Genomic DNA, 72,089 nt, shown 5'->3' with positions numbered 1-72,089 from the left:
GTTTTGGTATAGTCGAGCTATTTAATGCATATTGGGTCATTAAATGCTCAAGTGTAAGTATTGTGGTTAATTCCACTAGTTGCGTAATTGAATGTGTACTTATGTATTAGGTACGATTGCTTTGAAGATCGGAAGTGCATAATCATCATCTTGGCGCTAAGGTGAGTGGAATAATTATGCGTGTACGTATATAATGTATTTATTTGTGTGTACGAATGTGGAATTGTCGCGGTGTTTAAGACACCACATTCTAGGTAACGAGTAGTATTGTCGCGGTGTTTAAGACACTACTCATAGTATGTTTGACGAGTGGTATTGTCGCGGTGTTTAAGACACTACTCATTGTTTAATTGACATGTGGTATTGTCGCGGTGTTTAAGACACCACATTGTCATGGGAGTGGAATTGTCGCGGTGTTTAAGACACCACTCATTGTATTGAATGAAGTGTGGATTCGTCGCGGTGTTTAAGACGCCACATTGTCGTAAGGGTGAGTTAGTCGCGGTGTTCAAGACATCACCCGGGGGATTAGTGATTACGCGGTGTGTAAGTAACACTAGTGGATGTTATGAACTCCAACGGTCTTGTAAGTACCGTTTCCCTTGTTCGAATTGGTTAACCAAGGTTGCGTGAATTATGTATTGAATGTATTTAATTATGAATCGTATGCTATTGTATTATTAGCTACTCGTGGATTTGCGGTTTATGGTATATGCATAATATTGTTGTATGATTGTCGAAATGTTAAACCGAGTATGATGTTGTGTAAGTGATGCAAGTAGGTAGATTATATATGTATCTGTATAATTATTTTGCTCACTAAGCTTTGCTTACCCTCTCGTTGTTTACCTTTTTATAGGTTCGTGTGTGGATAAGGGTAAGGGCATTACCTTGGATTAAGTTTCCCGCTTTGATGATTAGGAAGCGCTTTTGGCTTTGGCTTGGAGTTTGACCGAGACTTGGGTAGTTTAACCCCAAACACCATGCTCGTTGTGTCGTTTGGCAATTAAACTTTTTGTGGTCGAAACTCTAATTTGTATTAAACATTGTATTTTAAACTTAGTGGCGTTTTGGGCACGTGTGGGCCCCACCTTGTAAAACTTGTTCATACCTTAGTTATGTGCTAGTTTTACATATATGAATGTATGGTTAAAAGCGTTTTGGTTAAATATGCCGGGAACACGTTCATCTTTTTCGCATTTAAACTTTCCGGTAACAGCAGGGGTTTGGCGCGGCGCGCGGCCCTTTTGGCGCGGCGCGCCGATGGCCTGGAACAACAATTTTTTTTTTGTTTGAAATTTCGTCGTGTTTGGTCGGTTACGGTTTGGGTTGTTACAAGTGGTATCAGAGCATGGTCTAAGGGATTTAGGTGACTTGAGATAGGCGCCTAGACTTAGACTTTTGTGTGAGCATTGTGCGGGACTTGTAGGACTTTGGGTCGGACCGGGACTTGGTTAGCACATAGATTTATATGAACTAATCATGCGTTATTTGTTTGTGTTGTGTAGCGATCATCAAGCGAAATGGACGTTGTACTAGCGAGTTAACGCGACGTGCTCGCGTAGTAATGATTAGCTACCCTTACTACGGGTGCAAATCGTGTCAAACAAGCGATGTACGACGATTGTTAAGCAAGATGGGGAAGTGTGGCATATGTATATATATATGTATATATATACATACGTGTTATATCTTTTCGTTTCATTGGTTAATCTATTTTGTTTCTTAAGAATGAAGATGGAAGATGAATACGGAACGGAAGGGTCTACTAATGAAAAGAAGAACGAATTAGCGGTAATGGTTGAAGCCGCGATTGAACAATGTGTCTCGGGTGTCGCCAACGGAGTTGGCCAAGTAGTCAAAGAGTCAATCGAAGGACGGGTAACCGAAATGGTCCGAGACCAAGTGACGAAGGTCGTAAGGGAAGAGTTTGAGAAGAGGTTTCCTAAACCTCGAGGTAGGGGTGACGAAGAAGTACATGCAAGGCTAGAGCCGCATGGTACTTCGGGTAAAAGGAAAAGAGGTACGCCTGAAGGCGTAGAGCATGTGAAAAAGAAGAACAAGGGAAGTTACACATCTAGATGTTTCAATTGTGGTGTTAGGGGCCACAAGATATGGGAGTGCACGTTGCCGAGAAACGAAAACAGAATGTGCTACCATTGCCATAAAGAGGGACACCGAAGGTCGGAGTGTCCCGAGTTGCTCAATGATCAAGGTAGAAGTGTAAATGAGGCGTCTAGTAGCATGAGGAAGGTAATAACGGGCTCCGGTGGGTCTAAGTGTTACAATTGTGGGCAACGGGGACATAAGTCTCGCGATTGTCCGTCGGGCAAAACTGTATGTTTTTATTGTTGGAAGGAAGGGCACCAAAGGTCTGAGTGTCCCGATTTAGCTAGTAATCAGACTAGGAGGTTTGGAGGTTGGGTGCTTGCGTGTTTTAAGTGTGGAGGACGAGGCCATTTGGCACGGGATTGTACGGGTACACCTTTGAGCACGATCAAGTGCTTTGCTTGCCAGAAGGAGGGACATCGAAAGTCAGAGTGTTCGGAAGCGTTTGCCGATCGGGTTAAGAGGTTAGAGCGCGAGTATTCGATGGGTGGTGAAGCACCGAGCGATGTTGTTTCAGGTACCTTCACTTCTCGATGCAAATATGCCTTACTATTATTGATGTTGTGTGCCAATGTATTCGGTTATGAAATTGAGACCTAAATCTCATTACCAAACCTAATAAGTTTTAAGCGAACGTATATTTTAACCGTACCCTTACGGGCGCGGGGCTAGTGATAAGATGACAGCGCACTAGGGTAGCGTTTGAGTCATTGACTCATGTGAATGCGACTTGAGGGGCGAATGCATTAGTGTAAATACGTGGTATTGTTACGGGTAGCATTCCTGACGGAATTACCCTACGTTGGAGTTGGGATCGTCGACCGCAGGGCGTAAGACTTGGTGCAACCAAGCATTCCTTAATGTTTGGGAAATGTTTTCTACTAAGCCATGGAGACGGGCTTTGGTTTTGGATGTTAGGGCGTGTTCGTCTTCGTGTGGAAAATTGATGAGCTATAGCAATGGGATTATTGCAAGTGCAAGGTTGTGTATATCGTGGTAAACTCTACGTTTAAAGAGTTTAAGGTTAGGTTAAATTCCTTCGTATGCTCGGGGTTGGAGCAAGGTTTTGGTGACGTGCGTATTAAGAGATGCAAGACGGGAGAACCTCGTCTCTCTTATAGGAATTACGATAATGCGATTTGGCGAATTAGTTGTTAGGTTAGTGGTCACTCTTTCTGCGAACGCGAATATGTGTTTATCGTCGGGATTTATTGTTAAGGATGAATTCGCGAGAATTCGAGAACTATGACCAATGAGGACATCGATGGTGTATGTGGATAAGTGGACCTCCCACGGGATGCTATTATTCCACGATGTGGTTACGGAACAGAGTCCTAAGTGGGGGAGTTATACTCTCGCACGAAGGTGCTCTATTGTAATGTTATTTTGGATGACGTTCGTATGGATACGAAGCTAGTGTTGAGACCTACATTGGTCGACGGTGGCAAAAGTACAATTTGGAATAAATTGTGCTTATGGTTTTGGGTTCAAATTACCACCAAGGTGGTAATGTGGAAAATCTCCTTGGGAGATAATTGATGTATTCGACGAGTAAGGTAAGGTCCCTCGGTTAAGGGATGTGCGTACCGGATTCTCTTCTAGGGGATTATTGTTGCGCCTATGCGCAATATGGGTTGTTTTTGGCTCGATTGTGTTAGCCGTTTGGTTACCTTGGAAATGGCATAATGGGACTTTGAGAAAGGGCACGATGCCTCATTATCGTATACTTTGAGTGATAGTTACACAATAGCCATTATTGTGTATTACGAGATGGTTACATGTAAGTATTTATTTGGGGTTATCTCTAGGTTGACCGCGTTTGACTAGTAATAGGTGATGAGTGATATCCGGGAGGATTAGCTCTTCGTTAACCACTCTTGGTTGTGGTTGGTGGTGAGCGGTTTTCGGAAAGAACCGTTACTCGTAGGTTTATGATGTTAATTGCCCGTGTAAATTGTGCACTTAGCCGTTTTGTGCACATGGTGGTGAGTAATAGTCGTTTTCGACATCAGCGGTTTTTGGTCGCTTGCTTACGATTTTACGATAGTTGTGAACTAGTCGTGGTTGCGCGCTACTAAGAATGTTAAGTAATAGGTGTTATCCGTAAGGATTCTCTTTTGCCCGGTCTTCATCGTTTGGGTTGTTGACCTTGGGTTGAAATTTTGGTTGTTTTAGCATTGTACCAGGTAAGGGTACGCTAAGGGTACGTGGCATTCTCGCGTATTCTGAGTTATCGTTATAGACTTCGGATATTGTGTGTATTGCACGTTTTGGGATGCGTGCAAATGTGTATTTACTTTTGGGTCAACCGGTGGGTTAATACATTTTGTGATGGAAATCGGATCGTAACGTTTGTTAAGTACCATAGAGCGTGGTTCCGGGTGGTTAAGTGACATGGATCACGAGGACGTGATCGATTCTAAGTGGGGGAGAGTTGTAAGACCCGTGTAATTATATTATATATAATGCTTAAATAGTAAACCGGGTTGTGGAGTTTTGTTATGTAGTTTAAAATGGAAAAGTAGCTGGAAACAGGGGGTTGCGCGCCGCGCAAAGGGAGGGCGCGCCGCGCAAAACGCTGGTGACAGCTCTCCTTGTTTTATTTAATTTAAACGATGGGCATTTCGGTAAATTCACTTCAAGGCCGGATTTAATGCTTGGATCAGTAGTTTGGGAGTTCAATTACTCCCTTGTTCACCAACCTTATCCTCCCAATTCATTTTAGTGAGAGAGAGTGGGATATTAGAGAGAGAGAGATCCCATTTTGAAGAAGAAGAAGGAGGTTTCTTGCTAAAGTTCAAGTTCTAAAGTTGTTCATCTACTTCCTAGCTACATTTTGATTGTGGTGGTAAGCTCTAATCTTGATTTCCTAGTATAATGTTGTGAAAGGGTTAGAGTTAGGGTTTATGGTGAACATCAAACCCATTTATTAGTGATTTTTGGGTGTTCTTGGGTAATTTGAGTCATGAAGACTAAATGGTAACTAACCTAGGGTTTCAAAGTATTAATTGATGTTTATGAACCCTAATTAGCTAGTAAATTGCTAGAACACTCTAATGATGTGTAAAGGGGTGTTATTTGGGTGTGGATGACCCAAAAGGGGTGTATTGACTTTTAATTGGGTCAAAATGGACCAAGGTTGGTTAATGTTAGTGTTTTGTGTTGGAACCTAGTGATTAAATGTGTATGAAGACCTTAAATGTTAAGAGTTAGGGTTTTTGGAGAAGTTGACCCAATTTTAGGGTTAAGTATTAAAATGGGTCAAGATGGGTAATGTTGACCTAGTTTGGGTTAAATTGGTAAAAGATGACCCAAAGGGTGTTAACCTAGGGTTTATTCATGTGTTTGAGGTTTTGTAAGTGTTGAATCGAGTTGCTAGTCATTAGCACTCTTATAAATGATGAAAAACTTGAAAATGGGTCAAATGAGTCAAGGTTGACCTAATGGGGTGAAATGGGCATGAAATACCCTAAGTTTATGCTAGTTGAAGTTAATAGACTTTAATTCACTAGCTTTATTGATGTTAGTTGAGTCTTGGCCATTTATGGGCGGTTTTGGTATAGTCGAGCTATTTAATGCATATTGGGTCATTAAATGCTCAAGTGTAAGTATTGTGGTTAATTCCACTAGTTGCGTAATTGAATGTGTACTTATGTATTAGGTACGATTGCTTTGAAGATCGGAAGTGCATAATCATCATCTTGGCGCTAAGGTGAGTGGAATAATTATGCGTGTACGTATATAATGTATTTATTTGTGTGTACGAATGTGGAATTGTCGCGGTGTTTAAGACACCACATTCTAGGTAACGAGTAGTATTGTCGCGGTGTTTAAGACACTACTCATAGTATGTTTGACGAGTGGTATTGTCGCGGTGTTTAAGACACTACTCATTGTTTAATTGACATGTGGTATTGTCGAGGTGTTTAAGACACCACATTGTCATGGGAGTGGAATTGCCGCGGTGTTTAAGACACCACTCATTGTATTGAATGAAGTGTGGATTCGTCGCGGTGTTTAAGACGCCACATTGTCGTAAGGGTGAGTTAGTCGCGGTGTTCAAGACATCACCCGGGAGATTAGTGATTACGCGGTGTGTAAGTAACACTAGTGGATGTTATGAACTCCAACGGTCTTGTAAGTACCGTTTCCCTTGTTCGAATTGGTTAACCAAGGTTGCGTGAATTATGTATTGAATGTATTTAATTATGAATCGTATGCTATTGTATTATTAGCTACTCGTGGATTTGCGGTTTATGGTATATGCATAATATTGTTGTATGATTGTCGAAATGTTAAACCGAGTATGATGTTGTGTAAGTGATGCAAGTAGGTAGATTATATATGTATCTGTATAATTATTTTGCTCACTAAGCTTTGCTTACCCTCTCGTTGTTTACCTTTTTATAGGTTCGTGTGTGGATAAGGGTAAGGGCATTACCTTGGATTAAGTTTCCCGCTTTGATGATTAGGAAGCGCTTTTGGCTTTGGCTTGGAGTTTGACCGAGACTTGGGTAGTTTAACCCCAAACACCATGCTCGTTGTGTCGTTTGGCAATTAAACTTTTTGTGGTCGAAACTCTAATTTGTATTAAACATTGTATTTTAAACTTAGTGGCGTTTTGGGCACGTGTGGGCCCCACCTTGTAAAACTTGTTCATACCTTAGTTATGTGCTAGTTTTACATATATGAATGTATGGTTAAAAGCGTTTTGGTTAAATATGCCGGGAACACGTTCATCTTTTTCGCATTTAAACTTTCCGGTAACAGCAGGGGTTTGGCGCGGCGCGCGGCCCTTTTGGCGCGGCGCGCCGATGGCCTGGAACAACAAATTTTTTTTTTTTGTTTGAAATTTCGTCGTGTTTGGTCGGTTACGGTTTGGGTTGTTACAAGTATAATGTATTTCACAAAGTAAACGTGTGCATGATAGTTGCTTAGCCTTGACCTAATCGAGTAAGTTGTATCAATTAACCGGTTACGACACAAGGTTGGGCGAAATGTGTTCAATTAGTCCTATGGCTCGTTACGACTCGAATAGTATATCATGTGAATCACGTTGTCAAGTTTCATGCAAGAATCAAGTATAAAAGAGGATTAGAACGATTGCATAAGTTTTTGGTTAAGTTTGACTTTTTGGTTAAGTTTGACTAAAAGTACTTCCGTAAATAAGATAGATGGTGATGATTTCTACATATAGACAATCACCGTAAATAATAGTTTACAATAGTACTTCCGTTGACAATGCAGTCAAAATAAGATAGATGGTGATGATATGTGAATGCAACGTTTTCTCGAATAAAGCATGTATGACTCCATGCACATATCTTGTATAACATATAAGCAAACAGCGGAAGACTTCTAGGGAACCTGAGAATAAACATGCTAACAAGTGTCAACACAAAGGTTGGTGAGTTCATAGTTTTAATGTTGCGCATAATCTGTATATAAAGGTGTATCACAAGTTTTCAGTTGTTTCATCCAGAAACGTTTATCAAAATATTCTACGAAATTGAGCACCTTGGTAACTAAACTTAACGTATATATAATTTGTACCCTTTGTATAATCATCTTAATAATACACGTAAACCAACGTGTACGCTTCTCAAATAGCATACGTCTGTTAAAAGGTTAGCGCTCTAGCTCGGACGGGGATATCAGGCTCTATGGATCCATATACTACTACTCGCGCCCACCAGTTCTTATAACCGGCAGTTACTAGTTACCAAAGCTAAGGGATTTTCGGTTCAAACTCAGTATAGAATTTAGTATGTACTTGTGTCCATTGTGTTTAAAATAAAGTGCATGTATTCTCAGCCCAAAATATAGATTGCAAAAGCAATTAAAAAGGGAGCAAATGAAACTCACCTTAGCAGCATATAAAGTCATTCATCGAAATGTGACCGAAACTCGAAATGTAAAATAATCGTTGATCTCAACCTAGAGAACATATGTTGGTCAATAAATGTTTAACAAGCTAGGTCTGGTCATAGTGTATCACAATCCTAATGCTCAAGATCGACATACAAAAGTTATCCAAAGTCGTTTCAAAAGGTCAATTTTGACAATAGTTCAACAAAACGAGACGTACCTTATATAAGGATTCATTTACTCGGTTGGTAATATTCAAAAATCCAATTTATCAATCTTACAAACAAGTTGTTTAAATATTAATTGCAGATTCAAAAGCAATTCCAATTAACGTCAATCATAATTCAGTTGACCATATCTTTTGATTCGTTCATCGAATTACGCAATTTCTAAATGAAAAGTTATTGATTTTTCGCCAGCTTTCCAAAAACATGCATATCATATACCTTTTATCAGTAATATATGTATTTAATTCGTGATTCATCATAAACTGTTTAACGACGAAATTTAGCATACAGGCATGCATAAATATATATACTCGAGCACTAAACATAGATACACAAATAATATATAAAAGATAAGATATGAATGCTCACGTATCAATATTGTGATTCAATATTGCAGGAAAGTACGTAGACGCAACAGAGATGAGAAACACTAGGTTTGACTTGCGAACAGTACCCATGAATATTACCCATAACCTCCATAGCTATAACCCATAGTTTCCTTAGCTCTATCCCGCTTGAAAACCCATTTTGAAATCATTTGAACATCACTCCGTCATAATATTTTATGTATATTATTATTTTTGTATCGTAAAAATAATAATACTAATACTATTAATAATAAGATTAATAATAATAATCTTAATAATAATAATAATAATAATAATAATAATAATAATTAATAATAATAATAATAATTAATAAAATAAATACGGAGTAAAATGAATTGAATCAGAAGTAGAAATGGTCGAGCTTTTATAGTGTTGGCCTGAAATTGCCTGCCATGCGATCGCATGGTTTACTAGGCTTCTGGCCATGCGATCGCATGGCCACCTGTCTCCAGCTCACATCTTTTTGTTTCTTTGTTCGTCGACATAATTTTATAATATATATAATATAAATAATTTAAATTAATTAATTATATATTGATGTGCGCAGAGGTGTATACGAAATAGCTTTATTTTTATAACTAAATACTATTAAATATGCTACAATTTTACACAAGTTATTTATTTATTTATCGAGTGGATATACTTAAACCTTGCTACAACACTTATAGGCAGTGTACCTAATCGTACAGTAGTGTAGTTTTTAGTAAGTCCGGTTCGTCCACAGGGAATCTTTTAAACAAAGCTTAACGCTATATTAGTTTTAATTTATAAAAATACAAATATATAAATAAGTAATATTATTATTATAAAGGGGGGTTTTTACCGTTTAATGACCGGTTTGTCGATTTTAAAACTTTAGTCGTAGTTAAAACCTAATGTAAAATAATAAATAAATATAAGACTTAATTTAAAGCGTAAAGTAAATAATGATAATGAAATTGCGATAAATAAAAGTGCGATGAAATAAAATACAATAATTAAAAAGTGCGTTAATTAAAAGTGCAATTAAATACAATGACAATAAATAAAAGTGCGATAATTAAAAGTGCAATTAAATATGAAAATAAAGGAATTATGCTTATTTAAACTTCCGTAATCATGATGTTTGACGTGTTGATTTTTAGTTTATTCCCATGGGTTAATTGTTCTTTGTCCTGGATTATTTAATATGTCCGTCTGGTTTTTGTCCATAACAGTCCATCAGTCATAAATATAAAGTGCGAGTATCCTCGTCAAATTATCCTTATACCCGAAGTCAAATATTTCAACTAATTGAGGACTTAAACTGTAACAAGGTTTTAATACTTTGTTTAATAATTACAACAGGTTATCGACTGCGTGTAACCCAAGGTTTTAATACTTTGTTATCAATTATGCCAAGTGTCCTTGTACATAATTTCACCCCTGTTTTAATAATTTCATAGATTATTAATCCATTCCCGTGTCCGGTTAAATGAACTATTATTCGTACATATAAATATCCCGCCCATCGTGTCCGATCGAGTGTATATGGTTATTTATAGGGACGTCCAATTGTAAATCTTTATATTAAAATTAACAAACTATCATTTAGTTAAACAAATATAAAGCCCATTAATAGCCCATAGTCTAATTTCTACAAGTGTCGTTCTTTTGTCCAAACTCCAATTATGGTACAAAGCCCAATTACCCAATTTTAGTAATTAGCCCAACATCATGATTACTTTGGTATTAAATAAGCATAATAATAGCTTAGCTACGAGACATTAAATTAAAAAGGTTGAACATAACTTACAATGATTAAAAATAGCGTAGCGTTACACGGACAGAATTTCGACTTACACCCTTACAATATTCGCTAACATACCCTTATTATTGGAAATTAAAATTAAAATTAAAATATAAATTACATATATATATATATATATATATATATATATATATATATATATATATATATATATATATACGTATATAGAGAGATAGATAGAATTAGGATATATAAAACGTTCAGAATGCGTTGCCTTTTATAGGCATTTTCGAATTTGGCTGCTCCGCGAGTCGCGGCACTCTTGCTCTTCAAACTCCGCAAGTCGCGGAGTTCGTAAATCCAGCTCACACAAGTTTGGATCCTAGTCTGTAGACGGATTTTAATAATATAAATATAATATAAATATATAATTTATATAATTAATTATATATTATATTATATTTATATACATAATTAATTTGTAACTTTCGGTCCGTTGCGTCGAGCGTTGAGAGTTGACTCATGTCCCGGTTCCGGATTTTCGAACGTCCTTGCGTACAATTTAATATCTTGTACTTTGCGTTTTGAATCTTGTACTCTTGTAATTTCGAGACGTTTCTTATCAATAATTGGAACCTCTTTGATTGTATTTTGTACTTTTGAGCTTTTTGGTCGTTTGCGTCTTCAATTCGTCGAATCTGTCTTTTGTCTTCACCTTTTATTATTTAAACGAATATCACTTGTAAATAGAACAATTGCAACTAAAAGCTTGTCTTTCTTGAGGGATAATGCTATGAAATATATGTTCGTTTTTAGCATTTTCAAATATTACCACACTTGAGCGTTGCTTGTCCTCAAGCAATATAGTCTTAAAATACTAGAATCACTTCTTTATTCTTCACACTTTGTACATCATTGATTTCTTTACGGCGGAATAAACAATTGTAGTAACGTTATGGTTTACAGTCCCACATGACTATAAAAATTTAGATCCATTAAGGAAATTGGATCTTTATGAAAACATTTGATCTTTTGAAAATTAAATCTAGCTTTTACCCTAGATAAGTTTTCCGGAATAACCCTTCACCGGTGTTTGCAAATTCTTTTTGTGGGTTCGGTGGGTTTCAGATTTGAAAATTTTAGCTCAAAACTTACGGTTTTGTGTCACCCACTTGCTAACCTTGTATTGGGAAAGCAACACGTCCAGTATACTTGCTCTGTATATTACCTTTCGGTAAACTACCGTCCGGTTGTAAAGGAAAGCGTTGAACAAGCAACTGTTAAGGCAATATCCCCTGACATGCTTTTAATTATGGTCTATAACGTGTCGGACGCAATTACTATCCTTTGTAGGAGCAATAGTAAAGCTCACCCTTATAATTTTCCGGTCTGGCACAAGGTCCTGTCTTTGACCATGCTATGCAACCACCGTTCTTACGGTTGACACCTGATTTGGTTCAGGTGACCTAATGAATTCCAGGTGAATTCATAGGATTTTACGTTCAATGGTAATGAACGCATTGAAAATAGGTTTTCAGAAAACAAATCGATTTTAATTTTTGATCAAAATATTTTCTCGTTCAAGCTCGAGTTTAGATATCATTGAATTCCATGAGTTTGAATTCTCAATCTTTAAGGTCAATCTCAAGGATTGAGTAATATCAGTCTTAAAAGCTGATTTTTGATCTTTTAAGGAGATTATCCTTTCTGGGGATCTGATTCATTAGTCTTATCAAGCTAATTTGCACGGCGTCCTCCCCATTTTACAAGACAGATCCTCTCATGGTTAGGATAAGTCGGACCACTTGGCGACCCTGTTTTATGCTGAGGTCCGTGGATTTCCTGCTGATTTTAGAGATGACTTTTCTAGGTTTTTCGTCAACCTACAGCTGGTCTGGACGACAATTTCATGACCTAAATCAAGAAGCGCGTTTTTTTTCCGGAAGATTTTACTTCCTTTTAATGATGGAATTGATTCATCGTGTAGATCCATCTCTTCTTTTCTTTCATCGGGTAAAACAGTTAATTATCGTCCAAAACAAAAGTATTTTCAATTTTTTTGTACAAAAATATGTGATATATATTTTGAATAACTTGGTAAAAATTTCCCACACTTGGCTTTTATTTTCCTTTCTTTGCCTTTTTATTTTCCTCTATTCCATTTTAAATGAATTTTAACATTTTGGTTTGTTTCTCAATTTATGTCCTTTCCAAGGTAACAATAATTTCGGTGTTAACACCTAGTTTTATCGTTTATAAATATGTATAAACATGATTTTAAATTCATTTAGTTAAAAATTTTGAAAAATTTTACTAGAATTGGGTAGTCAGTATATAAGACTAAGGTTGTTCTTTGTTATCAGAGAGCACTAGATTCTAATACAACTACTGCGTTACTAGTATTTGTAATGGTAACCAAGTGTTTAAATAAAAATTTTTAAAAACCCGAAAGAATTTAACCCCTTCCCACACTTAAGATCTTGCAATGCCCTCATTTGCAAAAAATCAGTAACAATTTAAATCATTGAGAGTGATTAGCGTAGAAAAATGATTAAATTTTACCAAAGTTTCCAAACATATTGTTGTTTGTGTTGAATGATAAATGGTGCACATCATTTGTTCATTCCGTCTTGTTGTTATTTCACATATATTTTGCATCTTGTCGTCAAAATTAGTTGCTTTTGCTGAACTTAATGTCAGTCTTTGAAAATGCGTTGTTTTACCCTGTTGTGAAATGTCCCGTTCTTATTGATTAAAAACGTTCCATATTAATTGATTTCGTTGCGAGGTTTTGACCTCTATATGAGACGTTTTTTAAAGACTGCATTCATTTTAAAACAAACCATAACCTTTATTTCATCAATAAAGGTTTAAAAAGCTTTACGTAGATTATCAAATAATGATAATCTAAAATATCCTGTTTACACACGACCATTACATAATGGTTTACAATACAAATATGTTACAACAAAATAAGTTTCTTGAATGCAGTTTTTACACAATATCATACAAGCATGGACTCCAAATCTCGTCCTTATTTAAGTATGCGACAGCGGAAGATCTTAATAATCACCTGAGAATAAACATGCTTAAAACGTCAACAAAAATGTTGGTGAGTTATAGGTTTAACCTATATATATCAAATCGTAACAATAGACCACAAGATTTCATATTTCAATACACATCCCATACATAGAGATAAAAATCATTCATATGGTGAACACCCGGTAACCGACATTAACAAGATGCATATATAAGAATATCCCCATCATTCCGGGACACCCTTCGGATATGATATAAATTTCGAAGTACTAAAGCATCCGGTACTTTGGATGGGGCTTGTTGGGCCCGATAGATCTATCTTTAGGATTCGCGTCAATTAGGGTGTCTGTTCCCTAATTCTTAGATTACCAGACTTAATAAAAAGGGGCATATTCGATTTCGATAATTCAACCATAGAATGTAGTTTCACGTACTTGTGTCTATTTTGTAAATCATTTATAAAACCTTCATGTATTCTCATCCCAAAAATATTAGATTTTAAAAGTGGGACTATAAGTCACTTTCACAGATTTTTACTTCGTCGGGAAGTAAGACTTGGCCACTGGTTGATTCACGAACCTATAACAATATATACATATATATCAAAGTATGTTCAAAATATATTCACAACACTTTTAATATATTTTGATGTTTTAAGTTTATTAAGTCAGCTGTCCTCGTTAGTAACCTACAACTAGTTGTCCACAATTAGATGTACAGAAATAAATCAATAAATATTATCTTGAATCAATCCACGACCCAGTGTATACGTATCTCAGTATTGATCACAACTCAAACTATATATATTTTGGAATCAACCTCAACCCTGTATAGCTAACTCCAACATTCACATATAGAGTGTCTATGGTTGTTCCGAAATATATATAGATGTGTCGACATGATAGGTCGAAACATTGTATACGTGTCTATGGTATCTTAAGATTACATAATATACAATACAAGTTGATTAAGTTATGGTTGGAATAGATTTGTTACCAATTTTCACGTAGCTAAAATGAGAAAAATTATCCAATCTTGTTTTACCCATAACTTCTTCATTTTAAATCCGTTTTGAGTGAATCAAATTGCTATGGTTTCATATTGAACTCTATTTTATGAATCTAAATAGAAAAAGTATAGGTTTATAGTCGTAAAAATAAATTACAAGTCGTTTTTGTAAAGGTAGTCATTTCAGTCGAAAGAACGACGTCTAGATGACCATTTTAGAAAACATACTTCCATTTTGAGTTTAACCATATATTTTGGATATAGTTTCATGTTCATAATAAAAATTATTTTCTCAGAATAACAACTTTTAAATCAAAGTTTATCATAGTTTTTAATTAACTAACCCAAAACAGCCCGCGGTGTTACTACGACGGCGTAAATCCGGTTTTACGGTGTTTTTCGTGTTTCCAGGTTTTAAATCATTAAGTTAGCATATCATATAGATATAGAACATGTGTTTAGTTGATTTTAAAAGTCAAGTTAGAAGGATTAACTTTTGTTTGCGAACAAGTTTAGAATTAACTAAACTATGTTCTAGTGATTACAAGTTTAAACCTTCGAATAAGATAGCTTTATATGTATGAATCGAATGATGTTATGAACATCATTACTACCTTAAGTTTCTTGGATAAACCTACTGGAAAAGAGAAAAATGGATCTAGCTTCAACGGATCCTTGGATGGCTCGAAGTTCTTGAAGCAGAATCATGACACGAAAACAAGTTCAAGTAAGATCATCACTTGAAATAAGATTGTTATATTTATAGAAATTGAACCAAAGTTTGAATATGATTATTACCTTGTATTAGAATGATAACCTACTGTAAGAAACAAAGATTTATTGAGGTTGGATGATCACCTTACAAGATTGGAAGTGAGCTAGCAAACTTGAAAGTATTCTTGATTTTATGTAACTAGAACTTGTAAAATATATGAAGAACACTTAGAACTTGAAGATAGAACTTGAGAGAGATCAATTAGATGAAGAAAATTGAAGAATGAAAGTGTTTGTAGGTGTTTTTGGTCGTTGGTGTATGGATTAGATATAAAGGATATGTAATTTTGTTTTCATGAAAATAAGTCATGAATGATTACTCATATTTTTGTAATTTTATGAGATATTTCATGCTAGTTGCCAAATTATAGTTCCCACATGTGTTAGGTGACTCACATGGGCTGCTAAGAGCTGATCATTGGAGTGTATATACCAATAGTACATACATCTAAAAGCTGTGTATTGTACGAGTACGAATACGGGTGCATACGAGTAGAATTGTTGATGAAACTGAACGAGGATGTAATTGTAAGCATTTTTGTTAAGTAGAAGTATTTTGATAAGTGTCTTGAAGTCTTTCAAAAGTGTATGAATACATATTAAAACACTACATGTATATACATTTTAACTGAGTCGTTAAGTCATCGTTAGTCGTTACATGTAAATGTTGTTTTGAAACCTTTAGGTTAACGATCTTGTTGAATGTTGTTAACCCATTGTTTATTATAACAAATGAGATGTTAAATTATTATATTATCATGATATTATGATATATAATATATCTTAGTATGATGTATATACAGTTAAATGTCGTTACAACGATAATCGTTACATATATGTCTCGTTTCGAAATCATTAAGTTAGTAGTCTTATTTTTACATATGTATTTCATTGTTAATACACTTAATAATATATTTACTTATCATTTAACATAATTAACCAAGTGTATCAATATCTTAATATGATTCATATGTACCTAGTAAGACGTTGTTATAACGATAAATGTTATATATATCGTTTTCGAGTTTCTTAAATTAATAGTCTCATTTTTATGTATATAACTCATTGTTAAAATACCTAATGAGATACATACTTATAATAAAAACATGTTAACTATATATATAACCATATATATTTCATTGTATAGTTTTTACAAGTTTTAACGTTCGTGAATCACCGGTCAACTTGGGTGGTCAATTGTCTATATGAAACATATTTCAATTAATCAAGTCTTAACAAGTTTGATTGCTTAACATGTTGGAAACATTTAATCATGTAAATATCAATCTCAATTAATATATATAAACATGGAAAAGTTCGGGTCACTACAGTACCTACCCGTTAAATAAATTTCGTCCTGAAATTTTAAGCTGTTGAAGGTGTTGACGAATCTTCTGGAAATAGATGCGGGTATTTCTTCTTCATCTGATCTTCACGCTCTCAGGTGAACTCGGGTCCTCTACGAGCATTCCATCGAACCTTAACAATTGGTATCTTGTTTTGCTTAAGTCTTTTAACCTCACGATCCATTATTTCGACGGGTTCTTCGATGAATTGAAGTTTTTCGTTGATTTGGATTTCATCTAACGGAATAGTGAGATCTTCTTTAGCAAAACATTTCTTCAAATTCGAGACGTGGAAAGTGTTGTGTACAGCCGCGAGTTATTGAGGTAACTCAAGTCGGTAAGCTACTGGTCCGACACGATCAATAATCTTGAATGGTCCAATATACCTTGGATTTAATTTCCCTCGTTTACCAAATCGAACAACGCCTTTCCAAGGTGCAACTTTAAGCATGACCATCTCTCCAATTTCAAATTCTATATCTTTTCTTTTAATGTCAGCGTAGCTCTTTTGTCGACTTTGGGCGGTTTTCAACCGTTGTTGAATTTGGATGATCTTCTCGGTAGTTTCTTGTATAATCTCCGGACCCGTAATCTGTCTATCCCCCACTTCACTCCAACAAATCGGAGACCTGCACTTTCTACCATAAAGTGCTTCAAACGGCGTCATCTCAATGCTTGAATGGTAGCTGTTGTTGTAGGAAAATTCTGCTAACGGTAGATGTCGATCCCAACTGTTTCCGAAATCAATAACACATGCTCGTAGCATGTCTTCAAGCGTTTGTATCGTCCTTTCGCTCTACCCATCAGTTTGTGGATGATAGGCAGTACTCATGTCTAGACGAGTTCCTAATGCTTGCTGTAATGTCTGCCAGAATCTTGAAATAAATCTGCCATCCCTATCAGAGATAATAGAGATTGGTATTCCATGTCTGGAGACGACTTCCTTCAAATACAGTCGTGCTAACTTCTCCATCTTGTCATCTTCTCTTTTTGGTAGGAAGTGTGCTGATTTGGTGAGCCGATCAACTATTACCCAAATAGTATCAAAACCACTTGCAGTCCTTGGCAATTTAGTGATGAAATCCATGGTAATGTTTTCCCATTTCCATTCCGGGATTTCGGGTTGTTGAAGTAGACCTGATGGTTTCTGATGCTCAGCTTTGACCTTAGAACACGTCAAACATTCTCCTACGTATTTAGCAACATCGGCTTTCATACCCGGCCACCAAAAATGTTTCTTGAGATCCTTGTACATCTTCCCCGTTCCAGGATGTATTGAGTATCTGGTTTTATGAGCTTCTCTAAGTACCATTTCTCTCATATCTCCAAATTTTGGTACCCAAATCCTTTCAGCCCTATACCGGGTTCCGTCTTCCTGAATATTAAGATGCTTCTCCAATCCTTTGGGTATTTCATCCTTTAAATTTCCCTCTTTTAAAACTCCTTGTTGCGCCTCCTTTATTTGAGTAGTAAGGTTATTATGAATCATTATATTCATAGATTTTACTCGAATGGGTTCTCTGTCCTTCCTGCTCAAGGCATCGGCTACCACATTTGCCTTCCCTGGGTGGTAATGAATCTCAAAGTCGTAATCATTCAACAATTCAATCCACCTACGCTGCCTCATATCCTGTTGTTTCTGATTAAATATGTGTTGAAGACTTTTGTGGTCGGTATATATAATACTTTTGACCCCATATAAGTAGTGCCTCCAAGTCTTTAATGCAAAAACAACCGCTCCTAATTCCAAATCACGCGTCGTATAATTTTGTTCGTGAATCTTCAATTGTCTAGACGCATAAGCAATCACCTTCGTTCGTTGCATTAATACACAACCGAGACCTTGCTTTGATGCGTCACAATAAATCACAAAATCATCATTCCCTTCAGGCAATGACAATATAGGTGCCGTAGTTAGCTTTTTCTTCAATAACTGAAACGCTTTCTCTTGTTCATCATTCCATTCAAATTTATTCCCTTTATGCGTTAATGCAGTCAAGGGTTTTGCTATTCTGGAAAAATCTTGGATGAACCTTCTGTAGTAACCAGCTAGTCCTAAAAACTAGCATATGTGTTTCGGAGTTTTCGGGGTTTCCCACTTTTCAACAGTTTCTATCTTTGCCGGATCCACCTTAATACCTTCTTTGTTCACTATGTGACCGAGGAATTGAACTTCTTCCAACCAAAATGCACACTTTGAAAACTTAGCGTACAATTCTTCCTTCCTCAATACTTCTAACACCTTTCTCAAATGTTCACCGTGTTCTTGGTCATTCTATGAGTAAATAAGTATGTCATCAATGAAAACAATGACAAACTTGTCAAGGTATGGTCCACACACTCGGTTCATAAGGTCCATGAACACAGCTGGTGCATTAGTTAAACCAAACGGCATGACCATAAACTCGTAATGACCGTAACGTGTTCTGAAAGCAGTCTTTGGAATATCATCTTCTTTCACCCGCATTTGATGATACTCGGAACGTAAGTCAATCTTTGAATAAACAGACGAGCCTTGTAGTTGATCAAATAAGTCGTCAATTCTCGGTAGTGGGTAGCGGTTCTTGATGGTAAGTTTGTTCAACTCTCGGTAGTCGATACACAACCTGAATGTACCATCTTTCTTCTTGACAAACAAAACAGGAGCTCCCCACGGTGATGTGCTTGGTCGAATGAAACCACGCTCTAAAAGTTCTTGTAATTGGCTTTGTAGTTCTTTCATCTCGCTGGCTGCGAGTCTGTAAGGAGCACGAGCTATTGGTGCAGCTCCTGGTACAAGATCTATTTGAAATTCAACGGATCGATGTGGGGGTAATCCCGGTAATTCTTTCGGAAATACATCGGGAAATTCTTTTGCGACGGGAACATCATTGATGCTCTTTTCTTCAGTTTGTACTTACTCGACGTGTGCTAGAACAGCATAGCAACCTTTTCTTATTAGTTTTTGTGCCTTCAAATTACTAATAAGATGTAGCTTCCTGTTGCCCTTTTCTCCGTACACCATTAAGGGTTTTCCTTTTTCTCGTATAATGCGAATTGCATTTTTGTAACAGACGATCTCTGCTTTCACTTCTTTCAACCAGTCCATACCGATTATCACATCAAAACTCCCTAACTCTACTTGTATCAAATCAATCTTAAATGTTTCGCTAACCAGTTTAATTTCTCGATTCCGACATATATTATCTGCTGAAATTAATTTACCATTTGCTAATTCGAGTAAAAATTTACTATCCAAAGGCGTCAATGGACAACTTAATTTAGCACAAAAATCTCTACTCATATAGCTTTTATCCGCACCCGAATCAAATAAAACGTAAGCAGATTTATTGTCAATAAGAAACGTACCCGTAACAAGCTCTGGGTCTTCCTGTGCCTCTGCTGCATTAATATTGAAAACTCTTTCGCGGCCTTGTCCATTCGTGTTCTCCTGGTTCGGGCAATTTCTAATAATGTGGCCCTGTTTTCCACATTTATAACAAACTACATTGGCATAACTTGCTCCGACACTACTTGCTCCGTCATTACTCGTTCCGACACCATTTGTTCCTTTCGTTCTATTAACCCCTGGTCCGTAGACCTCACACTTCGCCGCGCTATGACCATTTCTTTTACACTTGTTGCAAAATTTGGTGCAGAACCCCGAGTGATACTTTTCACACCTTTGGCATAGCTGCTTCTGATTGTTGTTGTTGTTGCGGTTATTATTGTTGTTGGGATGATTGTTGTAGTTGCTGTTGTTGTTGTTGTTGTTGTTGTTGTTGGGCCGTTTGTTGTAGTTGCGATTGATGTTGCGATTGTTGGGATAATTGTTGCGATTATTGTTGTAATTGCTGTTGTTGTTGTATTGGTGATTCTTATCACCGTTTTCCTCCCACTTTCTTTTGACTTGCTTCACATTGGCCTCTTCAGCAGTCTGTTCTTTAATTCTTTCTTCAATCTGGTTCACTAGTTTGTGAGCCATTCTACATGCCTGTTGTATGGAGGCGGGCTCGTGTGAACTTATATCTTCTTGGATTCTTTCCGGTAATCCTTTCACAAACGCGTCGATCTTCTCTTCCTCATCTTCGAATGCTCCCGGACACAATAGGCACAATTCTGTGAATCGTCTTTCGTACGTGGTAATATCAAATCCTTGGGTTCGTAACCCTCTAAATTTTGTCTTGAGATTATTGACCTCGGTTCTGGGACGGTACTTCTCGTTCATCAAGTGCTTGAATGCTGACCATGGTAGTGCGTACGCATCGTCTTGTCCCACTTGCTCTAGATAGGTATTCCACCATGTTAACGCAGAACCTGTGAAGGTATGCGTAGCGTACTTCACTTTGTCCTCTTCAGTACACTTACTTATGGCAAACACCGATTCGACCTTCTCGGTCCACCGTTTCAATCCGATCGGTCCTTCGGTTCCATCAAATTCCAAAGGTTTGCAGGCAGTGAATTCTTTGTAGGTGCATCCTACACGATTTCCTGTACTGCTAGATCCAAGGTTATTGTTGGTATGTAGCGCAGCCTGTACTGCGGCTATGTTTGAAGCTAGAAAAGTACGGAATTCCTCTTCATTCATATTCACGGTGTGTCGAGTAGTCGGTGCCATTTCCTTCAAAATAGTCAAATGGAACAAGTTAATCATACAGAATATTAAGAGTAGTTAATAGTATTTCGTAGCATAATATGAACTCATTTATAAAAGCTTTTTCTTCATATTAGCGTTTTATAAGTTTAAATTCGGGTAGTACCTACCCGTTAAGTTCATACTTAGTAGCTAATATACAATTCAACTACTACAATTCTATATGAAAAACTGATTATAATAATATTTCGCGTTCAAACTTTTATACAATATTTTACAAACTTACAATACCGCTTATTTTACATAAAGCATGAAATATAGCACACAATAACTTTGATACAAGATAGTTGTGAAGATAATTCTAGCTAGTACATAAGTCGTTCAGCAAAGGCAATAAAGACACGTAATTCATACGTCCAGAAACAAGTCATGCATTCTGGTTTTACTAGGATTACTTCCCATCCTTGGTCTTGTGGAACATAACCATTATGGCCGTTGATAAGACAGCGTGTTGTAACGTCGTCAAAAGGACGAGGGTTACGTAATGTCCAACAGTCCCGTAACAATCTAAAAACCTCATTTCTTACCCCAATTACCGACTCCGTCACTTGTGGAAACGTTTTGTTTAATAGTTGTAGCCCGATGTTCTTGTTCTCACTTTGATGAGAAGCGAACATTACTAATCCGTAAGCATAACATGCTTCTTTATGTTGCATGTTAGCCGCTTTTTCTAAATCACGAAGTCCAATATTCGGATATATTGAGTCAAAATAATTTCTTAACCCGTTGCGTAAAATAGCATTTGGGTTCCCCGCAATATATGCGTCAAAGTAAACACATCGTAACTTATGGGTTTCCCAATGTGATATCCCCCATCTTTCAAACGAAAGTCTCTTATAAACCAAGACATTCTTGGAACGTTCTTCGAATGTCTTACAAACTGATCTCGCCTTAAATAGTTGTGCCGAGGAATTCTGACCAACTCTAGACAAGATTTCATCAATCATGTCTCCGGGTAGGTCTCTTAAAATATTGGGTTGTCTATCCATTTTGTGTTTTTAAACTGTAAAATAGACAAGAGTTAGATTCATAAAAAATACTTATTAATACAAGCAATTTTTACATATATCATAAAGCATAAGCACACTATATTACATATATTACACCACACGAATACAACTATCTTATTCCGACTCGCTCGTTTCTTCTTCTTCGGTTTTGGTTCGTTTTGTCAAGTTTCTAGGGATATATGATGTTCCCCTAATACTAACTGTCGTTTTCCACAACGGTTTAGAAAAACCTGGTGGTTTAGAGGTTCCCGGGTCATTGTTACAACTTAAGGACTTCGAGGGTTGACGATACATATAAAGTTCATCGGGGTTGGAATTAGATTTCTCTATTTTTATGCCCTTTCCCTTATTATTTTCTTTTGCCTTTTTAAATTCAGTTGGGGTAATTTCTATAACATCATCGGAATTCTCGTCGGAATCCGATTCATCGGAGAATTTGTAATCCTCCCAATATTTTGCTTCCTTGGCGGAAACACCATTGACCATAATTAACCTTGGTCGGTTGGTTGAGGATTTTCTTTTACTTAACCGTTTTATTATTTCCCCCACCGGTTCTACTTCTTCATCCGGTTCCGATTCTTCTTCCGGTTCCGATTCTTCTTCCGGTTCCGACTCTTCTTCCGGTTCCTCTTCGGGAACTTATGAATCAGTCCACGAATCATTCCAATTTACATTTGACTCTTCATTATTATTAGGTGAGTCAATGGGACTTGTTCTAGAGGTAGACATCTATCACATAATATCAAACGCGTTAAGAGATTAATATATCACATAATATTCACATGTTAAAAATATATAGTTTCCAACAAAATTTGTTAAGCAATCATTTTTCAAGTAAACACGGTCGAAGTCCAGACTCACTAATGCATCCTAACAAACTCGATAAGACACACTAATGCAAAATTCTGGTTCTCTAAGACCAACGCTCGGATACCAACTGAAATGTCCCGTTCTTATTGATTAAAAACGTTCCATATTAATTGATTTCGTTGCGAGGTTTTGACCTCTATATGAGACGTTTTTTAAAGACTGCATTCATTTTAAAACAAACCATAACCTTTATTTCATCAATAAAGGTTTAAAAAGCTTTACGTAGATTATCAAATAATGATAATCTAAAATATCCTGTTTACACACGACCATTACATAATGGTTTACAATACAAATATGTTACAACAAAATAAGTTTCTTGAATGCAGTTTTTACACAATATCATACAAGCATGGACTCCAAATCTCGTCCTTATTTAAGTATGTGACAGCGGAAGCTCTTAATAATCACCTGAGAATAAACATGCTTAAAACTTCAACAAAAATGTTGGTGAGTTATGTAGTGACCCGAACTTTTCCATGTTTATATATATTAATTGAGATTGATATTTACATGATTAAATGTTTCCAACATGTTAAGCAATCAAACTTGTTAAGACTTGATTAATTGAAATATGTTTCATATAGACAATTGACCACCCAAGTTGACCGGTGATTCACGAACGTTAAAACTTGTAAACACTATATGATGACATATATATGGATATATATATAGTTAACATGATACTATGATAAGTAAACATATCATTAAGTATATTAACAATGAACTACATATGTAAAAACAAGACTACTAACTTAATGATTTTTAAACGAGACATATATGTAACGATTATCGTTGTAAAGACATTTAATGTATATATATCATATTAAGAGATATTCATACATGATAATATCATGATAATATAATAATTTAAAATCTCATTTGATATTATAAACATTGGGTTAACAACATTTAACAAGATCGTTAACCTAAAGGTTTCAAAACAACACTTACATGTAACGACTAACGATGACTTAACGACTCAGTTAAAATGTATATACATGTAGTGTTTTAATATGTATTTATACACTTTTGAAAGACTTCAATACACTTATCAAAATACTTCTACTTAACAAAAATGCTTACAATTACATCCTCGTTCAGTTTCATCAACAATTCTACTCGTATGCACCCGTATTCGTACTCGTACAATACACAGCTTTTAGATGTATGTACTATTGGTATATACACTCCAATGATCAGCTCTTAGCAGCCCATGTGAGTCACCTAACACATGTGGGAACCATCATTTGGCAACTAGCATGAAATATCTCATAAGATTACAAAAATATGAGTAATCATTCATGACTTATTTACATGAAAACAAAATTACATATCCTTTATATCTAATCCATACACCAACGACCAAAAACACCTACAAACACTTTCATTCTTCAATTTTCTTCATCTAATTGAACTCTCTCAAGTTCTATCTTCAAGTTCTAAGTGTTCTTCATAAATTCCAAAAGTTCTAGTTTCATAAAATCAAGAATACTTTCAAGTTTGCTAGCTCACTTCCAATCTTGTAAGGTGATCATCCAACCTCAAGAAATCTTTGTTTCTTACAGTAGGTTATCATTCTAATACAAGGTAATAATCATATTCAAACTTTGGTTCAATTTCTATAACTATAACAATCTTATTTCAAGTGATGATCTTACTTGAACTTGTTTTCGTGTCATGATTTTGCTTCAAGAACTTTGAGCCATCCAAGGATCCATTGAAGCTAGATCCATTTTTCTCTTTTCCAGTAGGTTCATCCAAGGAACTTAAGGTAGTAATGATGTTCATAACATCATTCGATTCATACATATAAAGCTATCTTATTCGAAGGTTTAAACTTGTAATCACTAGAACATAGTTTAGTTAATTCTAAACTTGTTCGCAAACAAAAGTTAATCCTTCTAACTTGACTTTTTAAAATCAACTAAACACATGTTCTATATCTATATGATATGCTAACTTAATGATTTAAAACCTGGAAACACGAAAAACACCGTAAAACCGGATTTACGCCGTCGTAGTAACACCGCGGGCTGTTTTGGGTTAGTTAATTAAAAACTATGATAAACTTTGATTTAAAAGTTGTTATTCTGAGAAAATGATTTTTATTATGAACATGAAACTATATCCAAAAATTATGGTTAAACTCAAAGTGGAAGTATGTTTTCTAAAATGGTCATCTAGACGTCGTTCTTTCGACTGAAATGACTACCTTTACAAAAACGACTTGTAACTTATTTTTCCGACTATAAACCTATACTTTTTCTGTTTAGATTCATAAAATAGAGTTCAATATGAAACCATAGCAATTTGATTCACTCAAAACGGATTTAAAATGAAGAAGTTATGGGTAAAACAAGATTGGATAATTTTTCTCATTTTAGCTACGTGAAAATTGGTAACAAATCTATTCCAACCATAACTTAATCAACTTGTATTATATATTATGTAATCTTGAGATACCATAGACACGTATACAATGTTTCGACCTATCATGTCGACACATCTATATATATTTCGGAACAACCATAGACACTCTATATGTGAATGTTGGAGTTAGCTATACAGGGTTGAGGTTGATTCCAAAATATATATAGTTTGAGTTGTGATCAATACTGAGATACGTATACACTGGGTCGTGGATTGATTCAAGATAATATTTATCGATTTATTTCTGTACATCTAACTGTGGACAACTAGTTATAGGTTACTAACGAGGACAGCTGACTTAATAAACTTAAAACATCAAAATATATTAAAAGTGTTGTAAATATATTTTGAACATACTTTAATATATATGTATATATTGTTATAGGTTCGTGAATCAACAGTGGCCAAGTCTTACTTCCCGACGAAGTAAAAATCTGTGAAAGTGAGTTATAGTCCCACTTTTAAAATCTAATATTTTTGGGATGAGAATACATGCAGGTTTTATAAATGATTTACAAAATAGACACAAGTACGTGAAACTACATTCTATGGTTGAATTATCGAAATCGAATATGCCCCTTTTTATTAAGTCTGGTAATCTAAGAATTAGGGAACAGACACCCTAATTGACGCGAATCCTAAAGATAGATCTATTGGGCCTAACAAACCCCATCCAAAGTACCGGATGCTTTAGTACTTCGAAATTTATATCATATCCGAAGGGTGTCCCGGAATGATGGGGATATTCTTATATATGCATCTTGTTATTGTCGGTTACCAGGTGTTCACCATATGAATGATTTTTATCTCTATGTATGGGATGTGTATTGAAATATGAAATCTTGTGGTCTATTGTTACGATTTGATATATATAGGTTAAACCTATAACTCACCAACATTTTTGTTGACGTTTTAAGCATGTTTATTCTCAGGTGATTATTAAGAGCTTCCGCTGTCGCATACTTAAATAAGGACAAGATTTGGAGTCCATGCTTGTATGATATTGTGTAAAAACTGCATTCAAGAAACTTATTTTGTTGTAACATATTTGTATTGTAAACCATTATGTAATGGTCGTGTGTAAACAGGATATATTAGATTATCATTATTTGATAATCTACGTAAAGCTTTTTAAACCTTTATTGATGAAATAAAGGTTATGGTTTGTTTAAAAATGAATGCAGTCTTTGAAAAACGTCTCATATAGAGGTCAAAACCTCGCAACGAAATCAATTAATATGGAACGTTTTTAATCAATAAGAACGGGACATTTCAGTTGGTATCCGAGCGTTGGTCTTAGAGAACCAGAAAATTTGCATTAGTGTGTCTTATCGAGTTTGTTAGGATGCATTAGTGAGTCTGGACTTCGACCGTGTTTTCTTTAAAAATGATTGCTTAACATTTTTGTTGGAAACTATATATTTTTAACATATGAATATTATGTGATATATTAATCTCTTAACGTGTTTGATATTATGTGATAGATGTCTACCTCTAGAACAAGTCCCATTGACTCACCTAATAATAATGAAGAGTCAAATGTAAATTGGAATGATTTGTGGACTGATTCACAAGTTCCCGAAGAGGAACCGGAAGAAGAGTCGGAACCGGAAGAAGAATCGGAACCGGAAGAAGAATCGGAACCGGATGAAGAAATAGAACCGGTGGGGGAAATAATAAAACGGTTAAGTAAAAGAAAATCCTCAACCAACCGACCAAAGTTAATTATGGTCAATGGTGTTTCCGCCAAGGAAGCAAAATATTGGGAGGATTACCAATTCTCCGATGAATCGGATTCCGACGAGAATTCCGATGATGTTATAGAAATTACCCCAACTGAATTTAAAAAGGCAAAAGAAAATAATAAGGGAAAGGGCATAAAAATAGAGAAATCTAATTCCAACCCCGATGAACTTTATATGTATCGTCAACCCCCGAAGTCCTTAAGTTGTAACAATGACCCGGGAACCTCTAAACCACCAGGTTTTTCTAAACCAATGTGGACAACGACGGCTCGTATTAGGGGAACATCATATATCCCTAGAAACTTGGCAAAACGAACCAAAACCGAAGAAGAAGAAACGAGCGAGTCGGAATAAGATAGTTGTATTCGTGTGGTGTAATATATGTAATATAGTGTTCTTATGCTTTATGATATATGTAAAAATTGCTTGTATTAATAAGTATTTTTTTTATGAATCTAACTCTTGTCTATTTTACAGTTTAAAAACACAAAATGGATAGACAACCCAATATTTTAAGAGACCTACCCGGAGACATGATTGATGAAATCTTGTCTAGAGTCGGCCAGAATTCCTCGGCACAACTATTTAAGGCGAGATCAGTTTGTAAGACATTCGAAGAACGTTCCAAGAATGTCTTGGTTTATAAGAGACTTTCGTTTGAAAGATGGGGGATATCACATTGGGAAACCCATAAGTTACGATGTGTTTACTTTGACGCATATATTGCGGGGAACCCAAATGCTATTTTACGCAATGGGTTAAGAAATTATTTTGACTCAATATATCCGAATATTGGACTTCGTGATTTAGAAAAAGCGGCTAACATGCAACATAAAGAAGCATGTTATGCTTACGGATTAGTAATGTTCGCTTCTCACCAAAGTGAGAACAAGAACATCGGGCTACAACTATTAAACAAAACGTTCCCACAAGTGACGGAGTCGGTAATTGGGGTAAGAAATGAGGTTTTTAGATTATTACGGGACTGTTGGACATTACGTAACCCTCGTCCCTTTGATGACGTTACAACACGCTGTCTTATCAACGGCCATAACGGTTATGTTGCACAAGACCAAGGATGGGAAGTAGTCCTAGTAAAACCAGAATGCATGACTTGTTTCTGGACGTATGAATTACGTGTCTTTATTGCCTTTGCTGAACGACTTGTGTACTAGCTAGAATTATCTTCACAACTATCTTGTATCAAAGTTATTGTGTGCTATATTTCATGCTTTATGTAAAATAAGAGGTATTGTAAGTTTGTAAAATATTGTATAAAAGTTTGAACGCGAAATATTATTATAATCAGTTTTTCATATAGAATTGTAGTAGTTGAATTGTATATTAGCTACTAAGTATGAACTTAACGGGTAGGTACTACCCGAATTTAAACTTATAAAACGCTAATATGAAGAAAAAGCTTTTATAAATGAGTTCATATTATGCTACGAAATACTATTAACTACTCTTAATATTCTGTATGATTAACTTGTTCCATTTAACTATTTTGAAGGAAATGGCACCGACTACTCGACACACCGTGAATATGAATGAAGAGGAATTCCGTACTTTTCTAGCTTCAAACATAGCCGCAGTACAGGCTGCGCTACATACCAACAATAACCTTGGATCTAGCAGTACAGGAAATCGTGTAGGATGCACCTACAAAGAATTCACTGCCTGCATACCTTTGGAATTTGATGGAACCGAAGGACCGATCGGATTGAAACGGTGGACCGAGAAGGTTGAATCGGTGTTTGCCATAAGTAAGTGTACTGAAGAGGACAAAGTGAAGTACGCTACGCATACCTTCACAGGTTCTGCGTTAACATGGTGGAATACCTATCTAGAGCAAGTGGGACAAGATGATGCGTACGCACTACCGTGGTCAACATTCAAGCACTTGATGAACGAGAAGTACCGTCCCAGAACCGAGGTCAATAAGCTCAAGACAGAACTTAGAGGGTTACGAACCCAAGGATTTGATATTACCACGTACGAAAGACGATTCACAGAATTGTGCCTATTGTGTCCGGGAGCATTCGAAGATGAGGAAGAGAAGATCGACGCGTTTGTGAAAGGATTACCGGAAAGAATCCAAGAAGATATAAGTTCACACGAGCCCGCCTCCATACAACAGGCATGTAGAATGGCTCACAAACTAGTGAACCAGATTGAAGAAAGAATTAAAGAACAGACTGTTGAAGAGGCCAATGTGAAGCAAGTCAAAAGAAAGTGGGAGGAAAACGGTGATAAGAATCACCAATACAACAACAACAGCAATTATAACAATAATCGCAACAATTATCCCAACAATCGCAACATCAATCGCAACTACAACAAACGGCCCAACAACAACAACAACAACAACAACAACAGCAACTACAACAATCATCCCAACAACAATAATAACCGCAACAACAACAACAATCAGAAGCAGCTATGCCAAAGGTGTGAAAAGAATCACTCGGGGTTCTGCACCAAATTTTGCAACAAGTGTAAAAGAAATGGTCATAGCGCGGCGAAGTGTGAGGTCTACGGACCAGGGGTTAATAGAACGAAAGGAACAAATGGTGTCGGAACGAGTAATGGTGGAGCAAGTAGTGTCGGAGCAAGTTATGCCAATGTAGTTTGTTATAAATGTGGAAAACCGGGCCACATTATTAGAAATTGCCCGAACCAGGAGAACACGAATGGACAAGGCCGTGGAAGAGTTTTCAATATTAATGCGGTAGAGGCACAGGAAGACCCGGAGCTTGTTACGGGTACATTTCTTATTGACAATAAATCTGCTTACGTTTTATTTGATTCGGGTGCGGATAGAAGCTATATGAGTAGAGATTTTTGTGCTAAATTAAGTTGTCCATTGACGCCTTTGGATAGTAAATTTTTACTCGAATTAGCAAATGGTAAATTAATTTCAGCAGATAATATATGTCGGAATCGAGAAATTAAACTGGTTAGCGAAACATTTAAGATTGATTTGATACCAGTAGAGTTAGGGAGTTTTAATGTGATAATCGGTATGGACTGGTTGAAAGAAGTGAAAGCAGAGATCGTTTGTTACAAAAATGCAATTCGCATTATACGAGAAAAAGGAAAACCCTTAATGGTGCACGGAGAAAAGGGCAACACGAAGCTACATCTTATTAGTAATTTGAAGGCACAAAAACTAATAAGAAAAGGTTGCTATGCTGTTCTAGCACACGTCGAGAAAGTACAAACTGAAGAAAAGAGCATCAATGATGTTCCCATTGCAAAAGAATTTCCCGATGTATTTCCGAAAGAATTACCGGGATTACCCCCACATCGATCCGTTGAATTTCAAATAGATCTTGTACCAGGAGCTGCACCAATAGCTCGTGCTCCTTACAGACTCGCACCCAGCGAGATGAAAGAACTACAAAGCCAATTACAAGAACTTTTAGAGCGTGGTTTCATTCGACCAAGCACATCACCGTGGGGAGCTCCTGTTTTGTTTGTCAAGAAGAAAGATGGTACATTCAGGTTGTGTATCGAATACCGAGAGTTGAACAAACTTACCATCAAGAACCGCTACCCACTACCGAGAATCGATGACTTATTTGATCAACTACAAGGCTCGTCTGTTTATTCAAAGATTGACTTACGTTCCGGGTATCATCAAATGCGGGTGAAAGAAGATGATATTCCAAAGACTGCTTTCAGAACACGTTACGGTCATTACGAGTTTATGGTCATGCCGTTTGGTTTAACTAATGCACCAGCTGTGTTCATGGACCTTATGAACCGAGTGTGTGGACCATACCTTGACAAGTTTGTCATTGTTTTCATTGATGACATACTTATTTACTCAAAGAATGACCAAGAACACGGTGAACATTTGAGAAAGGTGTTAGAAGTATTGAGGAAGGAAGAATTGTACGCTAAGTTTTCAAAGTGTGCATTTTGGTTGGAAGAAGTTCAATTCCTCGGTCACATAGTGAACAAAGAAGGTATTAAGGTGGATCCGGCAAAGATAGAAACTGTTGAAAAGTGGGAAACCCCGAAAACTCCGAAACACATACGCCAGTTTTTAGGACTAGCTGGTTACTACAGAAGGTTCATCCAAGACTTTTCCAGAATAGCAAAACCCTTGACTGCATTAACGCATAAAGGGAAGAAATTTGAATGGAATGATGAACAAGAGAAAGCGTTTCAGTTATTGAAGAAAAAGCTAACTACGGCACCTATATTGTCATTGCCTGAAGGGAATGATGATTTTGTGATTTATTGTGACGCATCAAAGCAAGGTCTCGGTTGTGTATTAATGCAACGAACGAAGGTGATTGCTTATGCGTCTAGACAATTGAAGATTCACGAACAAAATTATACGACGCATGATTTGGAATTAGGCGCGGTTGTTTTTGCATTAAAGACTTGGAGGCACTACTTATATGGGGTCAAAAGTATTATATATACCGACCACAAAAGTCTTCAACACATATTTAATCAGAAACAACTGAATATGAGGCAGCGTAGGTGGATTGAATTATTGAATGATTACGACTTTGAGATTCGTTACCACCGTGGGAAGGCAAATGTGGTAGCCGATGCCTTGAGCAGGAAGGACAGAGAACCCATTCGAGTAAAATCTATGAATATAATGATTCATAATAACATTACTACTCAAATAAAGGAGGCGCAACAAGGAGTTTTAAAAGAGGGAAATTTAAAGGATGAAATACCCAAAGGATCGGAGAAGCATCTTAATATTCGGGAAGACGGAACCCGGTATAGGGCTGAAAGGATTTGGGTACCAAAATTTGGAGATATGAGAGAAATGGTACTTAGAGAAGCTCATAAAACCAGATACTCAATACATCCTGGAATGGGGAAGATGTACAAGGATCTCAAGAAACATTTTTGGTGGCCGGGTATGAAAGCCGATGTTGCTAAATACGTAGGAGAATGTTTGACGTGTTCTAAGGTCAAAGCTGAGCATCAGAAACCATCAGGTCTACTTCAACAACCTCAAATCCCGGAATGGAAATGGGAAAACATTACCATGGATTTCATCACTAAATTGCCAAGGACTGCAAGTGGTTTTGATACTATTTGGGTAATAGTTGATCGTCTCACCAAATCAGCACACTTCCTACCAATAAGAGAAGATGACAAGATGGAGAAGTTAGCACGACTGTATTTGAAGGAAGTCGTCTCCAGACATGGAATACCAATCTCTATTATCTCTGATAGGGATGGCAGATTTATTTCAAGATTCTGGCAGACATTACAGCAAGCATTAGGAACTCGTCTAGACATGAGTACTGCCTATCATCCACAAACTGATGGGCAGAGCGAAAGGACGATACAAACGCTTGAAGACATGCTACGAGCATGTGTTATTGATTTCGGAAACAGTTGGAATCGACATCTACCGTTAGCAGAATTTTCCTACAACAACAGCTACCATTCAAGCATTGAGATGGCGCCGTTTGAAGCACTTTATGGTAGAAAGTGCAGGTCTCCGATTTGTTGGAGTGAAGTGGGGGATAGACAGATTACGGGTCTGGAGATTATACAAGAAACTACCGAGAAGATCATCCAAATTCAACAACGGTTGAAAACTGCCCAAAGTCGACAAAAGAGCTAAGCTGACATTAAAAGAAAAGATATAGAATTTGAAATTGGAGAGATGGTCATGCTTAAAGTTGCACCTTGGAAAGGCGTTGTTCGATTTGGTAAACGAGGGAAATTAAATCCAAGGTATATTGGACCATTCAAGATTATTGATCGTGTCGGACCAGTAGCTTACCGACTAGAGTTACCTCAACAACTCGCGGCTGTACATAACACTTTCCACGTCTCGAATTTAAAGAAATGTTTTGCTAAAGAAGATCTCACTATTCCGTTAGATGAAATCCAAATCAACGAAAAACTTCAATTCATCGAAGAACCCGTCGAAATAATGGATCGTGAGGTTAAAAGACTTAAGCAAAACAAGATACCAATTGTTAAGGTTCGATGGAATGCTCGTAGAGGACCCGAGTTCACCTGGGAGCGTGAAGATCAGATGAAGAAGAAATACCCGCATCTATTTCCAGAAGATTCGTCAACACCTTCAACAGCTTAAAATTTCGGGACGAAATTTATTTAACGGGTAGGTACTGTAGTGACCCGAACTTTTCCATGTTTATATATATTAATTGAGATTGATATTTACATGATTAAATGTTTCCAACATGTTAAGCAATCAAACTTGTTAAGACTTGATTAATTGAAATATGTTTCATATAGACAATTGACCACCCAAGTTGACCGGTGATTCACGAACGTTAAAACTTGTAAACACTATATGATGACATATATATGGATATATATATAGTTAACATGATACTATGATAAGTAAACATATCATTAAGTATATTAACAATGAACTACATATGTAAAAACAAGACTACTAACTTAATGATTTTTAAACGAGACATATATGTAACGATTATCGTTGTAAAGACATTTAATGTATATATATCATATTAAGAGATATTCATACATGATAATATCATGATAATATAATAATTTAAAATCTCATTTGATATTATAAACATTGGGTTAACAACATTTAACAAGATCGTTAACCTAAAGGTTTCAAAACAACACTTACATGTAACGACTAACGATGACTTAACGACTCAGTTAAAATGTATATACATGTAGTGTTTTAATATGTATTTATACACTTTTGAAAGACTTCAATACACTTATCAAAATACTTCTACTTAACAAAAATGCTTACAATTACATCCTCGTTCAGTTTCATCAACAATTCTACTCGTATGCACCCGTATTCGTACTCGTACAATACACAGCTTTTAGATGTATGTACTATTGGTATATACACTCCAATGATCAGCTCTTAGCAGCCCATGTGAGTCACCTAACACATGTGGGAACCATCATTTGGCAACTAGCATGAAATATCTCATAAGATTACAAAAATATGAGTAATCATTCATGACTTATTTACATGAAAACAAAATTACATATCCTTTATATCTAATCCATACACCAACGACCAAAAACACCTACAAACACTTTCATTCTTCAATTTTCTTCATCTAATTGAACTCTCTCAAGTTCTATCTTCAAGTTCTAAGTGTTCTTCATAAATTCCAAAAGTTCTAGTTTCATAAAATCAAGAATACTTTCAAGTTTGCTAGCTCACTTCCAATCTTGTAAGGTGATCATCCAACCTCAAGAAATCTTTGTTTCTTACAGTAGGTTATCATTCTAATACAAGGTAATAATCATATTCAAACTTTGGTTCAATTTCTATAACTATAACAATCTTATTTCAAGTGATGATCTTACTTGAACTTGTTTTCGTGTCATGATTTTGCTTCAAGAACTTTGAGCCATCCAAGGATCCATTGAAGCTAGATCCATTTTTCTCTTTTCCAGTAGGTTCATCCAAGGAACTTAAGGTAGTAATGATGTTCATAACATCATTCGATTCATACATATAAAGCTATCTTATTCGAAGGTTTAAACTTGTAATCACTAGAACATAGTTTAGTTAATTCTAAACTTGTTCGCAAACAAAAGTTAATCCTTCTAACTTGACTTTTTAAAATCAACTAAACACATGTTCTATATCTATATGATATGCTAACTTAATGATTTAAAACCTGGAAACACGAAAAACACCGTAAAACCGGATTTACGCCGTCGTAGTAACACCGCGGGCTGTTTTGGGTTAGTTAATTAAAAACTATGATAAACTTTGATTTAAAAGTTGTTATTCTGAGAAAATGATTTTTATTATGAACATGAAACTATATCCAAAAATTATGGTTAAACTCAAAGTGGAAGTATGTTTTCTAAAATGGTCATCTAGACGTCGTTCTTTCGACTGAAATGACTACCTTTACAAAAACGACTTGTAACTTATTTTTCCGACTATAAACCTATACTTTTTCTGTTTAGATTCATAAAATAGAGTTCAATATGAAACCATAGCAATTTGATTCACTCAAAACGGATTTAAAATGAAGAAGTTATGGGTAAAACAAGATTGGATAATTTTTCTCATTTTAGCTACGTGAAAATTGGTAACAAATCTATTCCAACCATAACTTAATCAACTTGTATTATATATTATGTAATCTTGAGATACCATAGACACGTATACAATGTTTCGACCTATCATGTCGACACATCTATATATATTTCGGAACAACCATAGACACTCTATATGTGAATGTTGGAGTTAGCTATACAGGGTTGAGGTTGATTCCAAAATATATATAGTTTGAGTTGTGATCAATACTGAGATACGTATACACTGGGTCGTGGATTGATTCAAGATAATATTTATCGATTTATTTCTGTACATCTAACTGTGGACAACTAGTTATAGGTTACTAACGAGGACAGCTGACTTAATAAACTTAAAACATCAAAATATATTAAAAGTGTTGTAAATATATTTTGAACATACTTTAATATATATGTATATATTGTTATAGGTTCGTGAATCAACAGTGGCCAAGTCTTACTTCCCGACGAAGTAAAAATCTGTGAAAGTGAGTTATAGTCCCACTTTTAAAATCTAATATTTTTGGGATGAGAATACATGCAGGTTTTATAAATGATTTACAAAATAGACACAAGTACGTGAAACTACATTCTATGGTTGAATTATCGAAATCGAATATGCCCCTTTTTATTAAGTCTGGTAATCTAAGAATTAGGGAACAGACACCCTAATTGACGCGAATCCTAAAGATAGATCTATTGGGCCTAACAAACCCCATCCAAAGTACCGGATGCTTTAGTACTTCGAAATTTATATCATATCCGAAGGGTGTCCCGGAATGATGGGGATATTCTTATATATGCATCTTGTTATTGTCGGTTACCAGGTGTTCACCATATGAATGATTTTTATCTCTATGTATGGGATGTGTATTGAAATATGAAATCTTGTGGTCTATTGTTACGATTTGATATATATAGGTTAAACCTATAACTCACCAACATTTTTGTTGACGTTTTAAGCATGTTTATTCTCAGGTGATTATTAAGAGCTTCCGCTGTCGCATACTTAAATAAGGACAAGATTTGGAGTCCATGCTTGTATGATATTGTGTAAAAACTGCATTCAAGAAACTTATTTTGTTGTAACATATTTGTATTGTAAACCATTATGTAATGGTCGTGTGTAAACAGGATATATTAGATTATCATTATTTGATAATCTACGTAAAGCTTTTTAAACCTTTATTGATGAAATAAAGGTTATGGTTTGTTTAAAAATGAATGCAGTCTTTGAAAAACGTCTCATATAGAGGTCAAAACCTCGCAACGAAATCAATTAATATGGAACGTTTTTAATCAATAAGAACGGGACATTTCAAGTTATAGGTTTAACCTATATATATCAAATCGTAACAATAGACCACAAGATTTCATATTTCAATACACATCCCATACATAGAGATAAAAATCATTCATATGGTGAACACCTGGTAACCGACATTAACAAGATGCATATATAAGAATATCCCCATCATTCCGGGACACCCTTCGGATATGATATAAATTTCGAAGTACTAAAGCATCCGGTACTTAGGATGGGGCTTGTTGGGCCCGATAGATCTATCTTTAGGATTCGCGTCAATTAGGGTGTCTGTTCCCTAATTCTTAGATTACCAGACTTAATAAAAAGGGGCATATTCGATTTCGATAATTCAACCATAGAATGTAGTTTCACGTACTTGTGTCTATTTTGTAAATCATTTATAAAACCTGCATGTATTCTCATCCCAAAAATATTAGATTTTAAAAGTGGGACTATAACTCACTTTCACAGATTTTTACTTCGTCGGGAAGTAAGACTTGGCCACTGGTTGATTCACGAACCTATAACAATATATACATATATATCAAAGTATGTTCAAAATATATTCACAACACTTTTAATATATTTTGATGTTTTAAGTTTATTAAGTCAGCTGTCCTCGTTAGTAACCTAAAACTAGTTGTCTACAATTAGATGTACAGAAATAAATCGATAAATATTATCTTGAATCAATCCACGACCCAGTGTATACGTATCTCAGTATTGATCACAACTCAAACTATATATATTTTGGAATCAACCTCAACCCTGTATAGCTAACTCCAACATTCACATATAGAGTGTCTATGGTTGTTCCGAAATATATATAGATGTGTCGACATGATAGGTCGAAACATTGTATACGTGTCTATGGTATCTCAAGATTACATAATATACAATACAAGTTGATTAAGTTATGGTTGGAATAGATTTGTTACCAATTTTCACGTAGCTAAAATGAGAAAAATTATCCAATCTTGTTTTACCCATAACTTCTTCATTTTTAAATCCGTTTTGAGTGAATCAAATTGCTATGGTTTCATATTGAACTATATTTTATGAATCTAAATAGAAAAAGTATAGGTTTATAGTCGGAAAAATAAATTACAAGTCGTTTTTGTAAAGGTAGTCATTTCAGTCGAAAGAACGACGTCTAGATGACCATTTTAGAAAACATACTTCCACTTTGAGTTTAACCATAATTTTTGGATATAGTTTCATGTTCATAATAAAAATCATTTTCTCAGAATAACAACTTTTAAATCAAAGTTTATCATAGTTTTTAATTAACTAACCCAAAACAGCCCGCGGTGTTACTACGACGGCGTAAATCCGGTTTTACGGTGTTTTTCGTGTTTCCAGGTTTTAAATCATTAAGTTAGCATATCATATAGATATAGAACATGTGTTTAGTTGATTTTAAAAGTCAAGTTAGAAGGATTAACTTTTGTTTGCGAACAAGTTTAGAATTAACTAAACTATGTTCTAGTGATTACAAGTTTAAACCTTCGAATAAGATAGCTTTATATGTATGAATCGAATGATGTTATGAACATCATTACTACCTTAAGTTCCTTGGATAAACCTACTGGAAAAGTGAAAAATGGATCTAGCTTCAACGGATCCTTGGATGGCTCGAAGTTCTTGAAGCAGAATCATGACACGAAAACAAGTTCAAGTAAGATCATCACTTGAAATAAGATTGTTATTTTTATAGAAATTGAACCAAAGTTTGAATATGATTATTACCTTGTATTAGAATGATAACCTACTGTAAGAAACAAAGATTTCTTGAGGTTGGATGATCACCTTACAAGATTGGAAGTGAGCTAGCAAACTTGAAAGTATTCTTGATTTTATGTAACTAGAACTTGTAAAATATATGAAGAACACTTAGAACTTGAAGATAGAACTTGAGAGAGATCAATTAGATGAAGAAAATTGAAGAATGAAAGTGTTTGTAGGTGTTTTTGGTCGTTGGTGTATGGATTAGATATAAAGGATATGTAATTTTGTTTTCATGTAAATAAGTCATGAATGATTACTCATATTTTTGTAATTTTATGAGATATTTCATGCTAGTTGCCAAATTATGGTTCCCACATGTGTTAGGTGACTCACATGGGCTGCTAAGAGCTGATAATTGGATTGTATATACCAATAGTACATACATCTAAAAGCTGTGTATTGTACGAGTACGAATACGGGTGCATACGAGTAGAATTGTTGATGAAACTGAACGAGGATGTAATTGTAAGAATTTTTGTTAAGTAGAAGTATTTTGATAAGTGTCTTGAAGTCTTTCAAAAGTGTATGAATACATATTAAAACACTACATGTATATACATTTTAACTGAGTCGTTAAGTCATCGTTAGTCGTTACATGTAAATGTTGTTTTGAAACCTTTAGGTTAACGATCTTGTTGAATGTTGTTAACCCATTGTTTATTATAACAAATGAGATGTTAAATTATTATATTATCATGATATTATGATATATAATATATCTTAGTATGATGTATATACAGTTAAATGTCGTTACAACGATAATCGTTACATATATGTCTCGTTTCGAAATTATTAAGTTAGTAGTCTTATTTTTACATATGTATTTCATTGTTAATACACTTAATAATATATTTACTTATCATTTAACATAATTAACCAAGTGTATCAATATCTTAATATGATTCATATGTACCTAGTAAGACGTTGTTATAACGATAATCGTTATATATATCGTTTTCGAGTTTCTTAAATTAATAGTCTCATTTTTATGTATATAACTCATTGTTAAAATACCTAATGAGATACATACTTATAATAAAAACATGTTAACTATATATATAACCATATATATGTCATTGTATAGTTTTTACAAGTTTTAACGTTCGTGAATCACCGGTCAACTTGGGTGGTCAATTGTCTATATGAAACATATTTCAATTAATCAAGTCTTAACAAGTTTGATTGCTTAACATGTTGGAAACATTTAATCATGTAAATATCAATCTCAATTAATATATATAAACATGGAAAAGTTCGGGTCACTACATGTTGTGTACATAAGATAAACTGCAAACATATATACATATTTTTGAAGTTTGGTATATTACCCCACATTCAAAAATTATTAAAATCTAATAATAAAAGTTAAAAAATTATAAAAACTATTACAATATCAACATAAGTGTTAAATGTAGTAACATTACAAAAATAAAATAAATAAAACTAAATAAACTAGGGTTGATACTGATACCAGTAGGGGTTCCATGCATAACCGTATGTGTTATAAAATGCTTCAGCTGGGTTATACGTAGGATACGGTGGTTGGATTTCTATAGACCAGGGAGGAAATATGGGCTTTGGAATAGGAATATAGTTTCTACCTATATGTTGGCAATGAGCTATGATGTGATTTTGATGAACTTGCCAATCTTCAAATGCTCGATGTCTAGCATTTTCATATTCTTGTGAAGCTATAAACCTTTGCATTTCTGTCATTTCATTTCCCCCTCCCATATTACCTGGCTGTTGATTTCTTTCAACCTGTGGATGTCTTCCATTATATTGTACTGCGGCGTTATTTCGCCTCTTCAAAACCTTAGCACCATGATATACATTTAAACCAATTGTATCGTGGGGTTCTGGTTCTTCGATTAATAATCCCCCCCCCCCGACTTATATCCACATCGAGATACTCAGCAATTAATGTAATAAATATACCACCTCCTATTATACTGTGCGGTCTCATCCCCCTAACCATAGCCGATAAATAATAACCCACACAATAAGGTATACTTACAGCGCTTTGCGGATCTCGAATACATATGTGGTAAAATAAATCTTGCTCATTTACCTTTTCCTTATTTTTACCTCGCTGTGTAATCGGGTTCGCTAGAAACCTGTGAATTACTCTTAACTCAGCTCTATCTATATCCAAATAAGAGTAATTTCCCCCTTTAAATCGGTGATGGCTAGTCATTTGAATCCATACACCATGCGTATCAAAATTTTCATCAATCTTCCTACCATTTAATATCAACCCTTGACAATCGGCAGATGCTAGCTCCTCAGGCGTATATATACGTAAGGCCTGAGCCATGTCTAGTAGAGACATGTGGCACATCGAACCTCCTAACAAAAATCTAATAAAAGTTCGATCGGTTAAACTAGCTACCCGATCATTTATTTCTATACTACACAATAATTCTTCACACCATACTTTATATACAGGTCTACGCATGTTGAATAATCGTACCCAATCGTTAAAAGTAGAATTACCATACCTCTGTGTAAGTAATTCTCTAATCCGTTCGCCCAATCCTACAGCTTCTAACGGTTCCCATTCTATTACCCTAGGTACTTCAACAACTTTAGAATGAAGAGTGTGCAAGCCCCTTTGGTATTTTGGATAATCTATCCAACGTCTGTCTAATCTCAAGTTCGGGTGCAAATCTTCCACGTGCATATCTGAAAATGTCATAACTGGATGAGGTATATCTTGTTTGTAATAGTTATCAACATCCTGTTGTTCCGCATTCTCAGGAGGAGCAATACGAGCTTGGGATGAAGATTCACCCCTTTCAGTCTGCAAAACACATCAAACACAATTTTTGTGCATCCAAATATGCATTAGTGTCAGCAAAATCATCAATCAAAATAATTACAATGACATGTTCAATTTATATCAAACTTATGCCCATTTTCATATTTTTATCAAATCTACACTTTTTCAAATAAGCATATACGAAAATGTTCGCCAAGTTCATAAGCATTCAACTCAAATAACATGTCAAAATAATCATTATTAGCAATTAAACAAGTTTCAAATTGCATTATCTCTCAAAAAATCAAGTTCATGAATTTTAGACTTGAAAAAGTCCACTTTAATTCTCAAAAATCATGTTTAGGCTCAAAGTTTGGATCATTTAACTACCTAAACATGTTACACTACTTAATTTAGTAATAATTCATGACAAAAATCGGCCATAACCTGTTTATATCAAAAAGTCCCAAATTGCTCAAGAACACAAACCCTAGATTACTCAAAATTTGAAGATTAAGGCTTCTGATCATGTTAAATAGCATCAATCTAGGTTATACAAGCATAATACATAAGCAATTTAAGCATAATTACACTAAAAAGCATCAAAATTGAATTGGGTATAAATTTGTTCAAGAACACTAAATATTCGGATTAAAGGGTGTTTTGATGTAGAAATTTACCGTTTTCCTTGAGTAATTCCTTGATAGCATTCTTCTCAACATGATTTTGTGAAAGATTTGATGAAAAATGGTGAAAAATTCGGATTTTGTGTGTGTTTTTGGGTGTGTTTTCGCAGTATTTTGGGTGTGGGATGTTGGGGACTGATCTGTTCTTACATTTTTTTTTTATTTTACAAACTCCGCGAGTCGCGGTGTTTACCCATTACAAACTCCGCGAGTCGCGGTGTTTGTATATTTATTTTATTTTTTTTTAATAAAAACCTTAACTTATAAAACAATTAATTAATTAATTTTAAAATTTTGTTTCCCTTGTTATTTAGGACGAGGTCGTTTCGGAACGATGTCCTAGTCCGTCCCTCGACAAAATTTTAAAATTTGTCAATTTAAAGCGCGGTTTTAAAAGCAAAGATTTTTGGGTTTTTTAATTTTTTTGGCATACTTTAAATCAATAAGATTAAAAATAATGATAATAAAAATTCTCGTCCCGCCCTCGGGTAAAGCAATTTCGGCTCAACGACCTAGTCTTCAACTTACGACGAATTTTAAAAATCGTATTTTTAATTTAATGAGATAAAGTAAATTTTTATTTTTAAATTCACACAACTTAAATTTAAAATGCATAAAATTCAAAATTAATATTAAAAATTCACACTAAACTTAAATTTAATTTTTGTTTTTATACATACAAACTTATATTAATTTTTCAAATATTTACAATTTTAAATAAGTTTACAATATTAAATTAATATTTATATATTAATTTTAAAAAAACATGGTAAAAATAAAATTAAAATTTTTTTGGTCTTTTATCCCACTTTAATCAATCAAATATTATCAAAAATATACGCCCCTCTTTTCGGTAAAGTAATTTTGGTTCCATGACCTAATTTAACTCATGACGAATTTTTGAAATATTTTGAGTTGATTGATTAAAGATATTTATACCTTAAGAATAAACGTTAAATTTCGCAGTGATGTAATAAATTTTTGTATGATATCAATAATTTCGGTCGCAAGACCTAATTTTATCGAATACCAATTTAATACTTTATAGCGAACAAATTAGCGTTTATTATCAAAAGTTTAAAAATAAAAATAAAAATAAAAATGAAAACTGTACAAACTTACCTGTGAAATAGATTTCTTAGTGATATGCTCTAGCCCACTCATAAGATAGTCGGACTAATTGGTTTTCCATGGCTACATAGGCGTAACCTCGAGCATTTAATGTTTTTTCTTCTAAACATATGAACGGTCCATCTCTGCATAAAGTAACAAATTCGGTGTTTGAATAGGTTTGATTATTTGAACATTTACCTTCGTGTGACCATTTTCCGCATTTGTGACATTTTTCAAGGTGTCGTGCTCTTCTTTTCGCTGCGGATTTTGATTTTTCTTTACCAAATTGTAACTTATTATCTTCGCATCTGGATTCTTTTCTTACTCCGTCCAATTTTTCTCTGATTACTGATACCAGTTCACTCGGAAGTGTGTCATTATTACGTTTAGTAATCAAAGCATGTAGCATTAGACCATGATTTAGTTCACAGGAAGTCTTCATTTCGTAAAAACCTAAAAAAATAAAAATTCAGAATGAGGGGGAAGAAGACTAGTTCTTTAGGGTCTGCTAGGGAAAGACCATTCGGGTTCCATTTTTGAGAACTACACGAAAACAGAAAATCTAACTCTAACAGAAATACATATTATCCTTTAAAGACTTGATTCTCCCCACACTTAGTTAGCTGTGGTATCGAAATTGTGATTAACTTCGTTGTCAACTTCCATTGGACTATCTATGTAATGTTTAACTCTGTGACCATTAACTTTAAATTCAATCCCATTTGAATTTATTAATTCTACTGTTCCGTATGGGAAAACTCTTTTGACTATGAATGGTCCAGACCATCTTGATTTCAATTTTCCAGGAAATAGCTTAAATCGTGAATTGAAAAGAAGAACTCTGTCTCATTCTTTAAATTCTTTTGAACTTCTGATTCTTTTGTCATGCCATTTCTTCGTTCTTTCCTTATAGATTAACGAATTTTTGTATGCTTCATGTCTTAATTCTTCTAATTCGTTTAATTGACTTAACCGTAGTCGTCCGGCTTCATGTAAATCAAGATTACATGTCTTCAAAGCCCAAAATGCTTTGCGTTCAATTTCTACTGGAAGATGACATGCTTTTCTGTAAACGAGTTTAAAAGGTGTGGTTCCAATTAGAGTTTTGTAGGCTGTTCTAAAAGCCCAGAGTGAATCCTCCAATTTAATAGACCATTCCTTCGGATTTGATCCTACGGTTTTCTCTAGAATACGTTTTAAAGCTCGGTTGGTATTTTCAACTTGTCCACTTGTTTGTGGATGATATGCGGTGGAGATTTTATGAGTTACTCCATATCTTTTAAGAACTTTCTCAAGTTGATTATTACAAAAATGAGTACCCCGATCACTTATTAAAGCTTTCGGTGTTCCAAACCTTGCAAAAATACGTTTTAAAAAGTTGACTACAACTCGTGCATCGTTAGTTGGGAGAGCTTGTGCTTCCGTCCATTTAGATACATAATCAATCGCTACGAGAATGAATAAATTATTATGCGATTTTGGAAATGGACCCATAAAGTCAATACCCCAAATGTCAAATACTTCACATACTTGAATACCATTTTGTGGCATTTCATCACGTTGACTTATTTTTCCGGCCCTTTGACAAGCATCACAGGATTTGCAAAGAAGGTGTGCGTCTTTGTAAATTGTAGGCCAATATAATCTAGCATCATAAACTTTTCTTGCTGTTAGTTGAGGCCCATAATGCCCTCCTGTTGGTCCTGTGTGACAATGGTTTAAGATTTTACTAGCTTCATCTCCGAATACACATCGGCGTATTATTCCATCGGGACAACTTTTAAACAAATGTGGATCTTCCCATAAATAGTGTTTTATATCACTAAAGAATTTCTTTCGTTTTTGGTACGACAATCCTTTTTCAAGGAATCCACATACTAAGTAGTTTGCATAGTCTTCAAACCATGAAATTTCATTATAATCTATCTTCAATAGATATTCATCAGGAAAGTTGTCTTGTATGGCCGATTCATTTAGAACTTCTAATTCGGGATTTTCAAGACGAGAAAGATGATCAGCGGCGAGATTTTCTGCTCCCTTTTTATCTCGGATTTCAATATCAAACTCTTGTAAGAGTAAGATCCAAGGGATTAATCTTGGTTTAGCATCTTGTTTCGAAAATAGGTATCTAAGAGCAGAATGGTCGGTATAGACCACCATTTTAGCTAGAACGAGATATGAACGAAATTTGTCAAAAGCAAAGACAATAGCAAGGAGTTCTTTTTCAGTAGTTGTATAATTTGTTTGTGCTCCTTGTAATGTCTTACTAGCATAATATATAGGTTGAAATCGTTTTTCAATCCTTTGTCCTAAAACGGCTTCCATTGCAAAATCACTTGCATCGCACATAAGTTCAAACGGTAGATTCCAATTTGGTGTTATCATGATCGGCGCATTAGTGAGTTTCTCTTTAAGAATATTAAAAGATTTGATACATTCATCTGAAAAGATGAATGGAGCATCCTTTTCTAGGAGTTTATTCATAGGAGTGGCAATTTTAGAAAAATCTTTAATGAAACGTCGGTAAAAACTAGCATGCCCTAGAAAACTCCTAACTCCTCTAACATTGGTGGGATGTGGAAGTTTAGCAATTACATCTACTTTAGCTCTATCCACTTCAATTCCTTCCTTTGAAATTTTATGACCAAGAACGATGCATTCTTTAACCATGAAATGGCATTTCTCTCAATTAAGAACTAGATTTGATTATTTGCATCTAATAAGCATTCGTTCAAGATTAGCTAGACATGTTTCAAATGTATCACCGAAAACTGAAAAGTCATCCATGAAAACTTCCATGCATTCTTCTATCATGTCGTGAAAAATCGCCATCATGCACCTTTGAAAGGTTGCAGGGGCGTTGCAAAGTCCAAATGGCATGCGTTTGTAAGCAAAAGTACCATAAGGGCACGTGAATGTGGTTTTCTCTTGGTCCTCGGGTGCTATTGGAATTTGAAAATATCCGGAAAAACCATCAAGAAAACAATAGTAACTATTTTCGGCTAATCTTTCCAACATTTGATCAATAAAAGGTAAGGAAAAGTGATCTTTTCTGGTGGCGTCATTTAATTTTCTATAATCAATACATACACACCATCCTGTTACAGTCCTAGTAGGAATAAGCTCATTTTTCTCATTTGTGATGACAGTCATGCCACCCTTCTTAGGTACGCATTGAACTGGGCTTACCCATGGACTATCAGAAATTGGATAAATTAAACCTGCATCAAGCAGTTTAATAATTTCTTTCTTAACTACATCTTGCATATTAGGATTTAGTCTTCATTGGCGTTGCACATACGTTTTATGACCTTCTTCCATAAGGATTTTATGTGTGCAATACGAAGGACTTATTCCTTTAATATCATGAATCTTCCATGTAATGGTTGGTTTATGAGCTTTTAACACAGAAATGAGTTGTGATTTCTCATTTTCAGTAAGAGAAGACGATATTATTACAGGTAATTCAGATTCACCATGTAAATAAGCGTATTTCAAATGGTTTGGAAGTGGCTTTAACTCTAATGTCGGAGGTTCTTCTATCGATGATTTGTATCGATATCTGTTTTCTTCTTTTAGCATTTGAATTTCTTCTGTTGTTGATTCATATCTATTAGCTATTAGTGTAGCTAACATTTCAGTTTCATCAATTGGTTCAGTTCCTTCTCCTAAAGAACATTCTCCTGTTCCTTGTAATTCTGGAAATTCTTCTAACAATTCTGCATGTGAATCTATAGTTTGAATATAATAACATGTATCATCTGCAGATTGTGGTTGTTGCATTGCTCTATCAACTGAAAAGGTAACACTCTCGTCCTCTATACTTAGGGTCAGTTTCTTACCAAACACATCTATCATTGCTTTAGCCGTGTTTAAGAATGGTCTTCCTAATATGAGAGGAACTTGAGAATCTTCTTCCATGTTCAGAACAACAAAATCTACTGGAAATACTAAAGTACCAACTTTAACTAGCACGTTCTCCATTATCCCTCTAGGATATTTTATTGATCTATCGACTAGTTGTATGCTTATTCGTGTTGGTTTCAATTCTCCAAGGTCTAGTTTAGCGTATAGTGAATACGGCATTAGATTTATACTAGCACCTAAGTTTGCCAATGCTTCTATTGAACTAAGACTACCCAGAAAACATGGAATTGTGAAACTTCCTGGATCTGATAATTTTTCTGGTATCTTATTCAACAGCACTGCTGAACAATTAGCATTCATAGTAACGGCCGAGAGTTCTTCCATTTTCTTTCTATTTGAGATTAGATCTTTCAGAAACTTAGCATATCTAGGCATTCCTGAAATCACATCAATGAAAGGAAGATTTACATTTATCTGTTTAAACATATCCAAGAATTTGGATTGCTCGGCTTCAAGTTTCTCTTTTTTTATTTTACTCGGGTAAGGAAGTGGTGGTTGGTATGGTTTAACATAAGGTTTAGCCTTAACTGTGTTATCTTCATTAACCTTTTCAACTACCGGTTCTTTTTCCTTATCTTGATCAGGTTGTGGTTCTTGTGGAGTAGGAATAGCTTCCTCAGAAATTACAGGTATTTCAGGTGGTTTAAGTGTAATACCACTTCTTGTGGTAATGGCTTTAGCTGTTTCATTCCGGGGGTTAGCATTTGTATCACTAGGTAGACTTCCCAATTTTCTTTCACCTATTAACCTTGCTAGGTTACTCACTTCTTGTTCCAGATTTTGAATAGAAGCTTGTTGATTTCTAAATGCTTGAGCATTTTGTTCATTGGTTTGTTTCGGAGATGTGAAAAACTGCGTTTGAGTTTCAACTAGCTTCGTCATCATATCTTCTAAATTTGGCTTTTTATCATCGGTTTATTTTGAAAATTAGGTCTTTGCTGATTGTAAGTATTATTGGATACTTGTTGATTGCTAGGACCTTGTTGGTTGTTGTATGGAACATTTCGGTTATAATTCTGGTTTTGATTGTAGATTGGTCTTGGCGGTTGATAATTATTTTGATAATTATTTCCAGGCCTTTGGTTTATGTATGAAATATTCTCTCTTTGTTCCATTGTTAATTCAATACTAAGACAATCTTTTGTCAAATGTGGTCCTCCACACTGCTCACAACTAATTCGTATTGAGTGAATATCTTTAGTCATCTTTTCCATTCGTCTCTCGACAGCACCTATCTTTGCGGAAATGGAATCAAAGTCATGGCTAGAATCGTCTCTAGCTGCTTTAGATGATCTAATGATATGTTTTTCTTGGTGCCACTCATGTGAGTGGGAAGCAGTGTTATCAATAATTTTGTAAGCATCAGTTTCGGTTTTCTTCATAATAGAACCACCAGCTGCTATATCGATGTCTTTCCTTGTAGTGATGTCGCATCCTTGGTAGAATATTTGTACTATTTGACAAGTATCTAAACCATGTTGCGGACATCCTCTTAATAACTTTCCAAATCTGGTCCATGCCTCATATAGAGTTTCGTTTGGTTTCTGTGTGAATGTAACAATTTCTCCTTGAAGTCTTACGGCTTTAGATGCCGGAAAGAATTGTTTAAGAAATTTTTCAACTAAAACGTCCCATGTATCAATCGCCCCTTCAGGTAACGATTCCAACCAATCTTTGGCTTCTCCCTTTAAAGTCCAGGGAAATAACATGAGATATATCTGTTCATCCTCCACTTCTCTTATTTTAAATAGTGTGCATATCCTATTAAAGGTACGAAGATGTTCATTTGGATCTTCCTTCGGCGCACCACTAAATTGGCATTGATTAGTCACCATGTGTAGAATTTGTCCTTTGATTTCATAATCTGGCGCATTAATATCTGGATGAGTAATTGCATGACCTTGGCCAGTGCGTTTAGCTCTCATTCGGTCTTCCATACTTAAAGGTTCCAGATTTTCCATAATTGAATTTGTTGAATCTGAATCACTAGAGGATTCTGATTTAATGGTTTGTTCCTCAACAATCTCTGTTTGAATGATTGGTGGTTCCGGAGGAAAAATTAATGGTTCAGGATCTATGAATTGTCCCTGAATATTCGATTCTCAATTGTGAGGTCGGGTTCAAAAAATGGATTATCAAAAATTTAAATTGGAGTACTTGGTCGACTGGATGACGATTCTAAAGAAAAATCAACGGCGACAATATTTGCTAGATGTCTTGATCTGGTTACAGGTGGTGAACGTACAAAAGGTGGTGAACGTCTTACTCGGTGCATTCACTGAATATCCTATTAGTTTTTAAAAGGAAAGAAAAATTATATAAGTTATCCAATTAATAGACTTTTCTGATTTTGCCCACGTTTCGAATAGCCAAAAGATGCAGCAGAGGGGCAGGATTCGTTTGGTCTCAATATAATTGAGTACTGTTCGGCTCCAATAACCCGGTCCACGTACAAATCCAACTATTATTACGAACCAGAAAATTTTGATGTCTATCAATTTAACCACTTAAAATAAATTTTCGTAATTTAAAGAAATTTAGATAAGAAATAGAATAAAAATCTATGTCCTAAAAACTAGAATGGCGAGAAATAAGAAAGAAAAAGAGCGCGTCGAAAAAGGTCGAAAAAGAAAAGGGTTGAAAAATAAAAGGCGTCGAAAAAGAAAGAAAAAATGACTATAAAACTTTAAAACACTCGACTAACCCAACCTTATTACTATCACTAACTTAAAATTAAAATTGCAAATTGAGATTACTAATTGGAGTGATAATTGATACATAGGTAAAAGGCGTCGAAAAATAAAAATAAGAAAGTAGTGCGTCGAAACTTAAGAAGGAACTAAAAACTAAAAATTAAAAGTTGCGTCTAAAAATATTAAAGTTACAAGTAAAACTATATCCCAAATGGCAATATCTTTAAAAAAAATACTAAAACTTAGATAGGCGTCGCAAAATTCTAAAGTACTTAAATCTTAGTCTAAAGAGAAAGCACTTAAGGGATTTTACGGCAAAACCTAAAAATCTAGAAGTAAAAAAATAAGCTACGGCAAAATACTAGAACTTAAAACTAAAAATGAGCGAAAAATACAAAAATTACGCTAAAAACGAATAAAAAGGGACAAAATATAAAAATAAACTAAAAGTTGTAAAAGTACAATTTTTATAAAAATATTATTTTTATATTATTTATTTTATAAAACTATTAATTTTATAAACTAATTAAACTAATTAAACTTAATATACAAATTAAATAAATAAAACTAAATTAATTAATTATTTAAAATACTAACCCTAATTAGGGTTTTAATTAAATAATAATAATAATAATAATTACACCGTAATTAATGCAGAATAGGGTTTCTGTTCGTGTCAGGGTGGCTCCGTGAGTCGCGGTGCCACGTACCAGAAAAACTCCGCGAGTCGCGGGGTTTGAAAATTCAAATGAGGTGCAGGTATAAATTCGATAGTTTCAGTTTTTTTTTATATATTTTTTTCTTTTCTGTTTTTAATTTAATTAAAATATTTATATAAATTAAATAAAAGTTATATTTTAAAAACTAAAATAGAAATAAAATACTTTATAATTTTAAAAATATTAAAAATAAATTTATAAATTTATTTTTTTATTCGGTTTTTAATTTTTTATATTTTGTTTTAATATTTAAAAAGTATATATTTTACAAAAACTAATTAAAACTTAATAAATTTTTTTTTCTTTATGTGTGTGGCGTTTCGCTTCGGCGTTCCCCGGCAGCGGCGCCAAAAATACTTGATGTGCGCAGAGGTGTATATGAAATAGCTTTATTTTTACAACTAAATACTATTAAGTATGCTACAATTTTACACAAGTTATTTATTTATTTATCGAGTGGATATACTTAAACCTTGCTACAACACTTATAGGCAGTGTACCTAATCGTACAGTATTGTAGTTTTTAGTAAGTCCGGTTCGTCCACAGGGAATCTTTTAAACAAAGCTTAACGCTATATTAGTTTTAATTTATAAAAATACAAATATATAAATAAGTAATATTATTATTACAAAGGGGGTTTTTACCGTTTAATGACCGGTTTTTCGATTTTAAAACTTTAGTCGCACTTAAAACTTAATGTAAAATAATAAATAAATATAAGACTTAATTTAAAGCGTAAAGTAAATAATGATAATGAAATTGCGATAAATAAAAGTGCGATGAAATAAAATACAATAATTAAAAAGTGCGTTAATTAAAAGTGCAATTAAATACAATGACAATAAATAAAAATGCGATAATTAAAAGTGCAATTAAATATGAAAATAAAGGAATTATACTTATTTAAACTTCTGTAATCATGATGTTTGACGTGTTGATTTTTAGTTTATTCCCATGGGTTAATTGTTCTTTGTCCTGGATTATTCAATATGTCCGTCTGGTTTTTGTCCATAACAGTCCATCAGTCATAAATATAAAGTGCGAGTATCCTCATCAAATTATCCTTATACCCGAAGTCAAATATTTCAACTAATTGGGGACTTAAACTGTAACAAGGTTTTAATACTTTGTTTAATAATTACACCAGGTTATCGGCTGCGTGTAACCCAAGGTTTTAATACTTTGTTATCAATTATGCCAAGTGTCCTTGTACATAATTTCACCCCTGTTTTAATAATTTCATAGACTATTAATCCATTCCCGTGTCCGGTTAAATGAACTATTATTCGTACATATAAATATCTCGCCCATCGTGTCCGATCGAGTGTATATGGTTATTTATAGGGACGTCCAATTGTAAATCTTTATATTAAAATTAACAAACTATCATTTAGTTAAACAAATATAAAGCCCATTAATAGCCCATAGTCTAATTTCTACAAGTGTCGTTCTTTTGTCCAAACCCCAATTATGGTACAAGGCCCAATTACCCAATTTTAGTAATTAGCCCAACATCATGATTACTTTGGTATTAAATAAGCATAATAATAACTTAGCTACGAGACATTAAATTAAAAAGGTTGAACATAACTTACAATGATTAAAAATAGCGTAGCGTTACACGGACAGAATTTCGACTTACACCCTTACAATATTCGCTAACATACCCTTATTATTAGAAATTAAATTTAAAATTAAAATATAAATTTTATATATATATATTTACGTATATAGAGAGATAGATAGAATTAGGATATATAAAACGTTCAGAATGCGTTGCCTTTTATAGGCATTTTTGAATTTGCCTGCTCCGCGAGTCGCGGCACTCTTGCTCTTCAAACTCCGCAAGTCGCGGAGTTCGTAAATCCAGCTCACACAAGTTTGGATCCTAGTCTGCCGACGGATTTTAATAATATAAATATAATATAAATATATAATTTATATAATTAATTATATATTATATTATATTTATATACATAATTAATTTGTAACTTTTGGTCCGTTGCGTCGAGCGTTGAGAGTTGACTCATGTCCCGGTTCCGGATTTTCGAACGTCCTTGCGTACAATTTAATATCTTGTACTTTGCGTTTTGAATCTTGTACTCTTGTAATTTCGAGACGTTTCTTATCAATAATTGGAACCTCTTTGATTGTATTTTGTACTTTTGAGCTTTTTGGTCGTTTGCGTCTTCAATTCGTCGAATCTGTCTTTTGTCTTCACCTTTTATTATTTAAACGAATATCACTTGTAAATAGAATAATTGCAACTAAAAGCTTGTCTTTCTTGAGGGATAATGCTATGAAATATATGTTCGTTTTTAGCATTATCATATATTATATTATATTCTCGTGTATAGGTGACTTGTAATTTTTATTCCGATGTCTTGTACGTTTACGATCGACTTATGTCCCGCTTCTGGTTTCTCGAAAGCATTTTCGTACGCTTAGAAAACTAGTACTTTTCGTTACGCGACGTGTACCTTTATCAAAAGTTAAACTTAATCATTGATAAACTATGTCACTCGAAGTGTAGCTTTAATCAATTAAGTGTTTTGGTTATTTGCTTCTATAAATCATCATCTCGTAGTATATACATATACATATATACATTTTTATTTTGAAATAGTGTTTACTGTAGCAAAGTTTTTTTACTGTAGCAAATAGTGATTTTCGAAAACACTGTAGCTTTTCGGGTACTGTAGCAATTCAAAAATACTGTAACAAATTAGTGTTTTACTGGTTCATCTTAAACGTTTTAGTTAACTTATCTAAATATCAATCGAATCAATAATCGAATGTTACTATCATTTTACTAAATAACTTGAAATTATATATATATATATATATATATATATATATATATATATATATATATATATATATATATATATATATATATATATATATATATATATATATATATATATATATATATATATATATGCACATTAAGTTATATATATATATATTGTTCGTGAATCTTCGAGAACAGTCAAAGAATAATTGATTACATGAATATAGTTCCAAAACTTTCGTGACTCAACATTACAGACTTTGCTTATCGTGTCGAAAACATTAAATCATTTAAAGATAAAGTTGAAATTTGGTCAAAAATTTCCGGGTTGTCACAGTACCTACCCGTTAAAGAAATTTCGTCCCGAAATTTGGTTGAGATAGTCATGGATGACAATAAGTATGTTTTCATGACTCATACGAGTTGAACATTAGAGTTTTATCATCATTGAGTAATATAGATAAAACAATTCGATTTTGTGAAGAGTACGAGTGAAGTTATCACAAAAGAGTGAAATGAATAAATATAAATTCGTCATATCTTTTGACGTAGTCACGATTGATTTTCAAAATTTAAGGAATAGAAAATTTTCATAATCTGAATAAGATTTGATTCTTCGGTAATTGCAGAAATTAGGATTTTCTTTGATTAAATGCGTAATCTGCCTTGATTGCTATGTCTGATATTTCACTATAAATTGACCTCTTCCGTTTCATTTATTTTCACCACTCCTATAAGCTTTTTCCTTATTTCATACTTCCTAATAGATTGTGAAAATGCTTAATCCAGTTCTGATTCTTGATATTTTCTTGGCTATCGTATCCTTCATTCTTCTTTTTCATCTGCCACTAGAGGAGGTTATTTTCTTCTACTATTACCTTGGGGTTATAGTGTTTTTCATTCTCCCGTGTCGTTATATTGCTATACGCATTGATATACACGGTTTGTAATTTCGGGGTTTTTATCGGGCTTTTTATTCTCCATTATATTTCGGAGCTTCATGCTTTTGTTTTCTCTTCCAGACCTTAAGTCAAGCGGATAATGGTCCAGAATTCGTAGTTATGCATTTCGAAATGAACATAGTCAATGTTCTAAGAAAGAAATTGTAATGACACGATCTTGATTTGTCAAATTACCAGAATATTCGAAAAAGACCGAATCATCAAGAAAAATATTTTCTTGATATATTTAGAGGTTAAATAGAATGAAAGAGTTATGTAACATGGTTTATGATGAGGGTATGATCTGTGAACCTTTATCACGTTCCATTAGAAACTCAGCATGACTTACTGTAATATAATCACGTTGATCAAGTGTCATTATATTATACTAATTCATGCTTCAGTTCCCAACACTACTTCAAAACATTCATATTTTAAATTTGAATTTTTCAGAATTTCAGAAACTAAACAGTTTCTTTTATGATGTAACACAGATAACGCGAAGAGATTAATAATTTTGGATAATAATTGTTATGAAGATATCTTCAGAAATATCGAAGATATTTATAATGAAATATATAATGATATCTTAGAATTTCTAATATCGAAGGATGATGAAGAAGATTTGTTCGTAAAGGTTTAGAGTCAGGAGCAAGGTATTCGTTATTGACTTTAGCAGACACTGAATCATTTGGATTCTTTTAAGGCAGGTTTAGTCTTTGTGATTTGTCCACAGCCTCCTTCATGGTCTGCTCAATCCGTTTTCCAGTTCCAAACCTTCTCTTTTTCTCAGCTTTACCACCATACTATTCTTTATCATCAAACTTTTGACTGTTAAGGTCGTTTACAGTTTTTGCCGCTTCATCGGCATTTTTCCAATTTCAGAGAACTAGTTTCGCAGTTTGGGGTGTTTTTCAGAAATTTCACATTCGAAGTAGGTAAGTTTAGAAGATAGCCATTATATGTATATATATAACTGTTGGCGTAGAATTGCTGCAAAATTCTAAATACTGATTGCTAATTCCTTGTAGTTGGTATGAAAATTATTGTTACAAGATGTGGATGAGTACATGATTGGGTTTCAATGAGTATAAGGATTTTTCGAAAGGTCAAGGATCAATGAAGTTATTGGTAAATTTACTGCTAATGTGGTGGGACATGAAAGGTTCCCCAGTAACAAAAACGTATATGTCAAGGTTATAATAAGGCTAATCTGAAAATTCGAAGTTGACTGGTTGGAAGTGTGATAAAACAGGATACTTTGAAAAGAATTGCAAGATTATTTTCGGTAATAACAACGTTAAAGGATCTTGCACAGTTTTGAAGTCAAAGTATAGCTTTGAAAGATGTAAAGATTTAAGAATGATGTCAATGGTTCAGAGTTATGACTTGGATTCTGATCCGTCAATATCAGAATATGTAATTGAATTTGTATGAAATGATTGTACATTGCTGTGAAGATAGTGAGAATAGTTAATGATTTTTGAATCAAAATTGAAGAATATACAGTGTAACATATTAATTGTGAACCTATATATTTCCCGGGTATTACCTACCCGTTAAAGATTTCACAATTAATATTTTGTACAAAAGAATTTTTTTTATTACAGTCTTCACGAAAATATATATATGTATATTTTCTTCAAATGTAAATGAGCTAATATCATATTAAGCTCATTTGATTTTCGGCTTGACTTAGAAATGATTAATCTCTAAAACATTAGAGATTACATAATCTTCGCGGAGTATTTCACTAATGAAATCAATACTTCGTTATTCAGTTTTATTGATATTTTCTCAGTGAATCATGTTGGTGCTTATGGAACTCTTGCTAACTTCGCAAGGTACGACTGATGTTTTCTGGAAAGTTTCAAGTACATCGAAAATGAAAGTGTAAAATCAATCATGTATTTGAATAATACACTTGATTTATTATGAATTGTAATCTATTAAGTTGAAGCAGAGATTATAGTTAACGATTGTTAAGTCATTAACGAAGGATGTATAGCATATTAATAACATGAACTAACTGAGTAGTACCTACCAGTTATGATTCACATGTAATAGCTTAGTACGAAAAGATTTATTTTGATTTCAAATTTCACACACACACACACACACACACACACACATATATATATATATATATATATATATATATATATATATATATATATATATATATATATATATATATATATATATATATATATATATATATATATATATATATATATATATATATATATATATAAATATACATATAATTTCTTCAGGGGAAATGAGTTAATACTTCATAACTCGTTGATACAATATATGCGTTGTTGATTTGTGATGATGTTGGTGATTATGGAACTGGTGGAAATCGTGATGTTATAGGTGCTGCTAGTGCTGATGATGCTGATAGTACTGACGTGCCGGTGATGCTGACAGTACTGTTGATGCTGCTTGTATAACAAGTCTAGCTTGTAAATCGCGCACTATTCCTGTCAGGGTTTCACTTTATTATTTCAATCCGCCCACTTCTAATTTACAATATGCATTAGAATATATAATCTCTAACACATTTAGAAACTACATATTCTCTGCAGAATATTTCTTCGATGAAGTTATGAATCAATACTTCATCGTTTGTTGTTGTTGATATTCCTTGGTATCTATAGGGCGTATGATGTTGATGTTTGTGGGACAGATTGTGAAGTTGAGGTTTGCGGTGCGGTTGTTATTGGTGGTGGTAATGGTACTGTTGGTGTTGTTGTCGGTGGTACTGTTGATGCTGGTGATGCTGCGGGTGCTTGTAACCTTTGCACCATATTCTCCAAAGCCACTACCCGAGCGCGAAGCTCGTTGACTTCTTCTATTACACCGGGATGATTGTTGGTTCGGACGAGCGGATGAATAAGATTCAGAATTTGAGATAGTATATTATCGTGACGAGATACTCTGGAAAAGAGAGAGAAAATGGTGTCTCGAACAGGTTCGCCGATAAGTGCTTCAGGTTCTTCGCCAAGAGGGGAATGTGGTGGATGGAAGGTATCACTTTCTTCTTATCTCCAATGATTAAGTAGGCTACGAACCCATCCCCAATTCATCCAGAATAGGTGATGGCTGATTGGTTGATCCATTTCGGTTACACTGTCTTCGGAATTCAGGTGAATATCCATATCAGAATAGCTGTCAGAGTTTAAGGAATTTGAACTAGATACGGGATCCATCTTGTATAATTAGGGAGATGATTTTTGATATGAATTAGATTATAGAATTTAGTTTGGTATTCTTCAATACATAATTTACATATGTATATATAATACCAAATTCCATAAATCTCGGAGAAATTTTCGGAAGATGTCAGGAAAAGTTTACAGTAACAGATACGCTAAGATATGAATTTTTGTCTATACACTATTTATGCAATAAATGCAGGAAAACGTGTCTAGACTTAAGAATGATAAGCATGTAATTTCCGACAAGAAATGATAAGCAAAACTTTTAACATGCAGACACGGTCGAAGTCCAGACTTACTAATGTATCTTAACAACTAACAGTTAGACACACTCATGCAAGACCTGGTTCGCTAGGACCAATGCTCTGATACCAACTGTGATAACCCGTCCGAATCCGCTTTGGACGAACACGTCATTCATCGATTTCATTGCGAGGTATTTGACCTCTATATGATACGTTTGGTAAACATTGCATTCTTTTGAAAAGGCACACCATAAATGAATATTTAAATCAAAGATTTTCGACATCTGATAATTTCTACATATAGACAATCACCGTAAATAATAGTTTACAATAGTACTTCCGTTGACAATGCAGTCAAAATAAGATAGATGGTGATGATATGTGAATGCAATGTTTTCTCGAATAAAGCATGTATGACTCCATGCACATATCTTGTATAACATATAAGCAAACAGAGGAAGACTTCTAGGGAACCTGAGAATAAACATGCTAACAAGTGTCAACACAAAGGTTGGGGAGTTCATAGTTTTAATGTTGCGCATAATCTGTATATAAAGGTGTATCACAAGTTTTCAGTTGTTTCATCCAGAAACGTTTATCAAAATATTCTACGAAATTGAGCACCTTGGTAACTAAACTTAACGTATATATAATTTGTACCCTTTGTATAATCATCATAATAATACACGTAAACCAACGTGTACGCTTCTCAAATAGCATACGTCCGTTAAAAGGTTAGCGCTCTAGCTCGGACGGGGATATCAAGCCCTATGGATCCATATACTACTACTCGCGCCCACCAGTTCTTATAACCGGCAGTTACTAGTTACCAAAGATAAGGGATTTTCGGTTCAAACTCAGTATAAAATTTAGAATGTACTTGTGTCCATTGTGTTTAAAATAAAGTGCATGTATTCTCAGCCCAAAATATAGTTTGTAAAAGCAATTAAAAAGGGAGCAAATGAAACTCACCTTAGCAGCATATAAAGTCATTCATCGAAATGTGTCCGAAACTCAGAATGTAAAGTAATCGTAGATCTCAACCTAGAGAACATATGTTGGTCAATAAATGTTTAACAAGCTAGGTCTGGTCATAGTGTTTCACAATCCTAATGCTCAAGATCGACATATAAAAGTTATCCAAAGTCGTTTCAAAAGGTCAATTTTGACAATAGTTCAACAAAACGAGACGTACCTTATATAAGGATTCATTTACTCGGTTGGTAATATTCAAAAATCCAATTTATCAATCTTACAAACAAGTTGTTTAAATATTAATTGCAGATTCAAAAGCAATTCCAATTAACGTCAATCATAATTCAGTTGACCATATCTTTTGATTCGTTCATCGAAATTACGCGATTTCTAAATGAAAAGTTATTGATTTTTCGCCAGCTTTCCAAAAACATGCATATCATATACCTTTTATCAGTAATATATGTATTTAATTCGTGATTCATCATAAACTGTTTAACGACGAAATTTAGCATGCAAGCATGCATAAATATATATACTCGAGCACCAGACATGGATATACAAATAACATATAAAAGATAAGATATGAATGCTCACGTATCAATATTGTGATTCAATATTGCAGGAAAGTACGTAGACGCAACAGAGATGATAAATACTAGGTTTGACTTGCGAACAGTACCCATGAATATTACCCATAACCTCCATAGCTATAACCCATAGTTTCCTTAGCTCTATCCCGATTGAAAATCCATTTTGAAATCATTTGGACATCACTCCGTCGTAATATTTTATGTATATTATTATTTTTGTATCGTAAAAATAATAATACTAATACTATTAATAATAACATTAATAATAATAATCTTAATATTATTAATAATAATAATAATAATAATAATAATAATAATAATAATTAATAATAATAATAATTAATAAAATAAATACGGAGTAAAATGAATTGAATCAGAAGTAGAAATGGTCGAGCTTTTATAGTGTTGGCCTGAAATTGCCTGCCATGCAATCGCATGGTTTACTAGGCTTCTGGCCATGCGATCGCATGGCCACCTGTCTTCAACTCACATCTTTTTGTTTCTTTGTTCGTCGACATAATTTTATAATATATATAATATAAATAATTTAAATTAATTAATTATATATTATATTATATTCTCGTGTATAGGTGACTTGTAATTTTTATTTCGATGTCTTGTACGTTTACGTTCGACTTATGTCCCGCTTCCGGTTTCTCGAACGCATTTTCGTACACTTAGAAAACTAGTACTTTTCGTTACGCGACGTGTACCTTTATCAAAAATTAAACTTAATCATTGATAAACTATGTCACTCGAAGTGTAGCTTTAATCAATTAAGTGTTTTGGTTATTTGCTTATATAAATCATCATCTCGTAGTATATACATATACATATATACATTTTCATTTTGAAATAGTGTTCACTGTAGCAAAGTTTTTTTACTGTAGCAAATAGTGATTTTCGAAAACACTGTAGCTTTTCGGGTACTGTAGCAATTCAAAAATACTGTAGCAAATTAGTGTTTTACTGGTTCATCTTAAACGTTTTAGTTAACTTATCTAAATATCAATCGAATCAATAATCGAATGTTACTATCATTTTACTAAATAACTTGAAATTATATATATATATATATATATATATATATGTGCACATTAAGTTATATATATATATATATATATATATATATATATATTGTTCGTGAATCTTCGAGAACAGTCAAAGAATAATTGATTACATGAATATAGTTCCAAAACTTTTGTGACTCGACATTACAGACTTTGCTTATCGTGTCGAAAACATTAAATCATTTAAAGATAAAGTTTAAATTTGGTCAAAAATTTCCGGGTTGTCACAGTCCTTGGTATGGTTGTCATCAATATTCTCGGAGTTTTCAAATGTCCAACAAGAATAATGAAGTCATGTACATGGCACATGGTGGTGATTAGGTTGATCGAGTCCAATCACCATCACGAGTCATTAGAACGTTGGTATGACTTACCGTAATATAACAACGTTGATCGATTGTCGTTATATTACGCTAACTCATACCTCCATTCCCACATCACTCCATAGATTCAAATTCGTGTAATCATGAAGATTTAAAATGAATAGAGTGTAACGGCATCTCTAACGTGACTCGTATTAATCGAAAGAAATAGTGCAACTTTGTAGATACGTTTCCCGAGGGAAGTGTATAAATGATTTTTCACATCAATGCGGTTCAAGTCAAACAATAATGTCTTTTAGGTACGAAAAGAGTAACGAGTTATGATATCGAGTAGTACGCAACTGTAGTGATAATTAGTGATGTCGATACTCACCTAGAGTAGTGATGGTAGTAACAAGAAATGGTAGATAGTGAAGAACACCGGTGTGACACCGATAGTGAGTTGAAATGGTGGCGAAATAACAATCTGGGAGACAGAATTCCCGAACATGTGTGACTAATGAAGTCGTCGTCATCCTTACGCGTATGAATCTTGAATTCACGTGTGTTACCAGAAAGTGGCAGAATACGGATTCGTATGATGAAAGCTTGGTACCAGCAAGAAGTTTGCCTAAGAATGATTTAAGTATAATGCACAAGTAGTCAAGTAAGTGCTATCTATAGCAAATGTATGTCAGAATGCAATGGCTAACTATCCGGTTGTAGTCTAGATTCACTAATGCGTCCTAACGACTCTGTCAGACACATTAATGCATATCCTAGTTCCCTACAACCAATGCTCTGATACCATCTGTAATGACCCGACAAAATCGTCATTGACGGCGTCGTTACTTAGGTCCCGTTACGTGGTCATAGTCCCTAAATGAGACGCGTTTGATAGGGATGGCAAATATACCCGTACTCGATGTGTAAACCCGAAACTCGATATTATTGGTCAGGGTTTGGTTCGGGTATATGGGTTTAGGTTCGGGTATGGGTATATGTTTATTTTTTTTCGCGGGTTCGGGTTTGGTTTTAAATAAAAACTCATATACCGACCCGTATACCCGACCCATATACCCGATTAGTTTATTCAATATATTACATTGAAAGTTACAAACAAATAACAATCTGGGCTTATATCCTACTAGCCCACTTCATAAGGCCCACCAAAATGGACAAGAAAAACATGCATACATTACATCCGAGTACATACATGTAACTAAGATTAATCTTTGGATGCTACTATGAACAAGATGCACAGCAAAATTATTTAACATTTAATTCTTTAACATTTTAATCTTAGTTAGTAATGGAGTTTGTAAATTCTTTAAAATTTAATTTAATTTGATTTGAATTAAATGGTTACCCGATTATCCGTGGGGAAATCCATTACTCGACGGTTAATTAGTTAATGGTTACCCACCGGGTATGGTACCGGGTTTGGGAGTGAGTTTCTTAATCGGGTTTGGGTTTGGTATTGCCTATACCCGACCAAACCTGACCCGATGTCATCCCTAGCGTTTGACCAAAATTATGTCGCATTCATTTGAAACGTACAAGACTTACAAAGTTTAGTTTACCAAACGGTTCGACAACAAGTTAAAGTTTACAAAAGTTATAAAGTATAAATGAAATAACTCGCGACATAATAAGTTGAAAATCACGGTTGCTATAAATAGCGTAAGTATGTATGCTATAAGTTTGAATCCAAAGGTGCTATCACTAGCGTATGCATGTATGCTTGACCCCAAGCAAGTAATCAAAGTGTGCGGAAGCATGTATCAAGTAGCCAAGTATGAACCTGAGAAACATATAGAAAACTATCAACGAAAAACGTTGGTGAAATCATAGGTGTATTAATAAACGTTGTTTTGAACCACAAGATTTTGTATTTCCATAACGTTGATTATCTAAATCGTTTGCATTCCAAAAGTATGTTCGCGAGCACCCAATTATCAAGACTTAACTGTTTTGCACCCTGTTGCGTAGTGTTGGAACATACGCTAAACCCGAAAATATATTTCATACGCTAACGGTAGCGAACCGTCCGAATGAGGCTCGTCAAGCCCATGTGATCACATAATATAAGTTCTCGCTTACACCCTGCAAGTGTAACTAATGATAATCGAATTGAGGCTTTTTGTTCTAACTCGCTGTGGAATGTTTGTTTCCGTACTTGTGTTCAAAGTATAAAAGTATGTAGTATAAAATTGTATATGTTTCTCATCCCATGATTTAAAAGTATAAAAGTTGTTGAAAGATGGGACTATGATCTCACCTCGAGTGCACGAGTATAATGTACTTCACAAAGTAAACGTGTGCATGATAGTTGCTTAGCCTTGACCTAATCAAGTAAGTTGTATCAATTAACCGGTTACGATACAAGGTCGGGCGAAATGTGTTCAATTAGTCCTATGGCTCGTTACGACTCGAATAGTATAGCATGTAAATCACGTTGTCAAGTTTCATGCAAGAATCAAGTATAAAAGAGGATTAGAACGATTGCATAAGTTTTTGGTTAAGTTTGACTAAAAGTCAAACTTGGTCAAGTCAAAGTCAACGGGGTCGGGTCGGGTATCCGACAATTTTTCTAAGTTATATAACCATATGTGAGCATGTTGGCTAAGTTTCATGTTAATTGGAGTTGCGGTTAAGCGAGAAAAGAATTTATGAAAAGTTAAAACAAAAAGAAAGTTTGGCCAGGGAATGTGCACGGCGCGCGCAGGTATGCTCGGCGCGCACTAAAGCGTGGAAACATGTCAGATAAAACTCAGGGGTTAAGCATTTGCACCCTCACATTTACGCGGCGCGCGCAAGGATGCGCGGCGCGCTTTACTACATAAAAGATGCTGTTGCTGCAGTTTTGTTAAGTCTCGAACCAAAACTCAAATTAACATAACTCATGAACCGAAAACACTTAAGACACGTATCTTACATCGTTGGAAAGGTATTTTGACAAGGAATACAACTAAACACTTATCATCAATCAAGTTAATCATTTACAATAACAAAAACCTCGTCGAATGATCGTTAAAAGTTCATCATTCAGGTTTCAAGTTCGTAAAACGCATTTCATGATTCGGGAGCTCAATTTACACATACAATATGCCGTTTCATAGCTAATTATGCATACAATACAACTAAATACTTAAAAATAACATTGCAAAGCATTTGATGCATCAAATGTTCGTTTTAAGATCTATCAAACCCTAACCAAGAATCACAAAATCAATAATCAAGTTAATGTAAGGTTTTCATGGCATCCAACGTACCAAAACGAAGCTAATGATGCTAGTAACACTTTTAACACATGAGCTTTAACATAGTAATAACATTTAATCATCCAAAATTAAAGATTAAGCACACTCAATTCAAGTTCATGCTAGTTTATGCAAAATAACAAGATCGAGCAAATAAATCACATATTCATGCTAGACTCGAGCCATAGACACTAACTAACATCATTTCAAGTCTATAAATTAAATTAGAGAAAAATCTAGAGTTTTAGAAATGTTACCCAAATGAGATGAAATTGGTATCAAAATGTAGAGGATGAAGAGAGGATCACGAATATGTAATTTGTTTTGTTGCAAGCTTCCTAGAACGAATTTAGATGATGATTTAGTGATATTCGAGTTTGAGAGTAAAAAGTGAAAGTAGGAGAAAGAGAGAAAGAGATGAGGGAATGAATGAGTGGTGGTGGTGGGTTGACTAGTTGACCTAGTCAACTAGTTTGCCCACTTGACGCCAATAGTCCCTTGAGTTTAAAAGCGGGTGCGAGAATTTACCGAACGAATATTTTAAAAACGCTAGAGTAACCGAGAGATGTTATAATCAAATAACGAAAATATTACGAACGTTAGTTAACGAAAGATACGAATTTAGATAACAAAAGATATTATCTAAAAAAAAGACAGTGTTAAAAGTAAATTTAACGGAAAAATGCGGGATGTTACATTAACCGCCCGTTCAGTGGTTTTGTCTGTTAATTGGGGGACTTCTTCAGTTTGCTGGTTTCAGGGTTAGTGTTCTTGGGTTTTTCGGTGGACGAAGTTTGCTGGCTAAGCTGATGATCGGCTGTTGGTCTTTGTTATGGGCTGGTATGGTGGTGGATCCGGAGCTCTTTTCCGATCTTACTCGGGCTTGGGGGTGTTGTATATCGATAGGTCAGGATTTACGTAGGGATGCAACTTGTTGTTTTTAGGTGCTCATGTTCAATCCTTTTGTTTTGATGATTATTAGACTTCAATTCTACAATCATATATCTTCTAATGTTCGTTGGCTCTGGTTGTATGTAGAGTCACACAATACAGATCATCCTCAAATTTGTATTCTGCCTGATCTTACGATATATATATATATATATATATATATATATGTGTGTGTGTGTGTGTGTGTGTGTGTGTGTGTGTGCGCGCGCGCGCGAGGGGACATGTGCGCGCGCGCGTGTGTCATAAAGAAAACTAAACTAGTGATGGTGGACTACATATTAAATAGTTCAATATTAACCTACAAGCTAGAGCTTATCTAATTATAAATTGAGTTTGGTAGATGGAGAGAAAAAAACTAGAAGGAAAAATCTTCTAGAACTAACGTTTAAGAAAGAGCTTCTAGTTTTTTGTCAGTTTACTTTTTTTTCTTCTATTAGTTCCAGTTAAACATCTGAATATATCTAAAAAGTTAACAGCTACTAGTTTTTTTTGAACGGCGAATTTGTATCAGCGGGTCATTTATTTCAACGACCCTCACCATTTGCACCCACACACGCTAGAAGGAAACTCCTACTCGGGTTGCTTGGCAACTAATCGCGGGACTTGGGTTGCTTGACAACAGCTACTAGTTAACAGCTAGCTACTAGCCACATACCCAAAATCATATCAAAACATTAATAGTGAAATTACTAGAGCCATCGGGTGACAACATATATGTTTCACCATCGAATATCATATACGATGGTGACAACATATATGATAGGTGCCGACTATTGTTCGCAAAAAGTATAGATCAGCATGGACACTCAAATTATTTGTTTCCTATGAAAATCATTAAAACCACATTAAAACCACCCTGTAAGAGTTGGAAACATTGGCGAGTTTATATATTAGTCCGTGGGGTCACGGGACACCGCTAATTTAAAATTTTTATGTAGAAAATACTCTTTAAATTGTATAGGATACCTAGGGATGGCGCCCGCGGGTAACGGGCACAGGTTCTATATACTCGCGACCCGCCCGTCGGGTTGTTTTTTTGCTACTTGAGACCTGTTACCCGCCCGCGGGTAAAAAAGTTTCGCCCATGCCCGTGACCCACGGATACCCGTGACCCGCTGGTAATAATAATATACAATTTCGCTAAAAAAAATTTGGGAAAAGTTATTTGTTAATTATAAACAATATTTACAATTAACATGAGTAAAATGACGTAAAAGTCAAGTTTTTTACGTATATATAATATTATATTTTTAATTACTAGTGCATTACAAGTAAAATCCTTTTTAAATTGATAATTGTATGTATAAACTCGATGATAAATTTAAAAAAGTCTCATGAATTAACGGATCGGGTTTTACCCGCGACGGGCAGTATGTACCCGTAACCCGCCCGCGACCTGTTGGCGTTTATAATTTTTTACCCTTACCCGTGCCTGTGACGACCCGGGAATTTCTGACCAAATTTAAACTTAAACTTTATATGATTTCGACACAATAAGCAAAGTCTGTAATGTTGAGTCTCAAAAGTTTGAACTGTTTCATATATTCAATTGACCTTCGACCGCTCTGTAGTGACCCGAACTTTTTCATGTTTATATATATTAATTGAGATTGATATTTACATGATTAAATGTTTCCAACATGTTAAGCAATCAAACTTGTTAAGACTTGATTAATTAAAATATGTTTCATATAGACAATTGACCACCCAAGTTGACTGGTGATTCACGAACGTTAAAACTTGTAAAAACTATATGATGACATATATATGGATATATATATAGTTAACATGATACTATGATAAGTAAACATATCATTAAGTATATTAACAATGAACTACATATGTAAAAACAAGACTACTAACTTAATAATTTTTAAACGAGACATATATGTAACGATTATCGTTGTAAAGACATTTAATGTATATATATCATATTAAGAGATATTCATACATGATAATATCATGATAATATAATAATTTAAAATCTCATTTGATATTATAAACATTGGGTTAACAACATTTAACAAGATCGTTAACCTAAAGGTTCCAAAACAACACTTACATGTAACGACTAACGATGACTTAACGACTCAGTTAAAATGTATATACATGTAGTGTTTTAATATGTATTTATACACTTTTGAAAGACTTAAATACACTTATCAAAATACTTCTACTTAACAAAAATTCTTACAATTACTCCTCGTTCAGTTTCATCAACAATTCTACTCGTATGCACCCGTATTCGTACTCGTACAATACACAGCTTTTAGATGTATGTACTATTGGTATATACACTCCAATGATAAGCTCTTAGCAGCCCATGTGAGTCACCTAACACATGTGGGAACCATAATTTGGCAACTAGCATGAAATATCTCATAAAATTACAAAAATATGAGTAATCATTCATGACTTATTTACATGAAAACAAAATTACATATCCTTTATATCTAATCCATACACCAATGACCAAAAACACCTACAAACACTTTCATTCTTCAAATTTCTTCATCTAATTGATCTCTCTCAAGTTCTATCTTCAAGTTCTAAGTGTTCTTCATATATTCTACAAGTTCTAGTTACATAAAATAAAGAATACTTTCAAGTTTGCTAGCTCACTTCCAATCTTGTAAGGTGATCATCCAACCTCAAGAAATCTTTGTTTCTTACAGTAGGTTATCATTCTAATACAAGGTAATAATCATATTCAAACTTTGGTTCAATTTCTATAACTATAACAATCTTATTTCAAGTGATGATCTTACTTGAACTTGTTTTCGTGTCATGATTCTGCTTCAAGAACTTCGAGCCATCCAAGGATCCGTTGAAGCTAGATCCATTTTTCTATTTTACAGTAGGTTTATCCAAGGAACTTAAGGTAGTAATGATGTTCATAACATCATTCGATTCATACATATAAAGCTATCTTATTCGAAGGTTTAAACTTGTAATCACTAGAACATAGTTTAGTTAATTCTAAACTTGTTCGCAAACAAAAGTTAATCCTTCTAACTTGAATTTTAAAATCAACTAAACACATGTTCTATATCTATATGATATGCTAACTTAATGATTTAAAACCTGGAAACACGAAAAACACCGTAAAACCGGATTTACGCCGTCGTAGTAACACCGCGGGCTGTTTTGGGTTAGTTAATTAAAAACTATGATAAACTTTGATTTAAAAGTTGTTATTCTGAGAAAATGATTTTTATTATGAACATGAAACTATATCCAAAAATTATGGTTAAACTCAAAGTGGAAGTATGTTTTCTAAAATGGTCATCTAGACGTCGTTCTTTCGACTGAAATGACTACATTTACAAAAATGACTTGTAACTTATTTTTCCGACTATAAACCTATACTTTTTCTGTTTAGATTCATAAAATAGAGTTCAATATGAAACCATAGAAATTTGATTCACTCAAAACGGATTTAAAATGAAGAAGTTATGGGTAAAACAAGATTGGATAATTTTTCTCATTTTAGCTACGTGAAAATTGGTAACAAATCTATTCCAACCATAACTTAATCAACTTGTATTGTATATTATGTAATCTTGAGATACCATAGACACGTATACAATGTTTCGACCTATCATGTCGACACATCTATATATATTTCGGAACAACCATAGACACTCTATATGTGAATGTTGGAGTTAGCTATACAGAGTTGAGGTTGATTCCAAAATATATATAGTTTGAGTTGTGATCAATACTGAGATACGTATACACTGGGTCGTGGATTGATTCAAGATAATATTTATCGATTTATTTCTTTACATCTAACTGTGGACAACTAGTTGTAGGTTACTAACGAGGACAGCTGACTTAATAAACTTAAAACATCAAAATATATTAAAAGTGTTGTAAATATATTTTGAAAATACTTTGATATATATGTATATATTGTTATAGGTTCGTGAATCAACCAGTGGCCAAGTCTTACTTCCTGACTAAGTAAAAATCTGTGAAAGTGAGTTATAGTCCCACTTTTAAAATCTAATATTTTTGAGATGAGAATACATGCAGGTTTTATAAATGATTTACAAAATAGACACAAGTACGTGAAACTACATTCTATGGTTGAATTATCAAAATCGAATATGCCCCTTTTTATTAAGTCTGGTAATCTAAGAATTAGGGAACAGACACCCTAATTGACGCGAATCCTAAAGATAGATCTATTGGGCCTAACAAACCCTATCCAAAGTACCGGATGCTTTAGTACTTCGAAATTTATATCATATCCGAAGGGTGTCCCGGAATGATGGGGATATTCTTATATATGCATCTTGTTAATGTCGGTTACCAGGTGTTCACCATATGAATGATTTTTATCTCTATGTATGGGATGTGTATTGAAATATGAAATCTTCTGGTCTATTATTATGATTTGATATATATATATAGGTTAAACCTATAACTCACCAACATTTTTGTTGACGTTTTAAGCATGTTTATTCTTAGGTGATTATTAAGAGCTTCTGCTGTCGCATACTTAAATAAGGAAGAGATTTGGAGTCCATGCTTGTATGATATTGTGTAAAAACTGCATTCAAGAAACTTATTTTCTTGTAACATATTTGTATTGTAAACCATTATGTAATGGTCGTGTGTAAACAGGATATTTTAGATTATCATTATTTGATAATCTACGTAAAGCTTTTTAAACCTTTATTGATGAAATAAAGGTTATGGTTTGTTTTAAAATGAATGCAGTCTTTGAAAAACGTCTCATATAGAGGTCAAAACCTCGCAACGAAATCAATTAATATGGAACGTTTTTAATCAATAAGAACGGGACATTTCAGTTGGTATCCGAGCGTTGGTCTTAGAGAACCAGAATTTTGCATTAGTGTGTCTTATTGAGTTTGTTATGATGCATTAGTGAGTCTGGACTTCGACCGTGTTTACTTGAAAAATGATTGCTTAACAAATTTTGTTGGAAACTATATATTTTTAACATGTGAATATTATGTGATATATTAATCTCTTAACGCGTTTGATATTATGTGATAGATGTCTACCTCTAGAACAAGTCCCATTGACTCACCTAATAATAATGAAGAGTCAAATGTAAATTGGAATGATTCGTGGACTGATTCACAAGTTCCCGAAGAGGAACCGGAAGAAGAGTCGGAACCGGAAGAAGAATCGGAACCGGAAGAAGAATCGGAACCGGATGAAGAAATAGAACCAGTGGGGGAAATAATAAAACGGTTAAGTAAAAGAAAATCCTCAACCAACAGACCAAGGTTAATTATAGTCAATGGTGTTTCCGCCAAGGAAGCAAAATATTGGGAGGATTACCAATTCTCCGATGAATCGGATTCCGACGAGAATTCCGATGATGTTATAGAAATTACCCCAACTGAATTTAAAAAGGCAAAATAAAATAAAAAGGGAAAGGGCATAAAAATAGAGAAATCTAATTCCAACCCCGATGAACTTTATATGTATCGTCAACCCCCGAAGTCCTTAAGTTGTAACAATGACCCGGGAACCTCTAAACCACCAGTTTTTCTAAACCAATGTGGAAAACGACGGCTCGTATTAGGGGAACATCATATATCCCTAGAAACTTGGTAAAACGAACCAAAACCGAAGAAGAAGAAACAAGCGAGTCGGAATAAGATAGTTGTATTCGTGTGGTGTAATATATGTAATATAGTGTGCTTATGCTTTATGATATATGTAAAAATTGCTTGTATTAATAAGTATTTTTTTTATGAATCTAACTCTTGTCTATTTTACAGTATAAAAACACAAAACGGATAGACAACCCAATATTTTAAGAGAACTACCCGGAGACATGATTGATGAAATCTTGTCTAGAGTCGGTCAGAATTCTTCGGCACAACTATTTAAGGCGAGATCAGTTTGTAAGACATTCGAAGAACGTTCCAAGAATGCCTTGATTTATAAAAGGCTTTCGTTCGAAAGATGGGGGATATCACATTGGGAAATCCATAAGTTACGATGTGTTTACTTTGACGCATATATTGCGGGGAACCCAAATGCTATTTTACGCAATGGGTTAAGAAATTATTTTGACTCAATATATCCGAATATTGGACTTCGTGATTTAGAAAAAGCGGCTAACATGCAACATAAAGAAGCATGTTATGCTTACGGATTAGTAATGTTCGCTTCTCACCAAAGTGAGAACAAGAACATCGGGCTACAACTATTAAACAAAATGTTCCCACAAGTGACGGAGTTGGTAATTGGGGTAAGAAATGAGGTTTTTAGATTGTTACGGGACTGTTGGACATTACGTAACCCTCGTCCCTTTGACGACGTTACAACACGCTGTCTTATCAACGGCCATAACGGTTATGTTCCACAAGACCAAGGATGGGAAGTAATCCTAGTAAAACCATAAAGCATGACTTGTTTCTAGACGTATGAATTACGTGTCTTTATTGCCTTTGCTGAACGACTTGTGTACTAGCTAGAATTATCTTCACAACCATCTTGTATCAAATTTATTGTGTGCTATATTTCATGCTATATGTAAAATAAGCGGTATTGTAAGTTTGTAAAATATTGTGTAAAAGTTTGAATGCGAAATATTATTATAATCAGTTTTTCATATAGAATTGTAGTAGTTGAATTGTATATTAGCTACTAAGTATGAACTTAACGGGTAGGTACTACCCGAATTTAAACTTATAAAACGCTAATATGAAGAAAAAACTTTTATAAATGAGTTCATATTATGCTACGAAATACTATTAACTACTCTTAATATTCTGTATGATTAACTTGTTCCATTTGACTATTTTGAAGGAAATGGCACCGACTACTCGACACACCGTGAATATGAATGAAGAGGAATTCCGTACTTTTCTAGCTTCAAACATAGCCGCAGTATAGGCTGTGCTACATACCAACAATAACCTTGGATCTAGCAGTACAGGAAATCGTGTAGGATGCACCTACAAAGAATTCACTGCCTGCAAACCTTTGGAATTTGATGGAACCGAATGACCGATCGGATTGAAACGGTGGACCGAGAAGGTCGAATCGGTGTTTGCCATAAGTAAGTGTACTGAAGAGGACAAAGTGAAGTACGCTACGCATACCTTCACAGGTTCTGCGTTAACATGGTGGAATACCTATCTAGAGCAAGTGGGACAAGACGATGCGTACGCACTACCGTGGTCAGCATTCAAGCACTTGATGAACGAGAAGTACCGTCCCAGAACCGAGGTCAATAAGCTCAAGACAGAACTTAGAGGGTTACGAACCCAAGGATTTGATATTATCACGTACGAAAGACGATTCACAGAATTGTGCCTATTGTGTCCGGGAGCATTCGAATATGAGGAAGAGAAGATCGACGCGTTTGTGAAAGGATTACCGGAAAGAATCCAAGAAGATATAAGTTCACACGAGCCCGCCTCCATACAACAGGCATGTAGAATGGCTCACAAACTAGTGAACCAGATTGAAGAAAGAATTAAAGAACAGACTGCTGAAGA

Source organism: Rutidosis leptorrhynchoides, chromosome 10 (genome assembly GCF_046630445.1).
Source record: "Rutidosis leptorrhynchoides isolate AG116_Rl617_1_P2 chromosome 10, CSIRO_AGI_Rlap_v1, whole genome shotgun sequence".
In the NCBI taxonomy this organism is placed as follows: domain Eukaryota; kingdom Viridiplantae; phylum Streptophyta; class Magnoliopsida; order Asterales; family Asteraceae; genus Rutidosis; species Rutidosis leptorrhynchoides.
The sequence above is the reverse complement of the archived record's forward strand: the minus strand, read 5'-3'. Positions refer to the sequence as shown.